The 62,131-nt window shown below is 39.3% G+C and overlaps 2 protein-coding genes and 1 long non-coding RNA gene across 6 annotated transcripts; 1 reads left to right on the top strand and 2 right to left on the bottom strand.

Annotated features, from left to right (window-relative positions):
- Window positions 1–3,926: 3,926 nt before the first annotated feature.
- LOC129348008 (uncharacterized) lies at window positions 3,927–46,189 on the top strand. Of its 4 annotated transcripts, XR_008600415.1 has the most exons (8): window positions 3,927–4,200; window positions 4,815–4,888; window positions 7,128–7,185; window positions 7,874–7,942; window positions 21,683–21,856; window positions 32,243–32,362; window positions 35,282–39,734; window positions 40,425–46,189. It is a non-coding gene; the product is annotated as an uncharacterized LOC129348008 (long non-coding RNA). The 4 variants fall into 4 exon arrangements; XR_008600414.1 differs by having other exon boundaries at window positions 35,282–46,189; XR_008600413.1 differs by lacking the exons at window positions 32,243–32,362; window positions 35,282–39,734; window positions 40,425–46,189 and adding an exon at window positions 25,360–27,817.
- On the bottom strand, window positions 25,931–30,952 carry en2a (engrailed homeobox 2a). The gene is made up of 2 exons (XM_023281807.3): window positions 30,087–30,952; window positions 25,931–28,197 (listed from the first exon to the last, which is right to left on the bottom strand). The coding sequence occupies exons 1-2, from the start codon at window positions 30,574–30,576 to the stop codon at window positions 27,878–27,880; spliced, it is 810 nt and encodes a 269-aa protein (XP_023137575.1). The 5' UTR covers window positions 30,577–30,952; the 3' UTR covers window positions 25,931–27,877.
- On the bottom strand, window positions 45,224–53,571 carry insig1 (insulin induced gene 1). Its single transcript, XM_023281812.3, has 7 exons — window positions 53,504–53,571; window positions 52,931–53,287; window positions 52,478–52,830; window positions 50,536–50,660; window positions 50,126–50,292; window positions 49,379–49,478; window positions 45,224–47,345 (listed from the first exon to the last, which is right to left on the bottom strand). Exons 3-7 carry the CDS (start codon window positions 52,812–52,814, stop codon window positions 47,316–47,318), a joined length of 759 nt encoding a protein of 252 aa, XP_023137580.1. The 5' UTR covers window positions 52,815–52,830; window positions 52,931–53,287; window positions 53,504–53,571; the 3' UTR covers window positions 45,224–47,315.
- Between the last annotated feature and the right edge of the window lie 8,560 nt (window positions 53,572–62,131).

Raw genomic sequence — 62,131 nt, 5'->3', positions numbered from 1 at the left:
TCAAAACGAAATGAAAGTATTAGAGGTAAAATTGCTATTCTCAGCAAAGAGGGACTTTCTCATTTTCAAGTATGGCTACGTAGAAGGTTTCTACGGGGACAGCAGATGACACTTAGTGGAAGCTAGATTAGCTATATCCAAAGCATAAGCGGACAGACCAGAAGTGAGTACACTGTAGGAAGATCAATAAATCAAGCTGTGCTCATTGACAGATAGGAAAGCAGCTTCATAACAGAAACAGAGTTTACTTAAAAAAGAACGTAAGACTCCAAACAGCAAAAATCTTGTAGAACTAAGGCTGAGTGGTCTCAGAGGATGAGTGTCTTTGAACAAACCAAGTGGGAAACAGAGCTAAATGCTTTGGGTTGGCTAAGATATAGCAGCATCTTACAGAGGATGACTGAAAAAAACTGCTATTTACCGATGAATCCAAGCTGGAGATGTACCGCTGACAGAAGAGTGTATGTAGAGAGACAAACAGGAGAGAGAATGATACCATAGTGTATCAAACACAGTGAGACATGGTGATGAGAATATTCATGTGTAGGGTTTTTATTTTGTGCTACTATAAAGTTGGACTACAGAACCACATTAACTAGAAATTGACCAAGGAAGAGTAGCACTCCATTTAACAGAGACATGCTACATGCTCTGCTTACATGTCTGTGGAGAAGGATTCTGCAGCATGATCATGACCCAAAACATACATCTAAGCTCTGCAAGAACTACTTGAAGACAAAAGCAGACCAAGGAGTGCTCACTCTAATGGACCTCAAACCCACAGAACATTTCTAGGGGAGTGAAGTCTAAGAAAACCAAACATACCTGATATTGCAAGAAGCTCTTTGGAGCATTATCAAATCCTGCTGGGATAACATGTGTTATCAGGTTGTGCACAAACTTGGGAAGTTCATATCAAAGAAAAAGAGAGGGCTAACCAAATACTAAGACATTCTGTAATTCATGTGCATTTACCAAAGATTCAAATTTCACCCAAATTTATGAACTGATGTTATCAATTGTAATTAGAAAATCTGAAACAAATGCAAAATAGACATATTGTCACTAGTGGTCTTCGGCTTTTGGACTCCACTGTGTATATTAGTAATTATTTTAAAAATTGTTCTTCAATTTACAACCGGATATGCTTTCCCAGTGTTAAGGAGGGACTGAATTAATATTAGGTTTCTTAAACACCAGGGCACAAGGATAGGATAACAGAGTTTCAGTAAGGATAATGTATATGTAATTGCTACCAGATTGCACAAGACTAAAACTGAGAAGGTAGATCATACTGATTAAATACTATGCAGATCTTTATATTAAAAATGATGCTATTGCAATACTAAATTATTACTAAAACAATATCACAGTCTGATTTATTTGTGCATGCTTTACACACATTTGCAAGTACATTTCCTCTTACACAGACACATTAGTGTAGCCCTACTGTATTTATTTTTGTACTGTATTAGTTTGGGATTATCATCATGCAGGGTTGACTGGTTTGGTTCAGGGCTCACAGATTGTTTCCAGAGTCGAGTGTCTGATCTGCTTCACAGTCAGGCGTTTTTGTTAAGTGTGGTATTGTTTGTTGAGATGACATGAGTGTGAAACATCTGTATGGACCGAATTTCACTCACTCCTATAAGCCCCACTTTTCTTTAACATCTTGGGCAGGTTTCAGAACTTGCATCACTGCATTCATCAAACCCTAAAAATTCCAAAATATGAACTATTCTTGGTTTTTGATTTGGTTGCTATAGCCAAGATGGCCAACGTACAAATGCTTGCCCTTTCCAAACCTTGGTCACTTTGACTGAAATTTAAAATGTGGCCTAATCTTTATTCAAGTCACTCCTTTGATTTTTCTTCCCTGTAAGGTCAAAGCCTGTTTATCTCTGAGCAAATTTTTTCCTCTTTTGTGCTTAAGTCTGGGAGTCAAAGTTGGTGTCTGAGTCTACCGTTAGACTACAGCAGAATTGTAACCCCCAGATTCCTCCTGGGCTGACAAACGTCAACAAAGACCCCGAGAGACACCAAAGAGAGGTGAGCAGTGAACTGAAGCCTCATTGTATTGGCTCATTATGGGGTCCCGCAGTGAGGAAGAAGCTATTTTGTAGCACCACAAGGTCAATATCTGAAAGCCAGGGCGATGGAGGGGATCAGCCGTGAGATTTTTAATTTGAGAAAGCGTAAAGGGACTTTCCTGGTGAAAGACAGTCTGTGAATTCTAATGGACTGCAGGGACTGAACGGGCAAAATGTTGAGTTGGCATATGTTTTCCTTTTCAATTTTAAAGTAATATGAAATGCAATTTATACACAGTATTGCAACCTTACAGACATAACCTTGTATATTGCATGAAGGCACTACTGCATTGAAGGCCATCAAGCCAATATTTTTTAATAGTGTACAAGTTAAAACAAAAATAAAAAAATAGCAAGGGTCCATTTTTGCTTATTTTGGAGACTGTGAAATTCTTTCTAAACTCATTAAAGCTTGATGTTTCTGCTTCTCAAACTCTGCAGGTGCAATTCATATCAATATACAATCCACACCCTATAAAATGTCCATTCAAAACATCTGTTTCCAAAGCTTTATAAGATATTTCTATGCTTCTTGGATTCACTTTCCCAGGAATTTTGATTTAACTTCCAAATAGATTTGAAAAGGGGAGCTGTCACACTCTATTATGGTGACCTCAATGATTCTGTGCTCTATCCAAATCCAGCGGTTTTCCATAACAATGCAAATTAAAGGGTGCAAAGCCGAAGGAGACAAGACTTGTTATTTTCCATCCAAAGGACAGCGGTTCTTTACAACAAACTTGCCTGTATGCCTTCTGTAGGCTTTGACAGAATTTCAATGCCAACTTGGAAGTTGTTCTGTGTGAGACAATAAGGTTTTGATGTCAGTTCATGAGGATCAGCAACTGTCTTGAGAAAGTGATACTAGAGCTGTGAAACACGGCTGTAAGGGCCTGCAAGAGATTATTTTGTGAATGAAAGAAAGTTTGTTTTTTAAAATATAAATAGGCTATATGTTATTTTCAGCTAAGACCTTCTGACACTGATTTGGAGCCTAAGTTTGAACAATTTTTCGAAATGAGGGCAAGTTACCATGCAGCCATACATTAAAACTCAACCAAGAAGATTTGCTTTAGGCAGATTTCCGAACATGTAGCTGAATCCCACAACTTCCCTACATAAGGGATTAGTTGAGCTTCTATTGTGAGCATGTATAATGCAGAGGAGCAAGTTATTCTATTTTAGAACAATACTACGCCCGGCTCTATAGCATATGTACGCCTTAGCACAAGCTTACCACTAAAAATGTACCAGAGCTGTAGTATATTATTAGTTGTAGCTCCTTTATTTGTTTTAATGATTTCTTGGGATGAGCTTACTCTAAAACTGCAATTTCCCTTAGGAATTGGTTAGTAATCTATCTATCTATCTATCTATCTATCTATCTATCTATCTATCTATCTATCTATCTATCTATCTATCTATCTATCTATCTATTGCAGTCAACTGTATGTAGTCATGCACCATACATAAATACATATACATACCTATATTAGTAAAACATGTGGAATACACATCTCTTATATGTACACTTATTCTAATTCTATGTGCATGTCTGAGGCAATTATATATGATTCATCTGTAATACATGATAGCCTGCATCCCTGCCATTTTCCCACAGTGAATAGGCTGCAGTCAGTGACCCACATCTCAGTGCAATGAACTGCTTAACTCAGACTGTTTTATTCAGTGCACTGTCAACAGACGGCTGAGGAGGCGGATGGGCGGGGCTTACACTTATCGGCCGTTCTGACTGGTCGCCGGAACCGACTCCCTCTCTGCGATTGGTCGCCCGCGCTGTCACTCCGGATCTGTTATCATCGCTTCCCGCGCCATTCGGCGTGCACGCGCGAGAGCACCAAGCACGTAACCGTTCGGAGACTGTCTGGAGTGTGTCTGAAATTGATAAAATTGGAAATGGAGTTTTGCGTCTCTTCGCTCATTCACCGGGAAGCCGCCGGCTGGAAAAAGGGAAATCTTTGCCGTCCTCCTCAGACGCCTTCGCCCACGAGTCGCTACGCTCAGCCGAAATATTTTTTTTTTTAGATAAACGCTGTGAAAGTTTTTTCTCCTGCAGTCTATCAGCAGACAGCTCTTTATGTTCAGGCAGGTAAGGCGAGCGCCGGAGTGCAAGCTGTCTAACATATAGTGGATACTGCACCACTACACCATGACTTTTATTTTTGGGCAGCGGTGTTTATTTGTGAATGTTAGCAGCGTGTTTTTGTCAAGAAAAAACAAGAAGAAACGAACAATTTTATAGATTTAAATGGGCCCGTTTTACGTAAGAAACTACAAATAGCCCGCTCGGTTTTTAAAAATAACGCATGTTGTGTTAAATGAAATAATTTTTAAATTAATACCACACTGTGGCTATGTTGTTGTGACGACTTTAGCTCATTCACTGTACTTCAGGAACACGCGCAGGTGACGCACCTTTGCTGACGTGAGGTTGTTGATTAGCCCCACGCGCGCTTAAGCTACCTGTTAGCATACACCTGAGGGGCCAAACCTGCCTTCAGAGGACTCTTTAATTCTCGGTTTAACCCTTTCAGCTGCACTACCGAGTCAGTTTGTGATTACAAAGCACCGAACAATGTATTTTTAAAAGCACACGTGCCATTCACTAATGTAAACTAACATATGTGGCCTTGGAGTGATGTAATATGAACCCCTGTATGAAAGTTTGTTTTCTTCTTTTCTGTCCCTGTTTATGCTCTGCAGGGGATCATCCTCCAGCTTTCTAGAGTTCAAGAGGAGTGCACCAACCAGGAGGCAGCCTGCAAGAGCACAGAAAGGTTGGTTGTTGTGCACAATGTAGATTCAGACAGTTGTGTATTCGCTTTTCGACTGTGTGAGCTAAAGGGAAGCATTTGAATTTGCTTCTTTATTCATTGGCTGACTGATTACCTCCTTAAAAAACACACTTTTTCTGTGCTTTTGCTGTCATTTTAATTCTAAATTATTACAGAAAACATCTTGAACTTCACCTCAAGTAGCTCCAAAGTACAGTAAAACATTTTTTCATGCTGATAAAGAAAAATACATATGAATTTACACTGTACAGAGTTTCACTGACACTACATTCAAAAATTCATAACACAAATATTAAAATTTCGCTTTAAATCTGTCTGCATCTGTGCACTAAATAGCACATTCTTGCTACTTATTGCCACAATTATGCATATACACTCTAGTCCAAGCTGCAATATTTTGTACATTTGTAAATGTCCCAATTTTGTTTTTAATTTGGTTTGTACAGTGTCTTGTCATGGTTGAAGAGGTCAATTATGAAACAGTTCCCCACTACAAAAGAAAAAGCTTTAAATTTTAGAATGCAGAGAAAGGGAAAAAACAGCAAATGAGGCTTTAACAAAATAGCAAACAATGTGGAATCAGAGAAAGTTGTGTGCGACAATGCCAGTGTACCTGATCTGCTGCTGCCTCAGATTCGTCTAGACGCTTTTGCTCTGTCACTGCGGTTGTCTACAGGCAGTGCTGTCATATGACTTGGAGAGCCTTCCTCCCTCCTTCCAGTGTCTGCTGTTTTGGGGCAAGATGGCTGCTAAAGTGCTGCTGTTACTCATGACGTATATGAATCAATATGTGCAAGGGAAAAAAAACAGTGGGAAAGATGGCGATGCGCTGTTTTTAAATCGCATAACATGCCCAAGCATTTAAAACACAAAGAAGGGATGTAGAACGTTCACTCTTTTGTGCATTTATTCAAATTAAAATTAGTGCATTTGTGAGTTGGATGATTATTAAATCACTAGATACCAACATTGGGTCACTGCGACCCGGTAGCTGAACAGTTGCAATGCCTTTATGCAATTCTTGACCTGTTGGTAGTTTTCTCCAGACTTATTCCTCTACTGCTGCATAAATCTGTCTGTTATTGGGATGCTTGGTAGCCATTTTGTCTGATTCATCGCTGCCAAACGCTTGCAGGATATCCCAAAAATTGCTGTAAAGAACCACAATCTATCTGCATGTTATAAAAATAGCATCAGACCTTGAAAGACTTGTATTTTTATAATTTGTTTAGACGTGTCATTAAATATAGCATTTATGGAAAGCCTTCATCTTTTGAAGACTGTACTATTGAATATACTTGCAGTTACTGCACAGACTCGGTGCATTTCTCTTGGGTAATTGCAATATCTTACAAGAGGTGTGACGAAATATAAAAGCTGTTGCTCATAAATGTTCAGTATTTCTTAACACTTGGCAATTGCATTGAGAAGGCAACAGTGTGAACACGAAATCTTTTTTAACATGAACTAATGCTGAAAATAAAATTCGAAACTGTAAAATTCCGTTTATATTTTTGTATAAATAGCTGACAATTAGATTTTGAATAAATGCCCCTGAAAAGTAATCAGATTTAATAAACTGCATTATTCGAAGTGTGTTACAAATGTTATGACTTTTTGTAGCTTTCTTGCTTGAGACTCAGTTCTAAGCTATAGTAAAAGCCAATAACATGTATCCTAATACCACAATTATTGTTATCTAGTGGTCTTCAAGACGATGTAACATAAAGTCTCGTATTTTAACAGCAATTTTATTTTTATAAACAGCAACGTGTTGTTCAGTGGCGCTGATGAAACACTACTTCCCTGGAATATTAACTTTTAACAGCTTTAAAAACTAATTTTGTTGCACCAAAGCAACGAGATTCGCTGTATTATTATCGTTAAAAAATCCGAGCAGCTGTAGTACACTTTCCACAGTCCCCTTTTTTGGTTTCAGGCTATAGAAAATATTAACTTTGGCTTCTAAAAGTGCTCCAAGCGACACTTTGACATTACAAGTTACTTTCACTCGCTGAGTCTGTGATGTTTATCTGTTTGCCATATCAGTGACCAGCCTGGACAGATCTCTTCATTATCACCTACTTAGTGCATACTCGTCTGCTGTCAGACAGCTCCTTTAGTCTCTTCTTGTCATATTCTTTAATGGTTTTTGAGTGCTTGTTGACGATGTTTTCACTCGAGTGTGCAGCCACACTTAAAACATGCAATATTTCTGCAGGCCTGTCCCAAACCTGATCCAGGGTCTGACAAAAATAATTGGAATTGCAATTAGAAAGGTAAGAAAAATGCGCAAAACTGAATTTTAAAGTCATGAATTCCTCTTGCAATAACTTTGTAGTGATAAATTAGCGAATGTCGGTTCAACGGTACCTTTATAAAAGCAGAATATGAGTAGCACTTGTTGTTTTTTTGCTTCTATTGGACAAAACAAAATAATGGTAGTGTCAGATTTTTATTTTTGTTTTGCATGTAGTCATAAATAATCAAAAAAAAAATATTGATTATTTCTTGTTATTTGTAATAGTGACCACAGTAATAATTGGATGAGAATTTGTGTGATCATTGCTGTTTGTGTGCAGTTTACAAATTAAGGTAATGCATACTTAATGCAACTTTAAAACAAAGTTATTCCTCATTTGCGCTTCTCAAATTTGAAATCAGCTATGTTAAACTCACTATTATAGCAAACAACTAGAGCTTGAACCTTTTTAGGAACGATGAATCACTATTAATTATTTGCTTTCAGATTCTTTCACTCATAATTGCAGGCATATATTTGAACAATATCGTGCAAAGTTAGTGACTGTTATTAACTAAACAAAAGGAAAGTTGTTTTTAATTAAATTGTTGTCATTTCAGTTTCTTATTCTGCTTGTTTTCTGTGTGTGCAACAAGTTAATGTGTTTCTTGACCATTGCCAAGGCCAAAGTTGTTTGCTAATGCTTTTTTCTTTCATTTTCACAGGAGAATCATGGTTTCTTCCAACCTATCATGCCTTCATGTCTTTGACCCTGGAGTGTACTCACCCAAATGGTAAGATCTGTGTTGACCTGTTCATTACCGCACATTTGGGCACGTTTAAAGTTGAGAAAAGCAATCCTAGGAATGCTTTAAGGTGCTGTAGTGAGTGAATACGATTGCCTGAGGGAGATATCAGTCCACTGCACACACCAGTATTTACAGAGCTTGAGCTCTGGCCTGCAATGCATGATGTTATGTTGAGAAGTGGCTAATCAAATGCACTCCTGTCATTCATTCCTGAGCAGCAATCATTTTTTATTAACACAGATTTTTGATCTCTTCATAAGATAATCATGGATATGGATCTCGTAACTTTCACTTGAGGCTTAGCCGGAAAATGCTGATGTGAGAAGGGCTCTGAATCTTCATCCTGTTTTTCTATTGAATCATTGTCTCCACCCACAGTGCAGTCACGAGGTCTAACGTCATGATGATGTCTGGGGAAAACAGGCTTTCATCTAGACTCTAATGCTTCCTGAGCTATAGTGGAAATATTTCTTGGGTTATTTCTGTGCAAATATAGAGTAGAATCTGAGCATATTTCAAAGCATTGCTCTGTACGACAGCAGCACCTGCCATCGTCTGCTGTAAATGGCGGGTTGTTTATCTCACCAGCCGTTGCTGCGTAATGACGCAGTTTCCTTTTGACATGGTGTGGCTTATTTTAAATCAAGGCCTTCACTGTATTTTAAGAAGTCTCCTGGCACCCTGCCAAAGATGGATCCATTTGCCTTTTCTCTTCTGAGAGCACAACTGCACAGCTGTGACCCTTAGCTGGTCCTAGCCATCGATAACTCTAAGCCATCAGCGTCCATTTTAGGTGTACGATCTGGCAAAAGAGAGGAACTGTAATGTAGCTTGCAGAAAAGGGAGTCTGAACTCACAGCGTACAGTAAATCCTCGTAGAGTAAATGGCTCAACTTTTGTGGAGTCAACAAACTTTTTTAAGTGAAAGAGGCATGAAAATAATTAAGAACAAATGCGTATATGTGAAAAATACTTAGATTTAATTATGGTTTATGATTTATAGGTTTAATATTTTCTAGTGCGGCGCGATTAATTTTTATTTGCAGGAGCATTTTAATTTTAATATAAAATGTTCGTATTTTTCAATCATATTTATTCAGCGATCTTACAAACGCCTTTTATGCAACATTTAATATAAATTACAAAGATGCTTATCAATAACGATTTAAATAAAATGTTAAAGCAGTAATTAAATGCAACCGTGTAGTATAATACAATACAATATTATTTACAGTGTAAGATAAAATTATATGTCATGCCTATAGTGTGCGATGCAGTTTTTGCTATTTATTTAATTACAAATATAATTGAAGCTACAAGTTCATACAAAAAATAAGCGTTAATCAGTTAGGCACACAACATAAATTAATTTGATTAATAAATATCAAGAGTGGTGTCGTATATTTAAACATTTTATTTAGAATTTTGAATTTTTCACAAAGTGAATATTAAAACAGTCATTGGCTCTTGTGGTCAGAATTTGTTTTACAGGATCTAAAAAAACTGACATCAATAAAATATATGCACACGATAAATGAACTGCTGTTTATTTCAGCGATTTCTGCTTCAAAAACATTCAATAAAATTTTGTGCAGTATTTCATCACTGATAATAGAGGACATTAAACAGTTTGATAGCCGTTTTGCGTGTGATTTGTACGATCATATTATGCATCTATTTTCGTATTATTTAATTTTTCTTTTATCGTTTAATTATGCACAATGCAATTTTTGTTGTATAAAGCAAACTGTATGTTTATTAAAGGTAATTAATATAATGATAATTCATATATATTGTGCTTATGGAGGCTCACAGCAATTAGAGCGATATAATGCTGTTTAATTTGTTTGTTTTATCAGTTGAAAATTAAGGCCTCAAAAGTGTTAATGAAGTTGCATAAGCTGTAAATGTGCTTTAAATTAAAGTCCACCCATTGCAGCAGTCACTTGAAAGCATTTTATATTGTGATGTAGAACTGCTAGTTTGTCTCACGGAAAGATTTAGGTGACCTTTACTCCCTTGAATACTTGTTTTCCTCCACTGTTAAGACCTCATGTGAAAGCCAGACTGTGTTCTGATGCCACGTAACACAACAGTGGCTGTCAGTAACATTAAGCTGGGCCTCTGCTCTGTTGCACAAAACAGAAGGAGGAAAGGAACTTTTGAGTTTATGCATGTGTTTTGGTGTCATGCAGGCAGCTCAGAATTACCAAAACTATAGGTTAATGTCAGACGGAGTGTTTTGATTTTTTTTTTTTTCTCGACACACTCAAACCTGTTGGCTTTTGTAGATGGGACAAAATAAGTGGAGTTTAGTTGACTATATTCTATAGTAAACTATTCAGTTCAACTTATGCAAGCAGGTAGTGTAGACATTTCCCAGCTGCTATAATGTTTGTTTAAACGAAACAATTGTAGTTGTTGTCAGTCTGAGTATTTAAATTGTGGTTATATTAAATAATAATTAATACTGATCGTTTATTTGGTGGCGAGTGTTTTTGATTGTATTGGTTTTTTAAGGGTTTTTTGTACTGATCCAATATCTTATTTCTGTTGATAATGTTCAGTATGTTTTCTTTGTGCTGAATTCATGAAGCCTTGTAATCTAATATTAACATTAGTACATCGGGTGGATTTTTCTTTTAATTTTCTGCTAAAAGAAAACGTGATTTATGAAAATGGTTTTGAGTCAACACTAAGATCTGTGCCTAGCAATAGCAGATCTTTGTTTATCACTAAAAGAATCACGGTCAACACAGCACTTGCTGACTTAGCAGAGGTTTTATATTTTAGCTGCAGCCAAAACCTCAGTATCAACGTCACATGAATATTAGATCCTCATTAGAAGAAAGCTGTCTGCCTGAAATTGCATAGTGACTGTAATGTAAATGTCGTGTTAAAGCATTGTTCCTTTCAAGCTTTGTGAAAGGTAAGTAAATAACCTGCTTTTGTTAACTGGAGTGTTGAGTGTGTTTGCCTGCCTCGTTACAACTCTTTGTGATCCAGCCAGTCTTAAGATGTGCACATGCAGCATGTCCGTTCCCAGTCAGCTGCGTAGCATTGACAGCTTCAGCAATACTTCCTGTTTTCATTTGACTGCAAATCCACCACTGACTTTTAAATGGAGTGTGCTCATCTATAACACTCTCATAAACAGTACAAAGAAGGCTGTAGGCCTGGGTGACCACTGTTTGACTGCAGTGCAGAGCCACATGCTTGCTTAAACTCAACAGCAGCCTGAACATGTTACCTTCTGGGGAGAAACTTTTGGCCTGAGATGAACTTCTGCTTATTTACTTAACCCTTAAGTTTCCCTGAGTTCTTAGCAGACAGAAAGCAAACACATGCTGCAGGATCGAGGCCTTGCAAATGAAGACAAATAGTCTAAGTTACTATTTTCTAATGACAAAACAGTTATACATAAGTATTTATCACACTACATAGTGCTTCATGAAGATTGCATTGTTCGTTAGACTAGCAGGCTCAGAACATGCATGTAAAACAGGAATGTTGTAATTGTTAACTAAAACATCTCAATGTTTTCCCTTATATAGAAAAGCTTACAAAAACTCTAGCTGCTTTTGGTTGCAACGGGTCACTTTCAGTTCTCTAACCCAGGTCCACTTTGCTCCTTTCCAGATATTTACACATGCCAGACACTGCTAAACTTTCATGCCCTTGTACCACTATACAGTACTTACTGTATAGAGCTTGACCAGTATTGGTTTTTAGCAGCTGATATTAATATTTAGAAAAACAAATGCATTCTGATGATGAAAAAACAAAAGATATTTGTTCACTTTGTGCAGATTTTAATAAGATGTTAATCAATTTATTATGACCAAGCACAGCATTAGACTGTAATATTGTGATCTGAGAACCATGTTGACTTAAATATAGTAAAAAATATTATCAAGGTCTAGTTCACTCAGTTCTAAATTTCAACCAAAAAGCTGCTTGGACTAAAGTGTAACTTGTTGCATTAACTTTATATATTGATCTAAGAGAAACTATTAAGTTGTATACATTTTGTCTACGCTCTCACCTGCTTGAATTGTTGCTGTAAAATTAATATTGCAAAAACTAAAAACATAACTCAGTTTAGCAGCAGAAGAGGTAGTTAATTAGGTCTTGTATAAATGTGGACAACCCAGTATTTATTTGACCAAATATTTGGTGTAAATGTATCTTTACAACAAGCTTGTGTTTATATGTGTCTATCTCATTCTATTTTTTTTAATTATGTAATGAATATTTTTAAAAATACTTGTCTGAAATACTACTACTAGTTTGAATAAAAATTTTCTCAGTTCAGCGGCTTTACTAAAAGTTTCCCCCTCAAAGTGGGATATGTGAGACTTGAGGGTGTGCTTGCATTTTTCCCTAATTGGGGCTTATTTTAACACACCTGGAATACCTGCTCTCACTTTGCCATTTGACCTTTTGTGAATTAAGACAACAAGGCAGAGTCGGAGCTCATCAACCCTGCGGTACATCATAGTGAGGAGAGGCTGCACCATGACTAATTAGTAAATCTCACTTCTCTTTTAGGTGTAAAAAAAATGATTTCCTTTGCAGGGAGTGAGGGGGTTGATGAGTAAATACCCACCTGCACCAAGCTGCAGTAACCTAATAAGTCTCCCTGGACTTTGAAAGTGAATATTTCATATTTCACTGATCTCTAACAGCTTTTCTGCATGCCTCATATTTGACTCTCCGCAAGCCTTCTAAGATGGGTAAGACTGCACCCACAGACTGCAGGGTCTCTCCAGTCACACAATGGCGTGGAAAGGTCAGGCCTAATGAAGTCGGGGGTGTGACCCCTAGTATTCAGTGACTTTGCATGGGCTCCCATCCGACCGCTGCAACCATGCCGGTTAATCCCTTTTTGATCCTAATTGATAGGCATTAACATGATCCTTATCCAGGAGCTGTGTTTTGTCTTCCACAGCCCTTCTCTCTGGGTGTCAGTGACACAAAGTGTGAAAGCGTTAAACCAAATGTGAAATTGATATTTTTCATGTTTGTGTGCTTAAACTCTGGCTGTGTTTCTAAACACTCACGCAGAAGTGCTCAGTGTTCAGCGTTTGCCCTTTGAGGCTCTTAACAGGACTTAGCATATAACCTCTGGAATCCGACTGTGATGTGAATGGTACCAGCCCATTTCCTGTCTGTTTTCCTTTGAGTCCTTCTATCTTCATCAAGAGATGATTACTGCCTTTAACTGTTAACTAATTACCCTCTTTAAAATGTTTGCACAGATTTTAAGTCAGGGCACATGATACTTTTATGAAAGCACAGACACTGCACGATTTCCAAAGTGCAGGTGTTACACACCACTTCCCAAGGGCTTTGCTTCACTAACTTTTAGCTTATATAATCCTGTATTAATATAATCATATATGTTTAATGTTTAAATCCAAACATCATTGTGCAAACCTTGTAAATCCTCAATTAACCAAACAGTCAAATATTCTAAGCAGAGTTTGTTGATGTTCAACAGGCATTAACGAAACCTTTGAATTAGTACTTATAGTTGGTCCTTATTAGGTGTTTTAGTTTGTTCTAGCAACTGAATCTGATGATCCACTTGTCTAAATAATATCAGTGCAACACCTGAGAGAACTTGGTAGTTTCCTAACTCGATCTTGATATTTTGTTTAAATTCCTGTATATCATTAGTGATTACACTATATATTTTCCAAAACTATTTTTGAAGTCAGAACTGTGCCAGCTTCTTGTATCTTTACAAACCAGTTGCACAGAATAATAAAATTTGTATTTTGGTGTGACATTTTAGTCCACTGTGAAATTAAGTTAGTAACTTTGATTTGTTTATGTCTCTTTGATATTTATTCAAGTTTTGCCTAACATTTACACTTGAGCCCATGATCAGTTTATAAAAATCGCAATATTAGCTTGCATATTAGTGTAAGTAGTGCTAAGTATTACTTTAACGTAACTGTTTTCAAGTTGATTTTTGTAAAGTAAATTGTATCTTACAGTCTGAAAAACATTGATTTTAGAGGAATGAAAATACTTTCAACATTTTTTAAGTTCACATCTATCTGAGGCTGCATATCTAAACAAAATGTGAATATTTCTCTACACTTCCAACATTAAAATAAGGCACCACTAATAAAAACACTAATAAAAATTGTTGCCTCAAAGAGCAAAAATATATCACGTAGCTTGTGCTTACAAGGCATGCTCTGTTAAAAAAAAAAAAAGTATCCCTTTCAGTATTCTATAAACTTCTTTCAGAATGGTCTAAGCACATTATTTCACCCTTTTTAGTCTCTTTTTACTTTGGATACATTTTATTCCGTTTCAGACATGTTTTTAAAAACATTTCATCTCTTCTTTGTCATTTGATGTTTTGGTTAAATTTTTTTACCAACTTCGCTATTTCTTTTAAATTTTTTTTTCAGATGTTTTCAAATCTTTATATGCTATTGAATTAATTACTTAATTTCATTAAACTGAGTAATTACTGCAGGTGAATACTGATATTAAGACTTAGCTCTTTCTTTAAAATACTAGTATCAAGACTTGGTTTCTTTTTTAAAACTGTATAAACCATTTCCCCTTATATGCCTGTTCCTTAAAAAAAATCTTCAGATTTTAAAGCCTTTAGTGGACAACCATATGTGTGATTATTTTTTTCTTTTTTCCCTCAATATACTAGAACCTGCACAATTAAGAAGCGTGTCTCGCCATTGTGCTCAGCAGTGTGCAACAACCCACTTTAGCTGTAAAATGCCAGGTGTCATGTTGGTTCTTGTTGGTTTCACACAGCGACTCAAGTCCCTCCCAGGAACGCATTTCTCATGTCTCCATAGGATTGAGTGTTATTTCCAGCTTGTTTGTTGCAGTGAATAATGAGGACTCTGTAAGGCCTGATGACATAATTTGGAGATTGCTAAAGAAAAATAACTAATTATGAAGCTAAGGCACTACAGATTGGGACTACGCTCGTGTACTCCACTTGACTGGCACCACCTGCCCTCTATATGTCACACTCACTTCACTTATCCCACTGTTGTGAAACCGAGATGGTGTCTGCCAGTTATGTGCAACCCCCAACAGACACATATGCACTGAATCAGTGGTGGGTTGGACTTTATAATGGTGGTGTTATTTAGATTTGCTTTAACCATGAACAAATGATTAGCAGATGACGCACAGGTTTGTGAAATTGGTGGAGAAAAGATATAGTGACAGCATCAGTGAGAAAACTCGCCTCAGAGTTTTCTCTTCTCTGAGATGGTAGGAAAGTTTAGAGAGTCAGAGCACTGGAGAGAAAGTTCTAGAAATGCTGTATTTGTTTCTTGGTGCTGTAGCAGTACTGTACACATATGATTACCTAGAGGTGTTTTAGCTTGATCTGTTGGTGAAAGAACTTTGGTTTTCTTGCATTTTTGTTGAAAATAATTTCCTACAATGCTAGCTGTTTTGGGAATAGACAGTTAGCAGGTGCATGATTGTGTGCAGTACTGTATGAAGAGTTTGCTTCAGTTCTTGCTGAGGCTGCCTGCCAGCTTTTTAATGTAGGAGAACAAAAAAATAAGGCAATGTAGTTCATGAATATAAGAAGAGTGAAAGCCTGTTGGTACTGGTACAGTAAGTTCAAATACATTTAGTGATTTTTCTGAAATTGTCATGCTGTGTGAATAATAATTGGCTAACACCCACACTGTGCATCTGATTCCCACACATTTAATGTAATATTGTTTTCTTGATTCTATTGTATATGTAGAAATAACTGTCATCTTGCAGCACGCTCACATAAAAAGCAAACTCCACAAGCATTCTGTCTGTAGCTGCCCAGTAATTTTGTATTCTCTCCTTGTATATAGGCCTTTTTTTCCGGCTGTTTTTTATCAATAATTGCAAGACCAAAAAGCACTTTTTGAGAAAGCAAAGAAAAACAACGTCAACCACATGAGTTTGTGTGTGTGTGTTAGAGGTTTGACTTTCAGGCTGAAGTGTCCAAAGCAAGTGAAAGGTTGCAGCATCATTACACTTTTACATTACTGGCAACTGACTCTCCAACTCATGTTTATGTCAGATGCTGAACTGAAACAAGCAAGTACAACCAGGTTTTAGCATTATATAGCAGGTATACCTGTATATGCCAGAATCACATCTTTGAAGTTTGGAACTTGTCCTATTATTTAGTATTAATAAAAACAAAACTGTTCAATTCCTCTTGAGTTTTACACATGAACAGCAGACAGATCACAGCACCAAACCTGCTCTGGTTTATTCTGTCTATATTGTTTCAATATGAATTACTTCCTTTAGAAATGACACAGATGAAAATATCACATGTAAAGTACTTGCAGGATGTTGCTGCATCACAGCAGGGATGAGAAGAGCTTGTTGTCATGTGTGAAGTAGGTCTTTTAAGACATTGAAGTCTACGGTAATTTCCACTCCTCTCAGGATATAGCTGTCAAAAATCCCACCAGCAGACTGTCAGTCGCATTCAGTTCATTTTTACGAATCAGCTTATGTATCTGTGTCATCTGACCATTTTGACAAGTTGAAAGTGGATCACTTAGCATGTAGCCAAATGTCTTTGTTATTTGCTTGTGTTCATGTATTTCTTAGTTATTTTTTACTGTTTTATTGTTTTAAAGAATTTCCTTTGGGATTAATAATGTTTTATCTCATCGTATTTATTTATATAGCAATTAAAAATGCAAAACTAAGGTTTGGGATCTGGATGTCTTTTATATTGAGCTCCTGTATAAGGGGGGAAATGAAGAATGTAGCAAAAAGCCGATGATAAAATATAGAAAATTAGGACCTGTCGAAAATAAAAAGTTAGCTGGTAAATGATTCACCGAATAGCTGTGTTTACCCTCTAACTATATATAAAATTTGCACCATGTAAGACCTGCGATACTGTATATTTTACTTGATGGCAATTTTAAAAAGATATTAAAATAACATGCAATTCTGTTTCTTAAATTCAGCTTTACAGAATTTCTTTGGAGTTCAAAAGTAAAAACTAACAAGAAATGTTAATAAAAATTCGTCTTTAGGTGTATGGGATTTACCTTGGATATGTCCTAATTCCACCAACAATATGCATATATCTCATGATTCATTAAAGTAGTATTTTGCACTGGCAATACTATTAAATCAGATTTCCTAAATCCCTCTTACCGACAACTGAAGACAGGACGACAGGTCTATCTGAAACATTGAATATGTGCATTCATTTAAAGCACAATTCTTTGGTTTAGTTGGTTATATCCTATAACTGTGTCCTGTTGTGTGATGACAGAATTCGAGGAAATGACGGTGACTGTGGTCAGCACAGAGATGACTGATAATCGGTTATATCGATTTGTGTAGAGAATCTGTAAATTTAAATTATCTCAGTGATTTGTCCCTCCTAGAATTTTGTGACATGTTTAAAATGTGTTTTGAAGGTATGGTTCATACTTCATGACTTGTACTAGCCAAAGGCTAAATTCAGATTTTGTGCTTTGTTATGAACCAGTTTTTGTAACAGAGCTGGTAGTCCCATATGGGCAGACTGCTCAATCTAACTTTACTTGTCAATGCTGCACATTCACCTTTCTCCTGGCAGAACCATTCAAGATCAAGGGCAGCATCACCTTTGCCACTAATGAGGTTGTTTATTTACTAAATTTCCTTGTGGACCTAAACTGAGAGAAAAACAGGCCATGCATAGCAGAGCACATAATCAGCATTAGCAAAAACAGAGCTCCAAAACTGCCAGGTTATACATTGTGTGACAATACAGTGCCATGTAGCTTGCCTAAAATGACTGCATGTTGAACATGTAAACCTTTCAAAGAGGCCACTGAAGTAAACAGACCACGTTATTACACTCTGAGCAGAAATGTGCTGGAGTTTAAATCAGACATAAGCTGTAAACAAAGGCAATGTGGACTTTTCAACTGTTTATTTCCTGGGATTGGCGGTTTTAAGCCTTTAATTTAAAACTGGTAGTTTGCTAGATGGTTTAGATTCACCTTATGTCAGAAGATTTCAACCATTATGTAAAAAAACAAAACTTGGCGTTAGCAATGTCCAAGGCACTGATAGCTTAAACAATGCAACGTCCTTTGATCCTCCTTTGATTATCCACATGTAACGTTTTCATTATTTAGTTCTCTTTACTTTGCACATACAGGTGATGGCGTAAAGAACCACATCTCTGATGTAACTGTATCACTATGACACTAACACAGTGCTCTGAAGATTAGGCACTAGCCAGTCAGTAGCATTTCGCTGCTCAGCACTTGGATTTAAGGGAGTTTTCAAGGCAACTTGAGCTGCAAATAGACCAAATCATCTGTGGCCAAACAACAGCTGCATCAGTGTGAAAAAGAAACAAAAAAGCAATAAGTGAAGCTGTGACACGAATAGTCAAAACTCATAATAGCATGTGCAAAACAGAAAAGCAGCACTGAAAAAGACTACTGGGCGTACAATTGAACACTAACCACCAGGGATATAACAGACATACAGTGCTCAGTAACTGAGATTGCAAATCAATTGGCAATCAACCTAATGTGTTGAAAATCCTTTTGGCTACCTCATACATTGGCTTTTTTAGTCGCAGTTATGCCTAATGTACCATGTTTTCAATTATTTAGCTCAATTTCTATCGACCGTATTGTATTAGAAACTCAGATCACATATTTTAGTGCTTTTAATCTCATTTCCATCACAAATCTATCCACGTGGTCCACTGCGGTACAACATAGATTAGTTTAAACTGATGAAGAGCCTCTGGGCATTGATGGCTTGCCATAATAATGATGTATGTGTGGCACAGTTCTCTATTTGGTGCACAGCAGAATTCCATTTGCAGGCCTACTCATCAGAGCCCATGTACACTGCTTTATTTGCTGATGTAGATTGGGTTCCAATCTCTGCGTAAATGCGAGGCTTTACTGTATGTTTGCTTATCTGTCCAGCCATCCCATCTATTCAAACAACGTTCTTTTCATTTAAGGCTGTGTGCTGGCTGGGCTTTTTCTCTCTCTCTCTCTCTCTCTCTCTCTCTCTCTCTGGGACCTTTTCTGTTATTTTGGGACCAGATGGCGAGGGGCACGGAAGCGCCTCTTTTGTCTGGGTGCTCCTGTGAAAAGAGGTTGTCCTCCCTAATGTAATCAGCAGCACCGGAAGGGTCCATTTTGGGCCGTGAAAGAAGACAATCGGGTCTGGACACGTCTAGATTACAGAAACACAGAGTTCATCTCCTAACCCTGCCCCCTTTGACCAAGGCCCTGGCATGGAGGATCCTCATCTTTGATCAGTGAAGAGTGGAGGTGCTGATCCGACCTCATGAGGACCAAAGGCCACCCCCCTCCTGCCCTGTTTACCCTGTCCTTGGCTGCCGCTGACACCTCCTTCCGGAAGAACCCAGGGGGTGGTGGGTTGGTTTGGGCATGGGGGGGTACCATGACCTGTCTAGACACTGTTGTAGCTTGTTGCCTTGGTGTTGCCAAGGGGACCTGATGAACTTTGACCTCAAATGTAGTTGGTTAGGATCTACTTTGGTCATCCAAGGAAGACATTTTTTTCTTTTTAATTTTCGGGATTGGAGGTGGGGAAATGAGGCGGAGTAGGGATATGACCCACATAATGCACAATCCGCTTTGAGCGACCACGGGCATGAATTTATTGGCAAAACTTATTTTATTTTTAAATAATTGTATCGTGTCATATTTCAGTTGGGCAGTTGTGTTGTGGTAATTTTTTTTAATTGGATACGTTTTGGGACATTTTATTTCTCATGCACAGTAAGTAATCTCTAAATTTGATCTGTTATCTTTCAAAGGATTCACTTAACCAGCAACTAGGAGGTAAAACCAAGAAGAATATTCTTTATTGCACTCAGTATTTTTTAACAAATGCTGAGTAATACTTGTCTTTATGGGCTGTTTTGTGTTGTCTTATTTAGCCAGAAACGGCTTTTCTGTTTGGGAGGACATAGTTATATTCTCTTTAATTCTGTTTTATCTTCATGAAATTGTGATTGTATATTTAGGCAGATGGAAGTAATAAGCAGCACCTTTTTTTCTCTACATATATTTTATGAAAATGTTTGAATTGTAAGCCCTGATTCAAAGAACCAAAGCAAACACAAACACTGAAATTCAGTAGTGATGTTTGCGTAGCTTTTTGAAGGAAAATATCACCAATCAAATGACTCTACAATTGTTATAGAAGTCTGTACAAATAGTAAGGATGAATATTTCTGTTTTCAAATGATTGAAAGCATAATTAGAGTTATTCTCTAATAGAAATGTTTCGCCCCGCACACAGAGAGATGTTGCTGATATTGTTGTTTATCACACGTGACATTTCATCCTGTACCTTCAGCCCTTGGTTTTGGTCTGAGCCAAAACGTAGCCTAATGTGTGGATTGGCTTTGATGTTGAGGCTGTTCTTCAGGAGTGGGTGTAGTGATTCCACCATCATGGCCGCCTCTACCAACCCCGCCCTCTCGCCTGCCACTCAGGAACAGTTAAAATGGCAGCATGCAGCAAAATGAGTGAGAGGGAGAAACAGGGCAACGCCTACCACTGTGAGCGAAGGCACGGTCGACTGAGCTGTAGCTCGCCTCGTATGCCAACTCAAACCAAGATTATTATTTTTGGTGTATTCGGCCGCCTGAGTACAGTGTTGAATCTAAAACAGTCTAGACAGGTACATAGTGCTGAAATCAGTGAGTAGTTAACCCCTTTGTCACAGATTTATCCAACTACAGCAGTTCAAGATAGTGCTGTATTTTTAGCCGTAATTTGTCCAGATATAAAACTCTATTTAAATCTTCTTCAAATATTATAGTTTAGTTTTCAAAACGGAAATGTATTCTGGAATGACTGGCGGTAATAGGTTTGCTATTTTCGTAATAGAAATGTAGACAAAAAAAAAACATCTATTGAAAAATATATGCATTTTGGTCTTCAACGTTACCCTTACTACACTATAATGGAAAATGTTAACATTTTTTGAACTCTTCACCCAGATCTTTGGCGGGCTGCCATTTTATTCTCAAAATTATTGGTTGCAGGTTGGCACGATGGCTTACAGGCGCTTGCTGATTATCACAAGTGCCTTTCAGACTTCTCTGCTCTGTGTCATCTGATATGTGAACAAAAGCTGAATTATTCATATAATGTATATGTGTTGTAGTTGTCAGATGTCTTAGTTTGGGTTGTCCGCACTGGTTGCAGCATCATTTGTATTCTGAAGTGATGCAGTACAGTATTTTTAGTGACCATATTCATTTTTAATGTAGAAAGGACAAAGTACTGTGATGAGTCATTATTGAAACCCTTTGCTCTTAGTCAAACAGCTTTATGCATGTGGCTTATTATGTCATCTAACTAATACCAATTAAAGGCTATACGCTACACCAACCTAACGCTGTTACAATGAGCTCGAGACCCTTTTAAAATGGCTCACAGAGCGTAGATGTGTGTATCCAGTCTCAATAAACTGGCTGAAATTAAGTATTACACCCAATCATTTTAAACCTTTGCAGGACTGACTGCCACTTCTTAACAGCTCTATTGTAAAGCATTCCACATCCAAACTGTGCCGTGCAGAATTTTAAGGCAAATGTCCACATTTTTTTTATTTTTAGCTCTTCCTACTCACAATGAATGACACTTTATTATTGGCTCTTGGTCTGAATGTGTTTTTTTTCCTTCTTTTCCACAGCGTAGAGAGCTGGTGGTGGACTAGGAGGAAGATGTCATGCTAAGGATGGGTTTTGGTGATGATGTTGCTACTGTTGATGCAGCATCGAGCTCTCACTTTGTGCCTCTGTCAGCTATGATCCGTAACCACAAAGTGAGTGACAGGCCAGTCCTCGGGGAAAGCAGGGGGCCTGAGGTGAGTCAGATGTATCCTTGACCCTGTCTAGCTATGTGTCAGCAAGCAACACAAACTCAGTAAAACAGGCCAGAACTGGCATGACTGTACATTGTACATCTTTATTTAGTATGTAGAAGACGAATGTAGGAGGCATTTTTAAGAAATATCAAGAAAGACAACCAACTTGACTGTTTCTGTTCAATAGATTTGTTTTTTTGTTGCACAGACTCCCTAAACTTATGAATTATGAAATTATAATGGAGCATATCACATTGCAAACTGATACCTTTGATAGCTTTGTGTGCATTTGTGTCCCACCAGGGTATTGAATGATCTACTCTTGCCTTTGTGATATTGTTACAAACCTGTCTGAAACATACACTGAGCACTGATTTTGGCAGATATTCAGCATTGTTTACGACAGTGAATTACATGCAGCATAAAACACTCAATCCCAGGTTAAGACTTTGAAAAAGATGTCAGAGAAAAGTAGTGTGTCTGTCATTCTATGTCACCACAAATTCTTTTTAAATCATGTTTATTGGAAAGGTTTTGTTTTGTTGCATATATCTATTTATTAAATCTGTTCTGTTTTGTTGCGTGTAACTATTTTGACTCAGATTTTAGTTATATCTAAGGGAAAAAATCGAGGGAGGCGCCAATAAAATTTCAAATATAATTTTGCTACCTAGAAAATTGAAACCGGAAATCGAGAAAACCTCGATTAGGATAACCATAATACAGAATATTTTGCCAAATAGCTGAACATTACCAGGACTGTAAATCAATCCCTGGTGTTACAGTACTTGAGCTTGATCCACAGATAATGTGATTAGACGAAGAAAGGTATAGAAAATGTTATCCACCCCTGGGCGTTCCTTGTTGGATGAATATCTGAATAAAACCAGCAATAGGATACAGAAATGTATGAAGTAATTTTGAATTGTGATATAATATCTATTTTATGTATTCAACTTTTACTGTCACCACTGAAGAATGAACAAAAGAATAATGAAAATCTTTGAGTGTTAGAGCCTTGGCTGGACAAAACTGAGGATAAATTTTTAGTACATTTTTGAGCACTTTCTGTATTTATTGGCCAAACAACTAATCATCCAATAGTAAAATGTAGATAGAATGTTATTCAGTAATGAAATTAAGCTTAACTGTGAATGTAAATATAGAAATTGTCAAAATATGTCACTGTTTTGTGGGTTAAAAATAAATATGAATTGTTTTGTTCTATGAAAGATTTCTGTTTCCACTTGTCACCAAGATGATGATCTTATCAAGACATAATTTTGAAAGTTAGCTTTTAAAGTTTCTAAAATGCTTGTTTTGATCTCTTGCCTCTGCTTTCAGTGAGACACCAAACAGTTTTACCAAAGCTGTAGTAAGTGTTAAACCAGATGCAGTCGGCAATGATTGAACTTGCCTCTGAAAGAATTGATGCAACCTGTGTAATCATATCAATTGTAATATAAGCTGAGTTTTCATCAGCTAAAGCAAACTTTCAACTTTTATTAATAAATATGTCCTATAGTTTTCTCTCCTATAATTATGTTTTGCTAAAAAAAAAAAACTTAAACCTTTTTGTAACGCATCCATGAATCAACCAATGTACAGCAAAAGCACTGCTGCTCAAACCAAGTTCTAAACAGCTCTTTGAGATTTAACGCAGTGTTTCGTATTATACACACTTCAGTCACACTGAGCAGAAAACATCTCTCAAGAAATCAAGTGTGGTGGCTACATGGGAAAAGGTGCATGGATGTTTTTTTTTCTTCCCTGAATTTCTTAAAGTGAACAAAAAGAATCTTTGCTTAAAAGTCGAGCATCTTTTTTCAAGGGTCACTCAAACACGGTGTGTGAAATGAGAGTTGCCTGGGTGTGACTTTTCCAGAAAGCATCCGCTTGCTATTGTCTGCCTAGTCAACTTCTGCAGGCCCCAGTGCCCTGACTTCCATACATGAGAGATCAAGGGTTACCAAGGTGCTTTTGAGAAAGGAGGGCTCAATGTGAGAGGGGACAAACCAGTCCACAAAATACTCATTTCCTTTGCATGTTCGGTGCCCTAGTGGGGATGCAGACGGGGTCACTGACACAGCCACTGGGGTTGATTTTTATTTTTTTTCCTCCATCGCTGTTCTTAATGAAAACTGTTGCTTTGCCTTTCATTGGCTTGCGGCTGCTAACTGCTGCCTGTACAGTATGTGGCTTGATAATACACCGAGTTTGTCCAAAAGAAAGTTTGTTCAGACTCTGACTGTTTATCTGGTGCCAGACAGAGGCACCTCATGTAGAAAAGGTAAAAGTAGTTCTGTCCACCTCTCATTCTTGCCAAAAAAGTTCAGCCACTGAGCCACGGCATTAACTTGTATTCTAACAAGATTAAAATATATTCGTCCTGGGGATTAGCATAGTTAGGTGTCCTTTTGCCTCTTTTTTTTCCTGCACTGGTGCGGTGACAGTGGGCTTTGATCTGTGTTGCGAGGCAAGAGTCCTGGCTTGGACCTAGCCATTCGAGTGCCAAGTGTGAAATTGGCCTGATGTCATCCCCATTCTTCACCTTTTACATCTTTCACCACTTTAATTATGTTTCCGCCACAAAGCCCAGGCACCTCTGAGCAGATTCCACTCTGGCTGGAGGAAGCATTTAGAAACTGTGGGTAAATGACACAGTAGGGGAGGGGGAGGATGGTAGGAGAGGTCATAGCAGGATGGGGCCCTTTTGTGTGTGGAGGTAGACATTGATACTTTCCTGATGTGTCCTGCACTCACTTCCATTTTTACAGCATGAGAACTCTCTGGAATACTCTGGAAAATAACTTTTATCCGATGCATTTTTTGACACTTTCTGCATCCTATTCCAGACAGATTTTATTTCTCAGTGTTATCTACCCAGTTCACTCATAATTTGCACTGTTTTGGCCGCAGTGCAGCACCTTTCGGTAGCAGTTAAGAGGCTTTACGAAGGACCACTTGAGATCACTTGACCACCTGAATTTCACTTCCAGAGATGAGAGAAATTTTTCTCAGATAAAACCTTTTTGTTCCAGGAGAATGTGCCCATGCAGCCTTACAGCTTTTACTTTTTGTTCATGCATTGGTGTCCCTATCTGAACTTCGGGGAGTTTCTCTTGCCTGTGAATATTTTGATGAAGGTTTCTATCGATGCGCTGAATGAAGGATCAAAACAACAGGAGTGTGTGTGCATGTGAAGACAAATGAATGGAATATGGGATGGGATGTGTGTGTGTGTGTGCCAAGCAAGATTAAAATAAAAACCAAGTGATAGTGAGATATGTGTGTGAGGCAGAGAGAGAGAGTACGAGTTAGTGAGTGAGAAAGCTGTGTGTGGAGAATGGGTTACTGAGGGGCGGGAGGGGGGGAACCAGCCACCTGCAGCCATGACAGGCTTTGACCTTCATTGCTCTCTCTCTCTCTCTCTTCCCCTCACCCCTCCCCTCCCTTCTCTCTCTCCTTTCGACTCCCATTGCTGCCTTGTGATCGAAGCACAGGCTCTTTTCAGAAGCGGCGAGGAAGACTGACCGTCTCGAAGACAGTGCTGGGAGCAGCCCTATCTGCTCTAATGCTAGTCACTGGCCGTTAGACATGGCGTTCAAAGACTAGTGGTGCAAGTATGGAAATGCAGATAAGGCATTGTTGAGGAAACATGCCTGGGAATTGTTCAAGGCTTTCCCTTGCATAATGTTTGGATGCTTTTGCAAATGTTTTAATCTCAAAACCCATGAACTTGATCCTCCATGAATCTGATTCTGAAGCTCCCTTAGAATGGAGTGCATGTTTGCATGGAAAGGATTGTTATGCTATGCAAATTAATAATGTCTGTGACTACATTTGTGAATATTTCATATCTGGCAACATTTATTTAAAACTGCTATTGCATGCATATCTCATTTCTATTGTATTTTATTTTAGATTAAGATTCTAATGCATGCAGGAGCTCAGCATTGATTTAAGTCTGATTTACTGCTTTAGTCAGGCTTCAGTTCTTTCTTCTGTGTTTTGGAGCAACATAGAAACTCTTTGCTGCACATACAGATTTCAGAAACTTGTTTGTGTATAATCTTCAAGGTTTATTTACTCTTCTTTTGCAGTTTTCAGGAGGCAGTTAATTACACAATTAATACATGATACAAATTATGTACATTTATACCAAAGAATACTTCCAACATAAAATAAAAAATAGCATTGTATTCTACAACTCTGTGTTGTAATTTCATTTAAACATGTTCATATATAGATAGATATACGCTGATGAGTAAATTCATAATGTCGTACCAGCAGTTTTCATAAAGGCATTAAACTTGAGTAGTCTGCATTTGAAGTAATACTGCTTCTCTGATTCGGCACAGTTCTGTTTCATAAAAAGTTCACACTTGAACTTTAAGGCAAAGTGTGTTTCTGTTTGGTGGATTTTAATTCACACACACTTTTTGCAGATACACAACAAAAACACTTTGAAAGGCAAAAAGTCCACAATTTGGTATGGATACAGTCTAAAACTTAGCTCGATCATACTTTCGTAGGTAATGACCAAAGTTTATAAACACAGTTATTTGCCCAAGTACAACAAATTGCAGCTTTCATGCAAAGGCCCCATAAACAATTTTTCATTCACAAAAAAAGAAAACAAAAAGAAGTTATTGCAAGATAAACAAGCAGTGTAAACACCTCAGATATCTACTCTAAAGCAACACTGGTCATTGGATAGATTTTTTTCTCAATATAATCTATATAAATACACATATGAAGTCCTTTCAACAACGATAAGAGATTTCCAACATTTGTAATACAGTCACGGACGGATTTGCCTTCTTTTTATGATATATGGATATGTAATAAAAATGTATATAGAGAAAGATTTAACAAGAACATCCAATAACCTGCATTTAAAGTCTATACTCAAAGAGTGCGCAAAATGGTTGTCATCATTGTCTTTATGCTACAGAGTTGTTTCTGTGACTTAATAGGCAGCATTATAGCCTTCATTTAGCTACAAAAAATGATTTATATTGCTATTTAAAACTATAATAGCTGCACTGATGCATTGGTATAACGAAGGGAATACGCACATATTTGTTTAAAGGCTATGAGACGACCACAAACATAGAAGCAAGGCCTAACTTAGCATTTTAGTTAAGTGGCGTGTTAGAAAAAAAATCCCTATCCTCTCTCGATCACCTTTACCAAACTGTTGCTGTGAATTAAAAACCCAAAAAACACAAAGGTATCAAAATTCATCGTCTGCCCAATTAGTCCTGTAACTGCACGCAACACCACCTTCTATCCATTTTACAGCAAACACAAACCAAGAAAACCAACAAGCATGGAAATAAAAACCGTTGTTAGCATTTATTTAAATTCACAGTAGCCTGGATGCAGCAGAAAAATATTCTTTGGACTTAAGTTTGTTCACTTCACTGACAGATCGAAACGTCAAATGCCAGTTAGTTAAATGTATAATGATGACAATCATGGATAGCAGTAATCCTACGGTATATAAAAATGAAGGGTGTAAGCATTTGTACCTCCTGGGGGGGCGGGGACAACAAACAATGAAAACATACCTTTATACAACATCTTTTATAGACGTGATATTGCAGAAATATCTCTCTATTATTTTTTTAAACAATTTATGCTGGTATACTCTATACACTGGCCCTTTATTCGATGAAATTATTGCATTGTAGGCTTGATTAAACCTCCCATATAACGAAAAATCGCTATAATATTCCCATAGGAATCTATAGAGACCTATGGTGTCATTAAAAGTTCCTGTAGGGACTCTTCGTAGTAGTGACCTATTGTTCCTTTTGGACTATTTTTATTTCTTATGGTGTCCTGAACCAACTGTGTGAGTCAGCACTGAGTAATAGTGGTATTTTATCTGCTGTGGCATCCTTAAATATTCCTGTAAGTAGAGTTTTTTTTCTGTGATATCTCTATAAAAATCTATCATAGGATTACTATAGGTTCTTTTTCGTCAGGAGGCTGCTGTTACTTCTCTGGAAATCAATCGCTGTCTGATTTTTCGTCTTTCGACGTGATGGTGGCGTGATTGTACAGTCCCTGTGCCATCAGGTGCAAGGCCAGAGAGTTCTTACTGCCGCTGGCCTTCTTGATTTTGGCCCTCTTGTTCTGAAACCAGATCTTGATCTGGGATTCGTTCAGGCCCAGTTCCTGCGCCAGATTCTGTCGCCTCTGCTCCGTCAGATACCGATTTGTCTGAAACTCCGATTTTAGTCTTTGCAGCTGTTCTGCTGTGAAGGCCGTCCGTGGTCGCTTGTCCTCTTTGCTGGTCGTTTTCTTCTTTGGTTTGCGAGATCTTGGCCCTGTAATGTTGGGAATTGGGGGAGGTGGGGTTCACAAGACACGCATACATTGGTTTGTCAGTATCAAAACATGATCATGAGCACACAAAAAATGAATAAAAACGACATTTTTTCGTGGCCACTAACCAATCAAATGTCTTACAAACAACCCGATACACAAATTCTAATTGATATGTATTTTTTCCTATTAAAATCCAGCACTAAAACGTGTACAGTTTACTATTCTGCTGCTTTGCATCCATAGTAGTGCCTTCAAATGCGTCCAAAACACGTGCGTAAAGTGTATTTTACAAGAACGCAGAATTCAAAAACTTATTTTAATCCCCACACATAAGTTTGCACTGTAAATAAATAGCTATTTATGTTACAGCTACTTTTTGCATACTAAAAAAAATCGTGAAAATAAGTTTTATTCAGAACCTTGCAAGAAAATAAAAGGAATGATTGTAAAATGTTAACACGTCCACTAAAAAATACTATCCAAAAAGCAAAACCTCCTCTTTCTCACCATTTCCATCCCCCTGCCTCGCTTACACACACGCACATTGACACACACGCATCATACACACGTACCGAACACACACTGACACTGTCTCTAGTAATAAGGAATTATTAGCCAATGAGACAACACTGGAAAAAGCATCGCTGACAGAACTCAGCCCCCTTGTTTTTTTTCTTTTTTGCAGGTTAGTTGGAAAAACAGGATCAATTTCAGTGCAGCTACTTTGCATTTTAGTTTTTGTGGGCCACTTGAAAAGCCTCTCAATGGACAAACGTGAACAGAATCTGAGCAGCACACATTAGATACACATTAATTTTCCATCTGGATGGAGGCCTATTTGGTGGAGCTATGGGCTAAGTGTTCGGTCCCCTCCTCCAAACAGTGTGGAAAACATTCATGAAACGACACAATCCGGCTTCATGAATCAGCGTGGATGTGTATGTCTTTTTTTTCTCCTTCTTCTCAAGCAGCCCATATAAAAACTGCAGCTCTACAACTCGTAGTAGTCGCCTACTCCACTCTATATAGCGTTACATAACGCATGAGAACAAGTTGTGCTCCACTTTTTTTACAGACACTAAGAAAAATACGCTGGATATTAACCTGGCTGCTGGATGAGGAGCTGTATTGTACGTTTTCTTACACATTAAGATTAATACTGCTTCCAGAATCCCCACCACTGGCCAGCAAATGCATGGAGCCGATCATTGTGAAAACACGTGCATATTTAATTCATCCCAAACACAACTCCTGAAACGCTTTTATGGAGCAAAAACAGCTGTGACAAGTGCACTGAATATTAATTTGCAGGTTCTCTGATAGACAGCAGCCTAACAACGCGCTTATGTTTACTATATGTAGGACCCCAGTATTATCATATTCATAACCCGAGGAAATAAGCTTGAAGACTGCCTGAATGGGAGCGTTTCAGTGAGGAGAAATCCGTGCGTAATGGTTCCAAAAATTGCTCGTTTTTATGTATTTTGTTCAGAGTTTAAAATACAAGGATTTTAAAACGATTTACTCCTTAAAAGGAATAATTACCCCCCTCTCGTTTGCATTTTAAAAAGGCCCACCCTCACCAAAAAGCTAGTTTTAAAAATTTCATTTCTATGGGGTGTTTTTTTCGCTGCTCAATGGCACGTTGTCCCTGCAGTTCTACCTTTAGATTTGTGCGCTGCGTTAATTTTTTATTTTTTATGTTTTTGAAAATTTGCAGAACCGATTTATTTATTTTTTTTGTCAATTCTCGTTCGGCGCTGCACAGCACGGTTCGCTCTACTCTTCTTAGCGAGAAGTCGGTCAAGGCATCCGGGGTCAGTGTTACGGGGTATTTCAGGTTACCGAGAATACGATAGAGTAAAAACGCATGCACGGTGCCACCAACCTGAAGAAGGCCTGTCCGAGTATCTGGTGCAGTAGACCCAGGCTGGCCACAGCATGGGCTGAGTCGCGGCTGGGTTTGAGCTGGCTTGGGAACTGTCTGAGTCTGAGCTTAGGCACTGGTCTCCATTCTCCCCGCGGGGTTTCAGGGGCTCCTCGGCGGCTATAGCGGGCTTCTTGGCCCCGGTAACCGTGTGCGGAGTGGAGGTCCCCTCTGCCGGCACCGTGCTCCCCACCGGCTCGGTCTGTGGCGCGGCGGGGCTGTTGTGGCTCTCCCGCGACGATGCCAGGCTACTCTCTTCGCGGTTTGCGCCCCCGTCCTTTTTCCGGCCGAAATCCGGCCGCAAGATGTTGTCGATGAAGAAATTGGTGACCCGGTGAGGGATCTGCAGGTTCCCCGGCGCCTGTAGCAGTGGAAGGATGGCTCTGTTGGACTCATCCGCCGACTCCTGCCGCTCCACCACATCTCTGTTGCCGTGATCATTTTCTTCCATACTGATTCACTTTCCCCGCTTTACTCTCTTTAACCCCTTTATCGCTCTCTCCGCTGCAATAAAATTCGCAAAAGAACTTCGGGGGAAACGAGATCGCAGAAAACTGCACGACTAAAATAAATAAAAAATAAAACTCAGATTCTAGTGAGTGCCTTGGACACCATGCAAAGCCTTGCGATAGTGTCCTCTGAGAAAAGCATACTTTTTGACATATATTCCCTCAATCTCGGGTTACAACTGCCACCGCAGAGCTAAAACATTTGCCATTTGCGCACCGTCCAATTTAGTGTTATCCGATTTCAGCGTGCCCAGTAATGCCTACACCTAAACTAAACTAAGGGTAAATAAAGAGGCTCCTAAACTGATGCTCTAATACTCTCACTCTGGAGTTTTGTTCTTATTTTCAATACGAGCCCCCCGAGTGACGTTTTCCCACCGTCCTCCCAGACACGTGCCTTGGACCAATAGGATGGCAGAAACCAGGCCACGTGACGCAGACTCCAGCGCAGTCTACAAACGCCCATCCTCGCCTTGGTAAAGAAAGAGTCCTGGACTCACGGAGAAGAAGCCTAATTTAAATCCAATGCATGTGCCCAGATACTCCCCAAAAATTCATCTGTGTTTATGAACCCGTGACTTATTATATTTTTCGGGGAGTTTTGAAATGAAAAAATAACACGATGCACTTGAGTTTGTTGAGTTTATTAAAACAAAAGGAGATTGAAGCATCGGTTGTCAGTGAGCTGCGGGGACCCCCGGGGTTCCTTGCTTGCAGGGCAGGCAGGGATTCCCAATAACACGAGGACAAGCACATTTTCACGATATTTTAAAGCACTAGAATGCATCTTGGCGAGAGGAACTTTAATTCTGAACACTTTTACGCACACCTACAGTTTAATTCAACACGAAAACAGCTGAAATTCTGCTCAAGTGAAGCAAAATAAGACACATTTCTATCAAAATAAGGTCACTGGCTTTACTATTTGGGGATTCGTCATATAAAAACCCCAACATGTGTTGAAATATCACCTTTACGCATCACTGAAATGAGTGAGCGACTATTTGTTGCACACATCTCATAGTTTTTACGTATTAAACGTTGTTAAAAACACCTGTAAGGTCAACTCGACTGAGAGTAACTTAAAATCAGTTCGTCCTGGCCAAGGTTAAATGCGCAAAACAGTATTTCTGGATGTCTCCATGCTCACATTTTGACCTAAAGGTGGAGTAAGTGTGTTTTCTAGAAAATGCAATTTAATCTCCAAACATTTATCTATTTATAACCCATAGCAACAGCACATTCGTGTTTAAAATACTGTGCAATTTCCCCACTCTGATTTGCAGGATTGGTCTGATGTGTCATGTTGCTTCCAGTCGCCTCATAATTTTGGCAGCAAAGCACATGAAAAACTAAAAACGTGACAACCAAAAGAGTCTCCCCTGTCTGATTTCAAACGCGCAGAGATGTGTTAAGTATTTTTGATGTTCTCACGTTCGCCTGTCGTGACGCTGCGGTCGACCAAGAACTGGGTCCATATCCCTTTAAAAGAAATCAGTGATGCAAACAAACTGTTTTGTGCGCGGTGCTCGGGATACAGAGTCGCGCCAAAGACAAAACTTTGAGTAACTTTGCTGACCAGCACTAAGTTTGTGTTTCTCCTCCCAGGACGCCACCGGCCGGCGGGGATGGCTCAGCCGGTTCTCCTCTGGCTTTTGAGCCGGGGCTGCGCGTAAAAACTGAGGGGGGATCCGTGGAAGACCTGAGGAGCAGCCAGACTGAGACTGAGTGAGGAGCCTTTGAACAATTGAGTTCGAAAATCAGCTGACTTTCTCTTTAAAATCTATTTTTTTAGAAACATGCATTGTCTTTTCCTGCAGTTTTCTGTGGAGTGGAGGCGTTTTAGAGCCACGTTTCCAAAATTAATTCTGGGCGCATAACCCATTTTCTTGTATAATGTGATTATTTGGGCATCACAGGCCGGTTAGTCGCCATGATATGAAAGTATTAGTTTTGTTTGAACTGTGCTTGTGTTTTTTGGACACACGTGTACAGGCTGGCTCAGAGGCAATATCCAAAACTGTTTAAATTTGTATTTGTGGCACGCCAAAGCCTGTAATTTAAGCTCGTTTTGTCTAAGACAGGTTTTGTCCTCCGGGAAACATCATATTCTTGACTTTTCACTTGTTAAATACAGGCTTTGTCCAAATTGCAAAGCAATTACGTTGAAGAGTTAAATGCTTTTTTTTTTTTTTTTTTTTTTAGTTCATCTGGGTTCGTGTTAAACGGGTCAACTCATTTTCACAAGAATCTACCTACAGCTACACCACAAGCTTTAGAGGAACTTTAAGTAGTTTATTTAAAACACCAGCATTCTCACAAATGAACATTTTTTTATTAACAATATCTTTTGACATTTTTTTTCATCCCAAACCTACCTGAACAACAGCCTGTGCTCCTGTCTCTCATGTCCCCACCACAAAGGGCCCAGTCCAAACAGTGAAAGTTGGGAGTGAAAGATGTAATTAGACAGGCCACTCTCATGCTGCGATTGTTTCTCACTTGTGAGGGGAAGCGCAGATTAATGTTGAGCGCTAAATAAGCAGCAGACAATGGATCCACAGACAGGCCGCTACCGCCTGGGCTTGGCCTCTAACCTCCCAGCAAAACAGGGATGTCTGGAGGAAATGACACCATTTCAGACTCTGAATTTTAATACGAGCCTTTGTGCACTACAAAAAGTACGTATTTTAACACACCAACCAATCTACTATTAAGCCATAAAATCTGATTTTTATTTCTTTATTTAACGTCTAAGAGCATCCACAGATTTCACTGGATTGCATATTAGAGGAGCTTTTTTATGTTTTTAAACAGAGAATGTGACTTTAAAGCGAGGTCGACTCAGGAGTCTTTTAGAAAATTTGCCAAACAACAGCGTTAAAAGAACTCATCTCACTCTGATGCGTTTTTTTAGACGAAAAACAGCCTTTTAATAGACTCCAATCTGGACCATATGCTTTATTTTTTGCAGTGTATTACTTTACAAGCCCATAATCCCTACTATTGTGAGGTTTTGATTCAGCATGGTCTCTCTGGCTTGTTTTGGATTACACTGATGAAAAGACAAAATAAGTATCGTTCTCTGTTTTTAGTTGAAACTCCATCTCGATCATTGCTGTTGCTGCTTTACGCACTGAGGATTCCTGTGGTTTGACATGTTAGCGAGACCTTCTGGTTCTTTTCTGGAAAAAATATATTTTCTAGGACACTTTATACTGGTTGATCAAGGGTTAAAATAGTGCTTTGGCACTACAAATGATTAGCATATATTTTTTAAATTTAAAAATACGGCCAAGCATTTGCCTGTATATATGAATCTGATAGAAAGGATTTTATAAGCATTGTCTTATTATTAATTTCATTATTATGTCTGGCAGTTTTTTTCTCAGGCTTAGAGGTTGTATTGGTATATTGCATTGCTCCATATCGGTTATTTTGGTGCTTTGGATTTAGTGAAGCCACACCATATTCTTTAGGAGGATTTGCTCAGTTATTGATTTGTACATGTAACAATGCAATTTTAAATGGAAGCTTTTAGAATGGAAGCCCATCCTTGTCCCTTGTCTGACCGAGGCTGGTCCTGCCCTCTCCAGACGAGATGAAATGCGCAAATGGATGAACAGAAATATATTATGTTTTTGTTTGTGATAGTACATGATTCTGTGCGTAAATCCATTTGGAACACTGGAGCGCAGGACGCACAGATGTCTATAAGAACTGTGCATGTGTAGTTTTCACATTTTCACCAAATGTGATTCGGAAAAGCTGTTTCTGCAAAGCCAATTAAAAAACATAAAAATACTGGCGAGTGAGAAACCTCGTCTGCAATCACTTCACATGTTGAACACAAATACAGTTTTCATATCCAGCCATTATTTGCTCTAATTTGCTATATAGCTCTCTAACCTCCAAAATAGCCGCCAGCAGGCCCCCGTCATGGCACCAATCGAAGATGTGGAGATTTCGGAAAATTCTTGTTGCCATTATTAGTAATTTTTCCAATACAGCGTCTCCTAATCCTTCATTTAGCTCGTTATTTTTTACTATTTTAAAAGTGCGCATTGACAGTACCGCCTTATGGTTAAAACATAGGGGCCCGGATAAAATAGTGAGCTATTTTCTTATGATTATATTCTGTTCTTGTTCACGGAATATTGATTATTGTACATGTCATGTCTGTCAGGTTCTACTAAATAAGTGAATGGTTCCGTTTTCTTCTCTTTGCTTGTTTTTGCTTGGAAAAAGAAGCAGTGGAGCTTCTCGTGGTGCGCACTAAAGGGTTAACACGGGCTGATTTTCAATGCACATTTTCACCGTCTGATTTTTGTATCCATGCAGCATATTATATATGTGTGTGTATATATGTAAGTATGTGTAGAGCAACTGGGCCTATTTCATATTCACTTATAGGCTCGCCCCCTCCCTCTCCCTCACGCACGCACACACACACACACACGCGCGCACACACACACACACACACACACACACACACACACACACACACACACACACACACACATAGCCCATATACACACCCCTCCTACTACTACTATAATCAATCGCATGCATTGTGCGCATGTGCCCTGTCCTTGAGTTCCTATAACCTATTTTTTTTCTTTCCTCTGTATTTTTTTTTCTTGGTAGGATTGTCTTATACGTCACCAGCGCTCAGTACTATGGAGTACTACAAAAGGTGACGCGCAGAAGGAGGATTTGTGAATGGACGCCGTGATGTGTGCCAGCTCACAGATCAGAGGGCGGTGGGACCTCTGCAGATGCACCCCGAGCCCCACCACTCCTCCCTCCCTCCCTCCCTGCCTCCCCTCCCTCACCCGGTCTCCCTCCCTCCCTCCCTCCCTCCCTCCCTCCACATGAATGGGGGTCTCTAAGATATCAGCTCTGTCACCATTGCAGGGGTCGGACCAAATCCTCCAGCTTCCTGTGCCCCTTTTCAAAAACCTGAAAGCACGTCTCTCCTATTTGATGATCCTGTATGATTTTTTTTGTTGTTGTTGCTCTTTTGTGGGACTGGAAGCTCCACTGCCCCCTGCTTTTTTTTTTCTTCACCCCCTCCTATCCCGGGTCAGCCAAGAGCATGGCAGCCGAATTAGAACAGATTAGAAGCGACCCTAATTGTATGTAGTCGAGAATGCAAAAAGTCAGTCAGTTTGGAAATACAAATCGTGTAGGAGAAAAAAAAGGGTTGTGAGGAGGGAGTTACACCTGTTTCCAAATGCTCCACTGTTTCCCAGGAATTATCCAGAAACAATAAGTGTGCCAGTGCGTCAAATCAGGGGAGATCTCAAGGAAAACACAATTTGGATTCAACACAAATTGACTTATTTTTGAACATTTTTGCATTTTGCATCAAGATATGCACGTCTTTTCAGTGTAAAATACAAGAATCTACCAATTATAGCTTGAAATACCGCAGGTAGTTTTATTCTAAAATCTCCAATAAGTCGGACTTTGTAATTTTCAACTAAATCATGCTGTAAGGTGATGCTTCTCAAAATTAGTTTCCTTGTTTCCGGTGTAAAATCACCTCCCTCCACTATTTATTCATCATACATCACAACATGTAGATGATGTCTATATAATTTTCTTTCCGTGGTTTGAATGTGTTTGCAGAGAAATCCTCTGGAGTCGCAACGTAACGGACTTTAGTGCTGCTGGTTTCAGCCCTTTATAGGTTTTAATAACTCTTAATCCGTCTGATCGGTCTGGCGTAGATAAGTCTCATTTGAATTGGGATTGTTCTTAAGGAGCGGCTCGTATTTCTCCGCAGAAGTCTCAAACAGAGCTTAGCACAAACAACTGCACCACCCTGAGCGCAATTAAGGCCTCAGCTAAATTAGATGGAGGCTAATTGAATGCAGCTGAGTTCCCATCAGCAAACTCTTGAATGCTATGAGGCAAACGGCCAGCTTATAGCCACGAATTCTTTTTTAAAAAAGTATTTTTGTAAAATGTAAAAAAGTAACATTCTCACAGACGTGAAGCAGCGTTGTGATTTGCATTATTTTGGAAGAGAAAAACAACTTAAAATTGCTAATAGGATGCAAGACTAAATGGAAAAATTTCTTTAGTTATAGGTGAAGACATAGGAGGTTTGTGCCTCTAAAAAAATACAGAAAATATAACTTACACTGCGAAAAGTTATGTGATTTAAGTGTTAATTTCTGGTCTTGTAAAACAGTCTCATAGCTCTTAGTGTTCTTTTAACCGTGCTTCTAATTAATAAAAAAAAAAAGAAGAAAAAAATAACTTTACTGTGACCTAAAGTCGCTTTACAGGACACGAGAGTGCCAAAAATAGTGAATGTAAAGAGTCCTCCTGTTCCATTTCGCGATGTTTAGAAGACGTAGAATTTATCCCTGTCCAAAATAACGAACTAACCCTGACTATAAATAAAATTTTAACAACCGTACCAAAAATAATAGCAGCCAAACTCCAATGCCGAAATAAAATCTTTCCCTCACATGCGTAATTCCAACCTGGCACAGGAGGAAATTCTTGCTCAACGTGCATTTTAAAATCATTCTCTATCTTATTCCTTCTTTTTAAAAAAACAAATCAAAGATGCCGCAAGGCAGTGAGACTATTACTAATTCTTACTTTATTTGTGATGAACATAAAGAGTTAACAAAGAAGATTTAAGAGGGGAAAATATGCGCAAAACGAGGACGCACAGAAGTTGACTCTAAGTCATGTTTAGCCTTATAAACAGACCCGAATCTCCTCTTTCTTTGTTTTTGTACTATAACTGACGTGTTGCACTTTTATTCTCACGTCAGAATAAACGCGTAAAAGTCATTTAAAGTCCTCGTTGCTTTAATTAGACCCAGAGAATTTTCACAAAGCCCCTAAATCCCCCTCTGTGCTGCTGTAAAGCGCAACGTTATCTTTGTGACGCTCAACTGGTGTCAGGCCTCAGTGTTCCTCTGGAGATCTGCAGAAGGTCTGCAGGACTTTTAACATGTCGGGACGTCTTACTTGTGACCCCAAAGAATGAACTCCACGTGGTGGCTATTTCTGTGAGGTTAATGGGTTTACATTCTCAGTCACACAGAACAAATAAGCTACCATGCAACATGTGGGGGGTTAGTTTTAGAGGGACCAGAGGAGGGGGCAGAGCTCAAAGAATCAAGCCAGTGTAATGTAAAAAGCACCAAAACAGCACCGCAGTCTACCTGGTGTTCAGGGCAGTGACCCCGACTCGGCTCAGCTCGGTGGCCCCTGAAGTTTTTGGTCCCTGATGCTCCTGCGGGTCACCCAGGATGCTCTTCGGTTTTTGGATTGTGTGCGTTCCTCGTACACCTGTCACGCACCGAGGAAGGGAGGAACAAGTGGGAGAGGGAGACAGGTGGAAAGCACTTGCTGCTGAACAAACTCAGATTTTGGTGCGCCGGAGCAGGTTTTACGCACGCAGGTAGACCTGCTGGTTCTGCAGCGTGAAGTGAAAAATCACCAGAAAACTGAGAAATCTTTTAGTTTGATTTCATTTAAAGATTATCCCGCAAGAACTGAGTTGCACTACATCTCTGCAAGGTGCATGTCTTCCTATGAATTTAAGTTAAATTTTCCAAATCTTACTCGTCTTCAGTTTAAGTTGAAAGTAGCAGAAAGTGGATTTCCTGTGCGTCTGGCCGGTTACAAATTCTAAACCAACAAGCAAAACGTGATCATATCACTGCATAGAGTTAAACAGTGAATAGAAGTCGTTTTTAAAAAGCACTGCCATTAGGTTTTTCTTCGCTTTCTTTCCTTTTTCAGAATCTAAATGCGAGAAACAATCTCTGTTATGTCTCAGGGTCCCAGCTTGCAACTTTAATTATAGTGGAAGAAGGTCAGTCATAAGCGGTTATTCGACCCCTCTCCTTGTGTGGCATCGCGCCCTTTGCCGTTAAACTCGCCAAAATAGTGCTGGACTCCCCTGAAAGCGCCATGTGCGCCAGAGTCCCTTTCACCCCCGTGTGCACCTGAGTTGTTTTTACCCCCCAGGAGCGGATATGCTGTGAATTTGTCACTTATCTGGGCACGGGCTCGTCAGAGGACATTTTAGGAGCAATAACTTTCCCAGATGGTTTAGGCTGCCAACTTAGTGCGTTTCTCAGCAGCTAAGTGAATAGCCTGCATGCCTGTTGCTTCCTAGAAATATGCTTACGCCTACTAATGAAGACTAATTAAAACATGACAAACATGGACCTTTACTGCATCCTAAGTAGGGCTGCAAGCATGATTTGGATTATGCAAATGAATTCCCTTTTCTTTGACAATATAAGTAGGAAAACACGCTCCTCTGATGTGTGTCAAATAAGGCTGTTGTAATTTGATCTGTGTTTTGATTTTTATGATAGCCTACGCAAAATAACTGAATCATTGTTTTTCATACTAAATTTCATACCCAGGCCTGCAAACACAGTTAATCTCCTTGAATCCGGATAGAAAGAGCAGCCCCTCATATTTAATTCTTTTATTATTTTTAAGAAAACTAAAGGAATAAGCATAACCTGCCCTGTTTACCAGTTCACAATATGCAGAGTTCTTGTCTGCCTCTGCAAGATACACCTTGCAATGGAAATGCTCACCTTGATTTATTCCATTAGCCTTTTATTCAGCTGTTATTATTATTACCCTGGTCGATTTGCAGAGTCTGATCTGGGCTGTAAGATGCACTGGGTGTGTTTAATTTACACTGGGAGAGGATTTGTTTGGATGGCATGCATAATTTGCCATCACCTGAGATTTATGCTGTCATTTTTATTACTGTCCTGCGGACGAAGAGGAGGAATCAAGAGGAATGGCACACAAGGCTGAGCATGCTGACTGAACAGATAAATCCCACATGACATGGATTGTTGTTTACACTTTTTAAAGGTGATTCTCTATCAGCCGACTCCATGTGTTTTTTATTCATTTTCTGTGTGTGTGATTTAACCTTAGCACCTGGAGGAATGACCACCTGGAAAAAAAAGGAGGAATCACAGCTACTTAAATGGAGCAAAGGTGTGAACGGATCATTTCACCCTCAGACATGAATACGCAGAGAAGGCAGGGAGCAGCCTGAGACTGCCATTTGAATGGAATCTGAGAGGTAATTTGAGCTAAAATGGAGTCCACTTCAGAGCCACTCACTCAGCCCCCCATGGCATCCACTGTAATTCATTATTCCTGGCCAGCAGTGGGAGAGGCAATGAGCGAGGGCAGAGGACAGGAGTGGACCCCGCTCTGGTGTAATGAAGACTCAGTAGACCTAAACGACACACACAGACACACACACACTTGCACACACACTCAGTCTTTCATTATATATCACAGAGAGCAGGACATTAATGCCACTGAAGACCTTTTGGCAGAGAAATAAGAGTGTGCAATGATTTTCTCCACAGTCAATCCATTTCATTGACCTTTTCTATCATGCATGTGACTCTGCCCCCGCTCACTGCACTGTGAGATAAATATTCCAGGAATAACATTCCACTGTTTAATAAATTATATTTTTGAAGCCAAAATTATGTGTCCATTGGTGGTTTTAAGAGGCTTTAAGGAAATGTGTTTTTATAAAAAGCCCTGATATGATTAACAATTTTTGCTCATGGGGATGCATTTTTAAACATATACATCTTGTTTTTTCAAATGAGTTAAATTTGCTCTGCTTTGTTTCAAGACCAAGAAGATTTATGTTATCTGTGTTTTGATAAAAGTGAACAGGTGACTAGGTTAAACCTTTTACATTGTCAGATCTGGCCCTGCAAGACATTTCTGTTCCTTGTCCCTCCACTAGGGGTCCATAGATGTCATGTCCAGACAAGCTGAGAGGATAAATACTGTCATCTGGTGGTAACAAAAGCCATCACTACGGACTAGACAGCATTGTATTCTTGCGCTCTGCTGCACGGTTTAGTATTTTTATATCTTCTCTTTCCTCTTTCATTCAACATTTTTCACTGTCACACATGTATTCAGTTTCAGAACAAGTTGTTAGGACCGAACTTCATCCACCAAACATCAGTTTAGGACCAGAGAAGGAGCATGAATCAAGCAAGTGCTGTTTTTGTGACAGCACTGCATTAGTTTGTAAGAAGCATTGGTCTGTTCCTCAAGATGGTTTAGGGCTTTATGAACTGCTTTATGTAAAGTTTGGTAGTTTAGTCCAGTTATGTGGCTCATATGTTTTGGTTTGAGGCTCCTCTAAAGAGCCACAAGATAAATTTAAGTGTTCGTAAGGTGACTACAGGCAGGCAAATATAGAAAACATTAAATACTGATACAAAACTATGTGTTAATTTATGGCTATTTTTACATCTTTGAGCCTTGAACACTTGAAATGAAATCACCTGAGGAGTTTAGACAAAAAAAATTGTTCCATGATTGATCTGCTACCAACTTCTATTCATATAAAATGTGTGAAAACGATGGAAAACATGAATTATTTAAAAGGCCAGAAGCCAAAAACTGCTACTTTAATCTTTGCAAAGCATTTTACAAAACTACTACATGCTTTTTAATGCCATTGTACACTGTAATCTAAAAAAAAAAAAAAAAAAAAGTAAATCCAGTTGTGACATACTGAAAATGTAGCGCAGTAAAAAGTACAACATTTAGTCTGAAATGTAGTGGAGAAGCAGAAGGATAAAGTAGCATTAAATAGAAATACTCAAGGTTACTTCCACCCCTGGGAACCGCTGAGGGGCAGTAAGTTGAAGAGCAATTAGTGTACGAAAGTCCGAGGAAGTAACGTAGTCAGGTTTTGCGCCCTAAACTGTTTTCTCAATACAAATGTGAACAGAACCCTTCTTTCCCATGCAAAAGTTCGGTCTGGAGATGTTGCAAAATCACTGAAATTTCTCAAGGCCAAACACATCTTTAAGTGCTGAGGCAACTAGGCTTAGTTTGGATTCTTGAAGATGTTTTGCCTCATATTAAAGGCATCTGTAGCTCCTTAACTTTAAATAGTGATAAACTGATATATCAAGATCCTACAGTGCAGTAATATTGCCACTGTATGTCATATTGTTCCTGTACTATTCTATTGTTATCTCATTATCTGTTAAACCACAAGCATGTTTACATATAATACTGCTTGCATGCACAAATTTGTCTAATGTATTCTATGTTTACACTATTTTTAACTACAGTTGATTAGATTTATTGAGCATACATATTAATATATAAATTATTGCTCATTTATATATAAATATTAATTCCAAACATGCTACATATACTGCAGAACCTTGTGCCGGATTATCTGAAAACTGCATTGTTAGTTTTGCAGGATAATGTGTATCATCTGTGGCAAATTCTACCTTTCATTTTTTAATTATGTCTGTATAGTGTACATTTTCTTTTTATAGTGTAGTTTCCCTCTTGGGATCAATAGTTTGATCTTATACTACCTTCGATACCAGGGGTAACCAACACAGTGCCCGCGGGCGCCTGGTTGCCCGCAGAGACCATGTGAGTTGCCTGCTACACATGTTCTAAAAATAACACTAGTCACCATGAAATTCCTTATAAAAATTATAGTTGCTGTTCTTTTTAAATCAAAAATAATTACATTAATGCAGATTTTAAATTACAATGTTTATTAGATTTTAAAAAAAAAAAAAAAAAAAATGTCTTCGGTGTAAATGAACTTTGACCGTGTCCGAGTCAGAGTTCACTGCGCATGTCCAACCACCACGTCATTCTGCTGCAGCGTCCGGACGCAGACACTTTGGGGAAGCTAGATGTGGTTTTTACCCCCAAAACATGACAGAGAAGTGAAAGAGAAAACACTATTTTCACCATGACTGGGAGGAAGAGTTCTTTTTCACGACAGTGAAAGATAAATGTATGTGTCCTATTTGCGGGGCAACTGTTGCGACGGCAAAGCGGCACAATGTGGAGAGACGCTACTTTAGCCGCCACAAAGCTTCCATGTTAACTAGCCACCTGGTAGCATATAGACTGTATGTGCACTACGGACAGAAAAAGCCCGGTACTTAAAGGCAGCTTTGACGTGTACTCTACGTGGCTAAAAGTTGCTTCATGGAGAAAAATGAACCATTAGAAAAGCTTGTTTCAGTGACGACAGACGGGGCTCCTCCATGACGGATCAGCATTGTACGATGCAGAGGTGATCCAGACTTCCCAACATTCCTACATTACCACTGCATCATTCACCAGCCGGACATATGTATGTACAAAAGTGACCGGATTTGATCATGTGATGACTCGTGTCGTGAAGATCATAAATGGCTCCAAAGCCAAACAACCAGGACATTGAAGGTGCTGCTGGAGGAGCTGTCAGCTGAACATGGTGACCTGTTACTACACAGAAACCCCATGGATCAGCAGGGGACCAGTTTTGCAGCGTTTTTTGTCACTGTTGGCCGAAATCAAGGAGTTCATGCAATCCAAAGGGGAAGACACCTTGCTGCTGGAGGACACTGAGTGGATTCTTGACCTTGCATTTTTAACGGACATCACTGGGAAACTGAACCATCTGAACTGTGAGCTGCAAGGTAAAGGTAAGACATGATAAGCTCTGCAATGCCAGGCTTCCCACTAACACACATTTACAGACAAAGAAAGAGGTAACATGTTGTCATTCAAAACACTGTACCATTACATAAAAATGTGAAAAATAATTTGTTGAAAACATGTAATGATTTGTTGTTATGATCTGTTAAAAATGTTGCAATGTTGGTGAAAAATGCTGGTGATTAGTACTAATGTGATAGGATTCATTTCAAAATGTGAAAGAGTTGATTTTTTTTTCTGACATAACTGATAATTTGTACAAACATGGGACAGAGTTCATGAATTGTTCAAAAATGTTAAAAAGGTAGTAGTTTGTACAAATGAAGCATGATTTGATGACAGTTAATGATTTCCTAAAAATGTTAGAAGTGATAATTTGCACAGAAATGTAACTGGTGTGATTTTGAACAAAATGCTGCAAATATGCTGATTCATAAAAAACTGCCAAGAAAGATATTTACCAAAGTTTCAGAGATGGGATACCTCTGGCTTTTAAATACTGAAACAGATTTCCATATATATGTGTGTGTGTGTGTGGTGTGTGTGTGTGTGTGTGTGTGTGTGTGTGTGTGTGTTTCCTGCCCTCATTGTTGAGGAAATCGTTGTTAATAATTATTGCAAGGAATAATTAACATAAATGTGATCAGACAGTCTTTTTACATATTATTTTCATTATTATTGTTATTATTGTTTAAAGATGATGGCACAAGTTTGCTATTGAGGAAGTTTGTATCAAACAAGGTGTCCTTCATACTACTCAGTACCCTTGAAGTTGCTCTCAGGTCCAAAAAGGTTGGTGACCCCTGTTCTATACTATGGTGTGATGACCGCTCCACTAAGCTATTTCTCCTTCCTTACATGAAATATGAGATTTTGGAGACGTTAAAGTGCAGCGATGAGTCAAGTAAATAACTTAAAAAGGCCACATTTGAGTGAGGAGCTGTTAAACTTTCATCGCCTTCATGTTTACTGGCAGTCGACTCGCTGCATCAAATTACAGGCCAAATAACAAGGAATTTTCGAAGTCACAAAGGTGCTGCGAAGAGATGAAAAACCGGCTTCAAACCTATAGATGGCGCAAATCAATAGATCAGATGGGACCCGGCTTGTCTTCTGGCCTTGAAGGAAGGACTGAGAGAGCAGGAGGAGGGGGAGAAAAGAGAGGGAGAGGGGGCGCTTTTGGCAATAAGGAGGTGCTCTAATGGAGTCTTTCAGTTTGCTGTGGCTGGAAATGAAAGGAGGTTGAAGCCTGGCCAATTATTCAGCCTGAGAAGAGTAAGAGAGTGAAAGAGGAGGGAAGAGAGGAGAGGTGGCGTGTGGCGCTGGATCACTGCCCCTTCAGAGACATGGAGGAAGAGATGGATGGATAGATGGATGGATAGATAGATAGATAGAAACACAACAGATACATAGATGTATGCAGAGCCTCCCAGAATGAGGGTTTGATTCAGAATAGCTCTCAGATATTGGCCCCACTCCCAGAAATGTTCCCCAGTGCAAAAGGTTAACTGTCAGTCCCCCGCTAGGTATAAATAGAAGTCTGCCCTCCAGAAAGGCGTGTTCAGAGAGGGGGTAGACAGAGGAAGGAGGGGAGGGGGCAGTTCCTCATGATCCCAGTGACACACAGGGGTGGGGGGTAGTTTCAGGGTTTTTCTTTTTTTTTTTGGTGGGTCGGGGAGGGTCTTGCAGAGAACAGGAAAGAGAGGGAAGATGCAGCCAAATGCATTATAATGGCTTCGGAGACTGACAGAGAGCAGGGACAAAAGAGTGCCCTCATCTATTCAACTTGACTGTGACAGCAGACACAACAAATGCCATCATCAGCACCCCAGAAAGCTCCATTGCAATTGAGCCGCGGCTGCATTTGACACCCAAATAAAATCTGAGGGCTATTGTTTCACTGATGCTGTTGATTTATGTAATTAGGCAAGTGTCTGGTAGTCAAATTAATTATGTTTGTTTATTATTTATCACCGGAAACAGAGTCAATCCTTATTTTTATCTCACATCTCCAACTTAAATCCAACCCCATATGTGAGTAATGACAATACACATACATCCTCGTCAGGTGTTTTTATTTTTCACTTAAATCCAAGGTAGCAAAAACGATACACAGCTGAAATGAGACATACGCAGAAACTCTAAAACATCGAAACAAAAAAAGGTGCTTCACCACCTCAAAAAATAAAGCTTCCTCTTCAGTTTAGCACACCTGAATGTCAGCAGACCCAACCTGAAGTGATGTGCCACACAAAGTATTTAAAAAAATAAATCAGGTATCCTTCAATAATGCTACTAAATGAGATTTTTTACAACAGTTTGACACAATATATGTATATTTTTTTAACGCTGTCTCTCTGGTGAGAGTCATTGGTATTGACTCTAAAGGCATGTAAATCTCTGACAAAAGTCACAAAAAACCAAAAGATGTTATTGCTTTTTCTGAATGATCCACACTGCATATACTTACAAGTTTTAATGTTTTTTAGCCTTTGTCAGAAATAATAAATAAGGAAGGATAATCGGCTCATGAATAGTCTGATTGCACTTAATCCTTTAGACCCCCAAACACTAACTAGGTCTAGTATGGTAATAATACCTGTCTGATTACATAGGCAAGCCATTATACATACAAGCAGTAATGTCATTATGTTTATACAAATGATAAAACTAAACTGTTATAGTGACAAAAGCACTACATTCTATAATACACAGGCAATCACAGATTGCAAATCTTAAGTAATAATGTCCTGCCCTCTCATTTAATCGCTGTATGTTCCCAAACTGTCAGTTTGAAGATACAATTCGAAGGGGGAAAAAGTGTCGCATCACGCAGTAAAGCGTTTGTCTCGATGGGAAGCATAGGTTCACTCTACAAGACGAAAGTGAAAAATTCACTAGAAAGTTCACTAGAAAGCGTTTTACTACCATCACGGCAAAGTTGTGGGATACTTCTAGTACATTCTTTCACAACATGGTCCACGCTGGTGGTTTGTTTCACTCTGCACATGTTCACATTTCTGACATTTTTTTTCAGTCCAGACTAATGCTTTCATGTTCACATTCTTTCCTTCTTTAAAAAATCCTCTCTGTTTGTCCGGGGCTTATTAGGGGCCGACAAAAACATATTGAAAGGGTAATTTCTCAAAAACTAAATTTAAAAAGTGATCTTGTACTGACAGATAGCTGTGATTGTGAATATAACACCATTAACTGGTAAATATCTCCATTGAAAAACCTAAGTAGGTTGCATTTTGTGCTCCAAATATTCCAACTCTTAAAGAATGTCTCACAAATCCTCATACACACCAGTGAATAGGAGTCGGTAGTAAACTAATTGGCACTTCTGACATATTTTCTCTTCACTCATTCGACTGTCATCTGTTAAAAAAAAAAAACATTTTGGGAAATTATTTGATGAGAAACTCAATACCACTCGTGTTTCTGTGCGTTAAATGTAGAAGCCCCCCATTATTCTCATGTAACTGTCGAATAAAACGCAAACATTTCCCCAAAATATCACTCTTTTCCTTTCAAAATGTGAAGCGTCATTTGATATCACACATACTTTTGGTTTGGGGCCACTGAAAACTTACAAAATAAATACTCAGTTTGGTTTGATTGGGAACATACATCTCAGTGATGCTACTGAGGCCACTGAATACATTTCTGTGAGAGTGAAGACATATCGTTGCCCACTCAAACAACATTTCCCTTTTAGATCATAATATATTCAGACTAATTAATAAAAAAACAGACATTATAGCACCCCCATCATGTCTTTTATGTTATGACCAAAATACTAAAGCACACGCGTCCTCTCCTTAAAATAAAAATCCGTCGACTGCTCACTTCAAACACACAAAAAAAGGCGAACACTGTCCTCCCGTCTGGTGTGAAGGAAGCCTTAATGCTAATGGGAGTAAGAACACAGAGAGGAGAGGCTGTTTGGCCACAAGGAGGTGCAGAGGACATGGCACGTTAGATGAGGGACTTTTCTGACCTGCACTTTGTTATGAGAACAAAGGATGAAGTCAAAACAATGAGTCCTTTTTCTCCTGTTGTTCCTCTCATTCTTCACATAACTAATCCATTTTTATTATGGCTGCCCTTCGCCCTAGTTGTCTCTCTCTCTCTGCTGTGGTGTGGTTCAGTCCATGTGGGGCTTCTCAACGCCACCCTGGAGGAAGACAAGGAAGGCTTGTGTTAGTAATCAATTGACTGATGCGTTTAATTTTTTCCATTTAGTTACACTTTGAAATTCAGTAGTGTGTGTTAAGTTCATTGGCAAGCCTTGTGTGACTCATTTTAAGACATGAACCACACATTAGTCTAAGTCAAAACTGCAGCTGAAACCAAAATCTGTGAACTAAGATTTTCAAATCGAGTAAATATGAATCTGTTCATAACTCATCAGCTGGTCGAGCTCATATAAAGGCTGAGTTTAAGTGTCATAATGCATCTTTCAGTTCCCCCCCTTTTTTTAGACTTCTTTTCCCCTTTGGCTACTGAACATTTTGTACCATCATGGGGGAAAGTACAGCTTGCTCATTACTGAGTTTGCCCATCACCAAATAGTTTAAAAATACTCTGGAAAAAAAGGTCACACGTGGATTCTAAATCAACACACGTGACTGTATTGTGGTGAAAATGGTAAAATTATCAGCCATTTGGCTTTAAATCAGATCTAATAAAACCAGGACAGAGAAAAGGGGGCTTTCTAGAAAAAAAATCTTCATGGTTAATTCTGCTAAACAGATTGTTTCACTGTAACTGGCTTAAACCCAAAATAGAAAGAAGAAAAAGCCACCAAAAAACAAAATTGAAGAAAAAAAAAAGACTCATGTCCCTCCTGATCCTTCTCATAAATGACCCGCTGGAGCAAAAGAGAGAAAAACACAGAACAAAACCACGAGTTGAGACTTGTGCCAACATTCCTCCGGCCTCATCACAAACAAAAACAACAAGTAGCAAATGACCCTCTGGTCAGCCGAGTCCTGACTGGCTCTGTGTCTCGCCATGACTGTGAAAAACAACAGCTCTTAATCTGCTTTCACGCTTTCACTGAGTCAAACTGAGGGAGTGACGGGACTCTTACTTTACAGACAGAATGAGGTGAGGCTTCTGGGCAGAAGCTTAATGAAGACATCAAAGCTGACTTGATGGGATAATTATGAAGGAAGGGGGGCGTCCAATGCTCTTTGCACGAATTTAAACCATTTGACAATGTTATCTGTGGCTGTGGTTCAGCTAAATAATTGCAAATAAAGCGTGCGTGGTCCAGGGGGACGCTTTTGAAGTCAGCGTTTTCTATTCCAGTTAAGACAAGAGCGCAGAGGCTGATGCTGATAAATGTGGAAGGATGTTTCATGCAAATATGACAGACTACAACTTTAAATGTGTCACGCAGATTCAGTGTTTGCCCCTGAATTTTAAACTTAGCAAGTTAGAAAAGCCTTTGGATCGAGATCAAGAACATCGTGTGACTGGTTTCCACTGAAACCTGCAGCAGTTAAACGAAATGATTCGGTAGCCATTTAAGCCAATAGTTTACCTCACAGCTGAAAATGGAGATTTCAGTCCTGCTCTTTATGTACAGAACTAATATTCAGACTAACTAACTCAATATCGAATACTCCATGAATGTTTTTCATGGAAGTAACCTAATTTAATCCCACTGATCTCTACAATTTTCTCCCAGAATCCATGTTGTCTAAGATGATGTTCAATAAACTACATAGAGAGCTGTATTCAGAACTTTTAAACTGTCAACCAGTAGTTCCCAGGCTTGTTAAAAAGTAAGACGCTATTGGCTGAACTTTTGAAGTGGAGAAAACTAATCTTTAGTCGGATAAATGCTAAACTTTGGGACCCAGTTATTTGGCTCCACAAAATACGGATTATGCTCCATGTGTTTAGAAGTTTTGTTTGCACTGATGCATTTTATTCCCCATTAAGTACATCTAATCCATTATATTTGCTGAGTACAAGATATAAACTGTGCTTAAAATAAACTTATCAGTGGTTTGTAGGGCAAACTGTGTAACGAGGACATTTATCTGCAGTTTTATTGGTGCAGATCTACTACTGACTGGCAATATTCCTTTAAAGTCTAGTAAAGTTTGACCTGATGCAGTATCAGCAAAATACAAAAACGCCTACGCATCTGTCTGATTCCTAAATTAGAGGATCATAAATAGTTGCAGACTTTACCATTGCAAGTTGCCGTCCTATGTTGCCCACAGTCACACCGCCTGAGAAGAATATACACGGAAGCCAGGAGCGAACGTACAAGAAGTCTGGAGACGTGTATCTAAAAGAGAACGAAAGCAAAACAAAGAATCTTGGTAAATAACGATTAATAATGTAGAGTAAATAGACTACAAGTCTCTGCAGCTGTGGTTTAGCTGCTCTGCTTCTTATGCTGGAGGCAGAATGAAAACAAAATTCCCAACCCGATATAATAGAATAATCCAATAACAACATTATTTTCAGTTAAAGTTCTGAATAAGATGCACAGAAGTTGAAAAAACAAACAAAAAAAAATGTAGAGACAATGCTGGACAGAGATCTGAGTGGAGAAAAATTATAGCTAACATACTGGCAACAGAACAGTCTGACCCTCTGTTTCTACTTTGTAAACTCAGCATGACCTGCAGTTGTCTTTTGAGCCACTTATTCTGGGCAGCAGTTGCACATCTCAGCTGGGGGGCTGTTAATACACCTCAGTGCTTTTTTTGGGAAGCAGACAGAAATTTCCAGGTGCTTTATCTGCTGTATTCACGCCACACCTGGGTTTACTCTCACACTTAGACCAAACGATGTGGGTGTCAGAAGAAAGCAAAAAAAAAAATCTGGATGACAAAGCACTTGCGATGAATCATTTTCAAAGTTTTGTTTCATCAAAAGTGAAAACTTCACTGCAGGACTTTCCTGAACACTGTGCTCTTGCTAACTTACTGGTAAACTCCATTGTAGACCAGCAGCTGTGTGATCAGAGTAGCTAGGAAGGCGGTGGTGATGCCCAGGCCGAAGCCGCTCCTGGACCGGTCGAAGGTCCACCAGAGGCCCAAGGACAGGGCAGCCAGCGTTAGAGAGAGCTGCACGTTGTTGTCGAAATCTAGTTTCTGTGTCACGGGAAGTTAAGGACAAAGTCAAACAGCGTGATGCCAGCATTAGGTTAGTTAATACGCAAATATTTGTACAGCCACCGAGTTTCATCACTACTTAATGTCAAAGTGTACAACAGGTCATTGTGTTGCTTGAGATGCGATCCAAACTAGAGGCAAATTGTTGGTGTATTTTTCTCCCGTTAACTACGACAAAAAAGGACAACACTGAAATGAACTGAGTCCATTGTGAAAGGATACAACACTGGCGTGGTTGATGCCGACAAACACGGCGATGCACCTCATGACGCTGGCCCACTCCCTCTTGAACTTGTGTGGCTCTCCCAAATGGCTGTCGAGGCAGGGATACAGCAGACCCACGACAGCTGCGAAAAAGGAACAAACAGACCCGAATTATACAAGATAAGCAGATATTCTGCGAAACGCAAAAGAGAGCAGCCGTGAGGGATTATTTGCTGAGCATGTGTTTCCATCATTAGTGACTCACTCCTACTGCGCATATGCTGAAAAAAACACTTACAAAAGGAATACAGATTCATTTATTAATTTTGCTTCTTGAACTTTTCATTTGTTTGACCGTGTGCACTTTTTAGACAAGTTATTCTACATACTGTCTGTAAAGTTCAGAAAACACACAAAAAAGGAACCTAGAAGCACAAATATGTAATAAATCTATATGTTTCTAAAGTAATAGGGAAAAGAAACAATTAGTCAAGGAGCTGATGAGAAACTAAACAGAAAACTAGTTAGAAACTTTTCAGTTTTTTGTTTACATCACTTCACAAGAAAAAGTACCACATATTGTGTAATTCCCAGTTCTTATTTCTGAGGATTTGCCTTTTTTCTTAATCATTGGTGTCAGTAAAACAAATATATTTGAATCTCAGACAGATTAAAATACATTAACTTAACAACACCACCTTGATCTTTAGTGAAATTATAATAGTTTGCAATCTATTTTGAATTCCAAACACCAATTCAAGAAAATAACTGTAGTTTTCTGTTTTCTCATTGTTAAACATTAGTGTAGCTTTATATTGTACTGAGATTAAATCTCATTGGTTTGGTTGGTTAATTTACACAAATTGAATCTGATGTCAAGGAAAAAAATACCTAACATTTGTTGTTTCAAGCTCTTAATATCTGAAAACATGCTACATTTCTCTCTATAAACTGCGAATCCTGCTATTTTGGACTGTTTGTCAAACAAAACAAAACATTTAAAGACATTATCTTCAGCTTTGGGAGAGGAAAAAATAGCATTTTATAAGATTTCTGACATTTAAAGACTAAAAAGTTGCCTCTTAAATTGAAAAGCAGCCATTATTGGTGGTAGGGACTAAAAACACCACAGTAAAATTGTTCTAAACTAAGTCCTGAGTATTAAATGTACCAAGTAAACACAGTTAAAACTTTAAACAAGTTGCTACACAACAGAGACTTTAATAAAAACACCAAGTAAAGTCATCTAAACACGACAACATGACGTTACATTTTGTTTTCCGTTTGTTTTCTGCCCTGCAGCACATGGGAGGAGGAGCCATGTGAGGAAGCGGCTCTTTTTTCTTCCCCCTTTTTTTGTCTCTCACTTCCGGGATCCTGGCCCTAAAGCGCCCGCCCCCTCAGCTCACCCGTTATGACACACACCAATTAACGCGCATCTCGCCTCGTATCCGGCTGTTGCGACCAATCAGAGCGCAGGACTCTGCACCATCTGTAGCACAGTCTGTTTTTTTAATAGCTGCCTGCCAGACAAAACCATCAAGACTATTACAGCCTCACAGAGCAACGCTTATATAATAGAGCGCAAAAACAGTGCCGAATGACGACTCATGACCACCTGATCATACAGTAGTCGATGATAGAGGCGATTACAAAACTGTGTTGTTATTCTGTTGTACAGATGTTAAAATCGCACTATTTGGCCACCTAGTTTGGCGTGTGATCCCAATGCAGCTGATACACTCCATTTTCTGACTTCTAGCGCCTATAAATGAATGATAACTTACATTTAATCACATTATTTCATCCTGTCTCTATTTATCTTTATAAGGGAAGGCTGCCACACCGTAACCGCTCCCCGCTCTGCATTCCTTTGTCCCCCCAAATTAGCAGCAAACTCCTGATAACCTCCAGAAACTATTCGGAACATGTTAATTTAACGTTTCCAAGCAGCACTCACCAGCTCCTGTGCCGCAGCAAGGCGGGATCCACCAGGCGGAGGAAAACAAAGTTGTCATCACCTCCTCGGGAAACAGTGTGACATTTCTTTGTATCTGCAGCAAGTTGAGCACCAGGGCGAGGAAAGCCCCGACCGTGAAGAGGACCAGACCCCGGCGGATGAGGTTGGCGGTGCGGACGTCGTGCAGGGACAGGTAGGCATTGCTGAGCACCGAGGTGATGATGGACATCATTTCTTCAGCTTTGGATGCCAACCAGTTCGCCCCAGATGATGAGTGCTTAGTTTCAGCCTTGGGTGAACAGGAGCAGCTCCAGCAGTGGTCCTCCAGCCTGGACATTTGGCACTTTTTGCAGCTAGAGAAGAGAATCATAGTTACATTTTGAACCAAAAAGACACATGTATATAGATACACTGTTGCGGGATGAAAGTTGAAAGCCGATTGTCGCTCTTTACCTTGATCTCCACGCGTCTTAGGTGTCTCTCCTCTCCAGGAAGAAAACGATTCAAACCAGGATCCCTCTGCTTTGTTTCGCTGCTCTTCACAAACGAGGGCTTTCAAATCGCGTTGTTTGTTCACATCATCAAACACGCAGAGGAAGGGGGGAAAAAACACAACACCACACACACAGTACTACTCCATTCCAGCGCACAGAGCTCATAGCAGGGACAACAGCTTCCTCTGCAGAAAACAATCACAGCTGTGTCGGGTGAGAATCGGCAGCCAATCGGAGCGCGGCGGCTGATATGACGTGACGCCACCCCACCGCCCCCTTCGTCCGGGACAGACGCACAGAGCAGGAGGCTGGAGAGCTGAAATGAAAGTGGAAACAAGGGAGAGAGACACTCAAAATGGCACGAAAACATATGCAACTCATGCTATAAAGGGCATTTGGAGAGCCGGATTCAAAAGTGCATGCTCCAAATGCGGCATACATATGCAAATATGAAGACAGAGTGATTAAAAGTGCACTAAAAGCTGCAGAAGACACTAAATATCTGCAGCTTGCTGAGAAAATATGTGTTTACCAGGCAGAAGCCAACCTCAGTCCTTCTTGGAGAGAAGCTGCAAGCAGTTTTTCCTCTCTCTTATATAGGCAGCCTTTAGGTAATGAGGTTAGTGGCACAACCATTTTTTTTCTCATGTTGGTGAAAAAGTTGAACTTTCATACTACGTTCATAGGAGGTGTGGCTCAGGAGGAGGCTTGTACAGGCCGCTGCACATCATTTAGAGATAATGTGAACGGGAAAAAAGTTCAATGCCCGGATGACACACTCTCTCAAGGCTCGACAACAACATGGAAACGAGTTTTGCAAGACTCTATGACCCAGTCAGACGTCTATAGGTCAACGCTATAACAAACATCCACTTATTGCATACGTGCGGTAGAAAACATACAGCTATAGGCGCATGTTTTGCTTCTCTGTGTGCCTGAGGGTGCACGAACATAACATGTTATTCATTAGAAAATCAACCACACCTAAAAAACAGACAAAACTCTGCTGTGCAAACTTCATTTGAGTTTTTTCTCCTATTAGATAAACAAGAGGTTAGAGTTATTTCATCTTAACTGTAAAAAGCAAAGTCTCCAGCTAAGTCAGATGTATTTAATATCAGCTTCTGGCACTTAGTAAAAAGCAAAACCATGGTTGAATCTTTTCTTTAAATGCAAATTGACTTGCAAAACTGAGGGAAGCTTCATGACCTACAGCAAATTTGTTTAACTGAAACAGGAAGCATATCAATCAGATAGCATTTCATTTCAATCGAATTTAATTAAAATCCTTTTTTGTGTGTGTAATTAAGTGTGATACTGATGTCTCTGGGTGTTGTATTCATTGTTTTTTGGTAATTATGTGGCACTAAAATGCGGAACTAAAATTGGTGGTGCAGTATGAGAACTGGTTTTTGTTAGTCACCCAGTGTTCAGTTTCAGAGCTTTAAACCAACTGCTGGATTTATCTCGTCTTGCTATGGCTGATTTGATGTGCCGTATGGAGGAGAACAATGCTCCAGTTACTGGGAATGTTTGTCAAAAACACCCAGTAACTATATTTGTGAAAAGGCATGGAAACACAGTCGGCACACCAGTGAGTCTTTAGGCAGGCAGGAGGTTTGGCTCTTAAGAATGGCCGGTCCACCACTTTTGGGAGACTGGCATGAAATTTTATTGTCTCCAGAGGGCAAGTCATGATGACTTTGCTGATTCCTTGAATTTTATTTTAGCACCAGAGGAAGGTCTAAGTTTTCAGTTACCCTGTGAAGTATGTATCAGCATACTTGATGGACTGGTACAAAATTTTAACTGAAATTTGTGGTTTCCCTACAATGTATATATCGATTAGCCACAACATTAAAACAACTGACAGGTGAAATGAGCATTAGAGTCTTGATGCACTCCTAGCATCTGATGAACTGAAGATCCAATGGATTAGTTTTATTTTTCATGACATTGTCACCACAACAACAGAAAATTCCTCAGCGTTTGTGTGATCTGCGGCTAATGTGGCTAATGTTACCATTCGCTTTTATTGTATGCACACCATTCAGATCTCTGTGAAAACTGCAAAGCTGAGAGACATTCAGAGATGATGGAAACTTTTACAGTCATTTGAAACCCGTTAACAAGAACTGTGTGACTTGCTGTGTTTCTTTGTCTCCTGTTTTGTTTCAGTGCGATCTTAGCCTGGCCAATGTTTTCATCTGTATGCTTCTCTGTTGCTCTCTGTGCTATCATATGCTGCCTTTTAAACACAGCTGAATTCCCAATAGAGCTGTTTTCATTTATGTATTTTTAAGATTCTGTTGTCAGATAACAGAACAAGTACGACATAGTGACTGAAACGCAGCCTATTAAGACTATGTGTTAACCGGCAGTCACTTCATTGCCATTTCCAAGCTGCTGCTCTCTCTGTTAAAATATGTAATTTATAACCGCAACAGCAGCTCTGCTATAAACTTGGTGAAATTTCCAAGTAAAATGATGAGATGATGAGAGAAATTTAGATGTTTCACATACTCATTCACGTCTGTGTTGACTGATTTGCTCCGAGCTGTCAATCACAGATGCAGAGAGAGTCTTCTTCCTGAAGGGGGAATGCCCAGGAGCAACTTCGCTGCATTTAAAGCTGCAGATAATGAAACAGCATGCTTAGAACAGGACTAAAACCAGAATTTATACAGTCATGTTCTTTTTTTTTAGTTGAAAATTTGAAAGACACATTCTGGGGACGTGTGAGTCCCTTATTAATTTGCAGGAAAGCGGCACAATATGGGACCTTCAAAGGATCTGCTGCTAACACCTTGATACCTGATACCACAGGATACCTTTAAAGGTCTTGTGGAGTCCAGGCCTCGACAGGTCACAGCTGTTCTGGTGGCCTTCGGTGAACCTACATGATATTGGACATTTGGTTTTAATGTTATGGCTCACCAGTGTGTACTCGAATGACTAATGATTCCCTGACCTTTCATTCAGCTCTCAGATCCCCATTTATGGGTTTGAGTGAAATATCTCGACATTTATGTGATGGATTGTCATGAATGCACATGTTCATGGATGTGCCCATTAGGGTGAATCGAGCTTTAATGATTCCTACGTAGCAGTACTGTGTGTTGAACATGCTAACAGCCTGACTGTGTTTTTGACAACCTCACACAGTCACTAGCATGGCTGTGCTGTTCTTACTCTATTGTTGTTTTATCTAAAGTGACTGAAAATATAGTGAAGGGGAAGCTACTTACTCTCTGTGCTAACCATTTCATCATACTATTTAAAAGATAAAGCTGCTATTTCACTTCTGGAGCAGTTTCAAAATGAGTTTTGAAATGTTAGTCTTACATATGCATGTATAAGTCATCTTTATAGATCTTACAGTTTCCAAACTCCATATTCAAACTTTAAATTGGTCTCACTTGAATAGAATGAGAAGCCATTTCTATAATGGCAGCGATAAGTGAATGCTTAAATATAAATGTCACAGCTGCACTCCACTGGAGTTGTTTCACTACTTTTTACCAAATAAGTCAAGCATGAAAGTATATCAAAGGTTGAAAAGTTTACATTTGTCTACTTGGTTTCATTTCTGAGTGCTTAGACTTGTGTTGGAGTATGCAGAAGTCTTGAACAAATGCAGCATGTCTTATTGGATGAGAAGACTGTCAAAGGACGAATTCAGCTTTTTTTTTTAAAATACCAGAACAGGTTCCTTTTTCTTCCCCACTCATTTCATAGCTTTCTTAAAAGACGATCCTCGCTCCTGACCTCTTTACAAACACGCCGTTGCAGTCGAAAAATGACATTCAGAGACATGCACTTTGCTGCAGTCCATAGATAATGACATCAGTCATATTTGCTGTATCCTAATTTCAGCAGGCCATGTGGTTAACACAGATAAATCGCCACAGCCTCGCACTTTCACAAAGGGAGGGGAAAGGAGGTCAAAGAGAGAAGGGTGCAACCTACGAGGAGCAACCCCAAGGGCCCAAACTACCACACCAGTCTGGTAATCCAACAGTAGTTTTCCTCTCTGCCTCAAGACAAAAGGCTTGTCTCAGGGAAGGATGTGTATGTGCATTTTCCCCAAATGAATATGTTTCTCTCTGTGTAATTCTCAGCTATCCTGGTGCCTGAGGATAAAAGCCTACAGCAGTGAGTGTCTGCAGGTGTCAGAGTGTAAATCTCAGTCTTTGCTCGAAGTGTTACATATGTGTTTATCTGCTAGAAAAAAAATAGTAGCATTGGATATGTGACCTGAGATGACTTCCGTGCAAGAAAACTCATTACATATCTTGTTTTTAATGGGAAAAAAGAGGAAACAAGTTTAATAGCGAATAATAGCAAGATGCTGTGGGAATTGCTGCTAGTGCTTCCACTGACAGTAACATGTGCATTAATGTGAAGGCTGAAATCACAAGTCTTATGTTCGCTAATGTGGGGCCATAATAAGCATGAAAATGACTCGGCATATAGCAAATAGCTCCTAGCAACCAACAGTGCTGGCGCTGGTGATGAGGAGGTCTGCGCCACATCAGACGATAAAGCAGGATGCTACGACACTTCAAATGAATAGCAGATCAAGCGTGTCATAGATTATGCCGTTAGACTGGGAGGGATTTTATTATAGGAAGGGAGAGGGAAAAGCCTGCTGGAACAGCTGGCAAATTGATCTATCAAACTCAAGCTTGACAATTTTTCTCCTCAATCCTGTGTGAAATTATGAAAGGAAACATCCTAATCCGCCCTCTCGGATGGTTGATTAAGACGAAAACGGGTTCGGCTTTATCCTGTTTATTCTGTCTAGTTCAGGTGTTGAAAATCGGTGCATGTTTTCCTCCTTCTCCTGCACAGATGCACATTTGGAAGAAAGAAATTAAAAATATTTTCATGTAAATGCATCACAGATAATTGCAGAATTCATAATTTTAATGCAAGATTAACAATCTGTGTGCAGTTTCTTCAAAATTCTCCAACCCAGTCTTTTTTTCTTTCTCCAATAACACTGCTTCAGTGAGTACTCTTCTGGATACCCAACCTTTTCAGTAGCTCTCTCTCTCTCTCTCTCACTGTGCCATGGAAGATAAAAGGGGCTTCTGGGGTATAGAGTGTATCAACCAGCTTAACAAAGGTTGCCATAAAGGCCCTGACTCTACAGCCCCAGGGCGTGGCACCAGGATTCTATCTCCTTACCCCTTTGTTCTTCAGTGCTCAGCTCTGAGACTGTTTCAGAGCAGCTCATAGCCAGATCCTACACACTTTCCAGTACAGTGTGTTTCCTTTTTCTGTCAGTATTATGGCAAAAAAAAGCGAGAGTATGTCGGGTTTATAAACACATCTTGATTCAGAGCTACTAGCTGAGCTAAACTGTTTATATTTCTGAGAGAGGGAGTTGCATTTATTGTGGTTGTTTAGAGGAGTAGTTTTTCTGCTTTTCTTGCCTTGAGGTAAATGAGAAGGCTGATCCCACTCTCATGTCTGTACTGTAAATATGTAGCAGGAGTCAGCAGCCAGTCAGTTTGGCTCAGCGTAAACATTGAAAATGGGAGGAAACGGCTAGCTTGGCTCTGCTGAATTGTTGTTTTCGCGGGGATTAACAAGCTTTACAGGTATGGGTAGGCGTAATTCGGTACCTCAGGAGAGAACCAGGCTAACAGTTTCTCCTGCTTCCCACTTTTATGCTAAGCCAAGTTCCCCAGCTGCTGGCTATGGCCCTACATTTTTCTGAGCATCTCCTCTAAGTTGTGAGTATATTTATTGCTTAACATTGATGTACAGCGCTATGCACAGTTTCAGTCACATCATACGTTTATATTCTCATCCATCACCCTAAATGTATTCTGCATCATGACCCCAAGCATGCAGCTAACATTGTAAAGAACAAAATGCAACACTGCAACAGATGGTGAAGCCCCCACAGACCCCTGATCCCAACATCATGGAGTCAGTCTGGGATTACATGAAGACACATAAGACACCAAAACAGATTAGATCCGCAGAATAACTGTGCCAAGTACTTTAAAAACTGCACTCAAGTGTACCGAGGAGAGCTGGCCCTGTTTATATTGATGCATTTTGGATTTTTTGCCCTTTGCAAGTTAATTGCCAAATAAAAACTGTTCATGAGGTTATTTTTCGGAGCATTTCTACTTTAATTTTCAGTGCTGAAACCTTTTGCACAGTGCTGTACAGCCTTCACTGTTTCGTTGGTTATGATAAACTGCCTACAGCGCTCTGTGAGCTTCCCAATGCTAATCTTATTACTGCCTTTGACCTTTTAATAGCTGTTTCGCTTTGAACAAAAGCACTTCAGTTTATTATCTTTCTTTCAAGGAAATTGCACCAAGGTGATAAGTACTGTATGTACAGCAGGAATGGTGGCTGTATTTTGAACTGCTTTATGAGTTTTATGCAGACTGGAAAACAAATGACTCAACAGCATAATCTCAACACATTTCACACCATTAAACCAGCTGTGTTTGACAAAATCTAAGCATTATAGGCAGAATAAAGGTAGTATTTTGTTGCAGAGTAGTTGTATATATCACAGGTGTTTAGGTAGGTGTTTGCAATATCCCCCCCTGTCTGGCATGTTAACACAAAAGCTCTATTCAAGCCTGCAACACTAGAAATGCCCATGAACAGCACAGTTCCAGTAGCCAATGAGGATCGTAAATGATCCCCGGCTGTCTACTCAGGTGTCATTCTAGACCAATCACAGTAGCTCATCAGTGTGGGTTCATGTGTGTAGAATGAGTGACAGAGTGACTTTGTTAAAAGGTGAAAGAATTATCCTAAAATGCTCCTCACGTGTTTCCCTTCAAGCTCAACAGCACAGAGACAGAATTTAGTTATGATGTCATCCACAGACAAATCCTGCAGTTGCTTCACAGACTGTGAATAATTGGACAACTCACCAGGCGAGCAGCTGCGGTGATTTCACTGTCATACGGGCACATGACTAATAGCTGATGAAGCTCCTTTGGTTGAAATGTCTCGGTGAGAAAGCCTGCCCATGGCCCAGTTAATGAGCGGTGCCACCAGGACTGGCACTGGCTGCATGCAGAGCAGAGGGCACTTCAATTAACCATTCATCTTCACTTTTATGTTTCCAGACCGGTTTTGCTCAGCAGCAAAGATATGCAGCTCATTTATGATATGTTGTGTTACTGTTTTTTGCCTTATTTGGCTCACAATTCCCCTAATTCATGTCTCATATTAGTTGTTTGAGCTGTCTGCCATTGTCCTTTCATGATGTTCATGCACATATTATGTAATTATGCATCTTATATTGTTATTTCATTTTGTAGGCCTCAACCATACTAACCATCATAGTTATCCTGCTATTGCCACATACACTCATTAGCCACGGGACTATTTTGCTTCCGTTCTGAGAGTTAGATTAGGAAATGATTGCTAGTTTCATTTTTGTATTTAGACCCGAGGCCAGGAAGCCACAAAAAATCCAAATAGGGCAGCAACAAAAGCTTTAAAGCTGAACTAACAGTCTGATTACAGCTGTTTTAACAACTCAGATTTCAGACTAACAAGATGAAATTAATGAACTCAGGTACTTTCAAACTTAGCCTAATTAACTGTATCCATGTGGTTCCAAGACTGCTGGTTGTACGTTCTCGTTTAATCGACAGATATGTGAATTATATTATTGATCTCATACAATTCTCTGCCTGTCTGTTTTCAAAAATAAGATGAGATAAGATAGTCCTTTATTTCTCCCCACGCCAGGGGAAATTCACATTGTTACAGCAGCTTATGTAGCAATAAACATAGTAATAGTAATAAAATAATAGTAAAATAGTAGTAGTAATATTTACAATATGTACAGGGATGAGAAATGAGGATGAAATAGTGCAGTATTGACACACTGTAAACAATACAATATAAAGTGGCTTGAAAAAATAAGTTTAAAAAGTGCAAAGATGTAGCAGTGCAAGAATTGCTGTGCAAATTTTATGGTTTGGGGTGATATGATGTGAGTCCAGTACATGCTAGCATCAGCCACTGATGCTGATGTTGTAAAGTCTTATAGCAGATGGGATGAAGGACCTGCGATAGCGCTCCTTCTTGCAGGGTGGATGTCTCAGTCTGCTGCTGAAGGAGCTGCTGAAAGACCAAATATCAAACTAACTCAATAACACCATTCCCTTTAAAGCTCGGTTTCACCTCTTTTAGCATGTTTTCTTCAACAGTCTTCTTATAAAGTTGACTAGCAGGTTATTAAAATGAACATGGAGCATTAGTAGTCAGTCCTCTTGAAGCCAGTCCTTTTGGATCACCCCACCTTAACCCGAAGCAACCTCTCCTTGAGTCATCTGTGGCTGCAGCTTAATGTTTAACATTCTGTGGTCGCCTCATATCAGGGGAAGTGCTGAACACCCCGTTGCCAAAGAGGATTAGTGTGGGAATAAACATGTAAAAGTTAAAAAGCAAACTCACCTTGTTTACTGTTCTCGGGCAGTTTCCAGTTGACCCCATTTTTATGCAGAGAAAAACAACATTACACCATTGCTGGTGGAAAGTGTGACATACTTTTGAAAAGCTGAAAACTATTATGTTGAGGTTTTGATTAAAAAAAAACATAATGCAGAACCTTGATAAATTTTTCACAAAAATATGACAAATAAAGCAAATAAAACGTGTGTAAGTTGTACAACAGTGACGAACGAGTTGAGCAAATGAGGATTTCTGAACATTTTTATGGGTATTTTTGAAAATTCTTCAGCCAAAATACATGGCTAGGCTAAAAACCAAATTTGTTGTTTCAGATGTCCTGCTCTCCTGATGTTTCATAGTTCAAAACCTTGATGTTGCTGTTTGATTATGCCACTTCTTATCACTTCTGCCACTCGCTGACCTCTTGTGATTATGAAAGTCACAGGATTGGCTGGAGAGTTGAACAGCACGTCTCATACAACTACTCCTACCATTGTCCTTGTTGGCCTGCCCTGCACTGTCACAGCTGAAGCCTTGACGCTTTCTGAAGCATGTGATCTTCTTTTGTTTGCAGTCGTGTCTTCAGCCTTGAGTCATGGCACTGCTTTTCAACCAAATCCCCAAAAGCAAGGAATGAATTTTTGAAGTGACAATATTTTAAGGTTTTTGCACGAAAGCACAAAGCAATCTCCAATGGTAACTGCTG

The sequence above is a fragment of the Amphiprion ocellaris genome, chromosome 22, assembly GCF_022539595.1.
Source record: "Amphiprion ocellaris isolate individual 3 ecotype Okinawa chromosome 22, ASM2253959v1, whole genome shotgun sequence".
Taxonomy (NCBI): domain Eukaryota; kingdom Metazoa; phylum Chordata; class Actinopteri; family Pomacentridae; genus Amphiprion; species Amphiprion ocellaris.
Note: the sequence above shows the minus strand (reverse complement) of the source record. Positions and strands in the feature narration are given on the sequence as shown.

What these genes read in the sequence shown, in the direction of transcription:
- en2a (XM_023281807.3), bottom strand. Translation starts at nt 30,576, where the DNA reads ATGGAAGAAAATGATCACGGCAACAGAGATGTGGTGGAGCGGCAGGAG. An exon ending in CTCGGACAGGCCTTCTTCAG is followed by an intron (nt 28,198 to 30,086) that starts GTTGGTGGCACC and finishes CCAACATTACAG; the next exon opens with GGCCAAGATCTCGCAAACCA.
- insig1 (XM_023281812.3), bottom strand. Translation starts at nt 52,814, where the DNA reads ATGTCCAGGCTGGAGGACCACTGCTGGAGCTGCTCCTGTTCACCCAAG. An exon ending in GTCTACAATGGAGTTTACCA is followed by an intron (nt 49,479 to 50,125) that starts GTAAGTTAGCAA and finishes GTTCTCTTTTAG; the next exon opens with ATACACGTCTCCAGACTTCT. An exon ending in TAGGACGGCAACTTGCAATG is followed by an intron (nt 47,346 to 49,378) that starts GTAAAGTCTGCA and finishes GTCTTCCTCCAG; the next exon opens with GGTGGCGTTGAGAAGCCCCA.